Source organism: Leptonychotes weddellii, chromosome 5, assembly GCF_054177405.1.
Source record: "Leptonychotes weddellii isolate Sample4059 chromosome 5, ASM5417740v2, whole genome shotgun sequence".
Classification (NCBI taxonomy): Eukaryota; Metazoa; Chordata; class Mammalia; order Carnivora; family Phocidae; genus Leptonychotes; species Leptonychotes weddellii.
In genome coordinates, this window is record NC_138373.1 from 74,460,733 (window position 1) to 74,532,821 (window position 72,089).

The following is a 72,089-nucleotide window of genomic DNA, read 5'->3' on the forward strand; positions in this document are numbered from 1 at the left end:
TCTTTATATATTTTTTTCAGTTTAGAGACATTATTATAGCATTCATAATAGTCAACATCATTTTCCTTTGGTCTTTCTCTTTTACACATCCACTAGCCCTCATTATATATTGAACAGTCTTATCCACAATGTTATGAATTCCACTGATTTCTTATTGAATCTATATCTTGTTGTGAGTCTAGTGTCTTTTACTCATTCTCCAGCTATAAACATAGATAATGGAGTCTGGACAATCCTAAAATTTGAAAGACTTTATAATGTAGTGGAAAGAACTTGGAAAATAGGTAGATGGTACTGCTTTCTACAAGCAGTATGATCATAGAAACGTCTCCACATTCTTTAACCTTCCCTTTCTACATATGCAATATAAGGATGAGACTGCCCTTTGTATATATATGCATTCATTCACCAAATATCTACTGGATGGTAACTGTATGTCGGTCACTATCTTAGACCATGCTTTAAAATTAAAGAGATAGCTTATGTAAAAGTGCCTCTTAATCTCTAAAATATTAAACAAAGATTTTTATTCCAAATTCAAACTCATCAGAGTATTTGCAGTAAAGGACTTTTTCTGTTATACTTTACTAAGCCAAGAAAAGAGGGGCAATAAAATATACAAACATATCAATGACAGACCTTGTAGAGTGATTAAGAGAAATCTAACAAAGGGGTACCTGGCTGGCTCAGTTGGTAGAACATGTAACTCTTGATCTTGGGGTTGTGAGTTTGAGCCCCACATTGGGGGTAGAGCTTTCTTTAAAAAAAAAAAAAAAGCAGTATCTAGCAAAGCCTTTGGATTTTGGAAAAGAAAAGAGAAAAGTTTTTAATCTCTATCTCTTTTTCCTGCTGTTCTCTGCTTAGTTTTTGCTGAGTAACTCAGCTTGTATTTATAGCATATATAGAGGAAGAAAACAGAATGAAGACTAATGTTATCAGGGGCTCCTTTGACCCTGAGAGACTGTACTCAGCCAGCATATTTCCTAACAAGCCATGTTGGGGGGTTACAAATAAAGGCAAATATATTTTTATGGACCATAGATCTGGACATAAGACCCTCAGCCTGCGGCTAGTGTTATCAAAGATCCAAAAACCATGCATTGCTGAAATAATACAGTTAGTGATTACTGTCTTTCAGTAACGATTTCACTTTAAAGTGAACTTCCAGGAAGGGAAAAATCTTAATTAAGTGAAATTGTGTAATTTCAAGTATGGTGGTGCTTCAATGAAGAGCTATTTGTGGAAGGGACAGAAGATACCTTCTGTTATTCTCTTATCTAGAAGATAACAGAAAGGAAGGACAAATGATGCATTGCAATCATTAAAAGGGAAAAAAAACCAAAAGAAAGTCCACAGGCTGAGCTATAGGTAGGAATGGAATATCATCTGAGGCTTAGGTTTCAGCTTTACCTACATCTGGTGTTAAACATACAGTTTTAAACATTAATGAATCAAGTAAGCCCAGCATATTCCTGGCGATTTGCAAGAAGAATAAATGGGATATTTTTATAACCCAACCAATTGCCCAAGACCTAGAGAATGTGGAAACCACAACAAAGCAAGCTAACTGATATGTTTCATACCTCCTGAAAGTTTCTGCTAATTGAACATGAAAATGTTTATAATAATTATGAAGGCTTCCAAATGTCCGTGGATCTTGCATTTACATATTTGATTTAATTTAACCATAAATTGTCAGAAGTTACATATTTGGTTACTAAGAGAACAGAGTAAAGGTTTATTGAAAAAGTGTCATTTAAATTGACCTTCCATCCTTGTTTTGTTTATTCTCTACCTCACTTTTAAAATTATATGAAGAGTGTAGGGCAAGAAATTTTAAGAGGGAAGATTATTTTAAGCAAACTGACAAAGAATTCAGAGTGAAGAAGATAACAGAAAGGAAGGACAAATATACACAAGATGTACCAAAGGGAACATCAGTAAACAAAATACCTACCATGAGATCTTATATAATTACTATGCTGAAAAGTAATGTCTAACACACTACTAACTAAAGAAAAAATAAAATAAGATTATTTATAAGATAAATGCCTAGAATTTACCTAGAAGAAGGGAAGCTTTTCTGGCTGTAAAGGTTTAAAAAAAAATAAAAAATATATATCTGGGGGCGCCTGGGTGGCTCAGTCATTAAGCGTCTGCCTTCAGCTCAGGTCATCATCCCAGGGTTCTGGGATCAAGCCCCGCGTCGGGCTCTCTGCTCGGCGGGAAGCCTGCTTCTCCCTCTCCCACTCCCACCCTTGTGTTCCCTCTCTCGCTGTCTCTCTCTGTCAAATAAATAAAACCCTTAATATATATATATCTGCTATAAAACTATATAAAAGCTACCCTAATGACAAAATATACAGCACCCTCACTAATATCCTTACATTAGTACATCAGCTAGCCTTCTCTAGCTACTCTAACTCCTTTCAATGTGAGCTACAGTAACAATCTGAAAACCCATTTTATAGTTAAATGTGTGGAATACATATTACTCTCTGATGTGAAGGGCACTAGGAACCTGTCCTTTCCACAAATAGCTCTTCACTGAAGCACCACCATACTTGAAATTACACAATTTCACTTTATTAAGATTTTTCCCTTCCTGGAAGTTCACTTTAAAGTGAAAACGTTACTGAAAGACAATAATCACTAACTCTGTATTATTTCACTTTATATGATTGTTTTTTCTTTAATGCCTAAACCTAAGCAATATGAAGCTTGCCCCCTGTGGAGTCCTAGAATTTTTGAAAAATGTGATTTGTGAATGATGCAAGAATTTGGATGGATTCTAGGTCATAATTAGGAATGGCGCCTTCTGACACAAGACCCTGAAACATCTACTCTAGCTCCTATTAGATCGAATTATATTAGATTTGCTCCTCACAATGGAATAGACTATGTAACTACTCTTGTTTTATCCACGAATCTTCATCAGAGAGCAGTTCATTTAAACGATACGATTTAGACTCCACTAAGGTTAAGATGAAGCATGAACTTTTGTTCTTTGAAAGGATATAATAAGGAGAAATTCCTTCATTCAGAGTTGAAGATAAGAAAACAGGAAACAAATGCAATATCTACTCCTTTACTGCAGGTTATTATTTTTATATTTTTATGTTCAAGGTCCATGTATATCTGATCAGCTATGAAAGGGCCTCCTGGAAGAAAAGAAATCCAAAACACAGAAACAAAACAAAACAAAAAACATGTGCCCCAACACATATGGCTCCACCTTACCAGAGAGGGGAGGGTCACAGACTGGCAGGCACTGAAATCTATGTGTGGACACAACATTTCTGCGAAGTCATTGAACCCTGAGCTCCCTTGCAGTCCGAGGGAAGCCATGCTGGACGAAGATGGATACATCACCTTAAATATTAAAAATCGAAAGCCAGCTCTCACCCCAGGTAAGAATACCCGGAGCCAGGGATTTGGAAGTTAATTATTGAAATAGGTCAACCCTACTTTCCTTTCTCTACTAGTGACAGCACATATAGTTTTATTTTATTTTCCTGATGATCTTCCTGCTCTATAGAATTCCAGTAATATCTACTTAGGCTCAGACAGACTTATTTAGAATATAAGCTACAAAAGATAAAAGCAGGAACATTATAATAAGGCTTATAATAAGGAAAAAATAATAATGCCGGACGGAATAGAAGCCAAGAGAATAAGAGGAAAGAATGTTTTACAACCTCATTTTCTAAGCTGTCAGCAAATGGGTATGATTCTTCAGTTGTTGCATATAAAAGCAATTATTTATGGGGGTGGGCACAAAACAAAACAAAGACACACAAAACCTTAACAGTTATATTTTGACTCAGAGAAAAGTCCGTTGGAAAAGGGTTGTACTTGCTATTGGGAATGGGAATGGGTTGTACTTGCTATTGATCACCAAAGGAACACCAGCAAGATCTGGCAATGAAGCTGTTTATAACACTCAGAAAGCCTTGAGAGGGCAGGGGACAGGGGTGATGCTGCCCCAAAGCTATGCCATACAGCCTGCCCCCTAACATCTGTATTCTATGTCTACAGTTGACCCTGCTTCCTCACCTGTGTGGCGTGTGATGGCTTTGATTCTGCTGACCTTGTGCATGGGGTTAGTTGTTGGGCTGGTGGCTCTGGGGATAATGTGTAAGTATTGATTCACTGCAAAAGATTTGTTCTGGGGAAAGCAATACCTAAGGGTCCTGGTGTATGCCACTAGGTTTGATTGTCACTATGTATCTTTGTTGCTACTTCAATCATTTTATACATGGCTGCCAATACATTCTCAATAAAGGAGAACTCTGACTTTTCTGTTCTGATTCAAATCGCTTTAATTAAAATTATTTTCAAGTTTTTAAACTGGTTTTTAAGATTGCCTAAGGTTTAGATCCACACTATCTTTTCATTTTTTTTCTCCCTATCCTGCATATCTTCAGTTCCAGCCAACATGGACTTTTCTCAGTTTCACAAATAAATCCTCTTTCCCTGACTGAAATTTCTGTCCATTGTATTCCCTCTTCCTAAAGTGCCCTCTTTCCCACTTTGTTTAATGAATGCATTTACTTTCACTCAGAAGCAATTCATATCCCACCTAATTTATATATTTTTTCTTTTTATAAATCTAAAAGCGCTCCAATGTCGCATTACCCCATGTAGCTGTTGCTTGTTTGTGTGCTTGTTTATTTGTTAGAATGTTTTGTTCACCATCTTTTATTCACCTGAATATCATATTTTGAACACAGCAAGAAATCAATATGTATTTTTTAAATAAATGGATATTTTGATATTACATGAAAAACAAAATAACAGAGGTCATTCACCTCTGAAATCTGCTTAGAAATCTGTATTCAAAGAAATATCAAAACAGGGGCGCCTGGGTGGCTCCGTCGTTAAGCGTCTGTCTTTGGCTCAGGTCATGATCCCGGGGTTCTGGGATCGAGCCCCGCATGGGGCTCCCTGCTCCGCGGGAAGCCTGCTTCTCCCTCTCCCTCTGCCCCTGCTTGTGTTCTCTCTCTTCCTGTGTCTCTCTGTCAAATAAATAAATAAAATCTTTAAAAAAAAAAAAAAGAAATATCAAAACATTCGTTTTGGGCACGCAATTTGATCATGGCATTTTCTTATTTGTGACTGTCTCCTTCATATAGTTCACTTCTTCTTTTGGATAACCATCAGGTGTCAGTTTTGCGTAGTTCTTAAATTGTTCTTTATACACCCCTTTACCCAGACCCCTTTGCAGTACTCATTTACTCACGTGCTAGTAAACACTTTACAGATTGACAATTCTACCAAAATTAAAGTTCATTGAAAGGTCTCTGCATCACCCTTATGATCCTGATTACAAATTATTATCTAATTTTTACATCTAGCCGTCACAGAGCAAAATTACCAACAAGTGGAGAATAATAATGTCTCAGGAACTCTGCACCAAGTAGCAAAGAAGTTCTGCCAATATTTAATAAAACAATTGGAACAAAAGAGCAGTGTCAGTAAGTATGGTTTTGTAACCTCTTCATCTCCGCACCCCCCCCCCCCCACCCGGAGTATTTCTGTGATGTTATCTGTAGGGAATCTGGAGATCTGCAGAAAACACTGAATATGGGGGAAAAGCAAAAGTAAAAAGTATGGATTCCTATTCTTGGTTTCACCTTAAGGCCATAAATGCAGCCCATGTGACAGAAACTGGAGATATTATGGAGATAGTTGCTATGGATTCTTCAGGCGCAACTTGACATGGGAAGAGAGTAAGCAGTTCTGTATTAACATGAACGCTACTTTGCTGAAGATCGCGAGCCAGAACGTTCTGGTAAGGAGAGTCCTATGTCAAATATTTTGGAGTCATAAGAAGAATCTTAAGTGAAACATTTGACGTTAAAATCTATATCTATATTTCTCATGTCTTCCAGTCTGTGCTAATCTGAGAACCTTATCAAGCCCAGTAGAAATGACCACATTCAAGAATTTCTTAGAAAGGGGTAAAATGAGTTAATGAGACTGAGAGTTCTGGCGTTACCTCTGTGACAAGTCATTTCACTTTTCTCAGCTTCCTTGGTTGCATTTACTAATCCATAAAAGAATCTGAAAGTATAAAGAAACTCAATATCATTGTAAAATATAAAAAGCAGTGCCACCCCAATATTACATGAATCCTCAGTTCCTGCTAAATTGTTGAATGATTGAACTCGAACAAACCATGATGCAGACTTTACCTTTTCATAGGCTCTTCCATAGTTTTGGGAACAATCTCATTTGTGAAACACACAGGATTTCAGTTGAAATTTTTCTACTAAACGTCTCCTCTTCCAGATTTTTCTCTTTGACAGCTTCTAACAAAGGCTTTATTTTGAAGCAAAATATGTTCACATCCACTCATGCGCTCTCCCTTTATTATTTAATGTAGCTTTTCTCTTTTTTTTTGTGAATCCTGGGAGCAAACCAGAAACCAAGCCTTGGAGTCTCCCTTCTGCCAAATGATAGATTTATTAAGACATTTTTTGAAAGGCAGAAATTCTCTATGGTGTTTAACCTACAATTTCCAATATGGTAATTATTCACATTCTGTATATTAAAAATGAAAGCAAGGGGCGCCTGGGTGGCTCAGTCACTAAGCATCTGCCTTTGGCTCAGGTCATGATCCCAGGGTCCTGGGATCGAGCCCCGCATCGGGCTCCCTGCTCCGCGGGAAGCCTGCTTCTCCCTCTCCCACTCCTCCTGCTTGTGTTCCCTCTCTTGCTGTGTCTCTCTTTGTCAAATAAATAAATAAAATCTTTAAAAAAAATTTAAAAAAAAAAGCAAACCGGAGATCTGGATTTGGGCTGTGTGCAGAGATTAAACCGAACTCAAATAGTCAAGCCAGTCATATTCTACAGAACTGCTATAACTGATCAGCAAAACTGACTTATATTTTCCTGAGCTGAAGTCCACAGTAATGGGCCAGACATGAGGAGATCATTCCAGTGACACTCAAGATCATTTGTTGCCTTGTTACTATCCTCTAACTCTCTTTGTGGACTCAAACTAATAGAGAAGATATTCAGGTAAGTAAATTATCTTTCTTTCCAATCAGGCAAAATAAGAGAGTGTCCTAAAATCTCAACTTCAATAACAAGAGATTAACTGGAGACATACAAACATGTCTTGAATCTTGCACTGATGCCAGGTTGGAGGTTTATAAATGAAAGAAATAATGTCATTTTTGAGAAACAAAGAATAGTTGAATTTCAGACAGAATATATTTCCTATAGTGAGGTATATAATATGGATGTATTTTAAAGAATAGAACAGGAGTTAACAGAAAGGTGAGGGGTAGCTCAAGCTTTAAAAAATAAGCAGTCAGGGTGCTTGGGTGGCTCAGTCAGTTAAGCATCTAACTCTTGGTTTCGGCTCAGGTTGTGATCTCAGGGTCTTGGGATTGAGCCCCATGTTGGGCTTCATGCTCAGAGGGGAGTCTTCTTCTTCTTCTTCTTTTTTTTTTTTTAAAGATTTTATTTATTTATTTGACAGGGAGAGACACAGTAAGAAAGGGAACACAAGCGGGGGTAGTGAGAGAAGGAGAAGCAGGCTTCCGGCAGAGCAGGGAGCCCGATGCGGGGCTCAATCCCAGGACCCTGGGATCATGACCTGAGCTGAAGGCAGACGCTTAATGACTGTGCCACCCAGATGCCCCTCAGAGGGGAGTCTTCTTGAGATTCTTTCCCTCTGCCCCGCACACCACCCCCGCACCGTGCACATGCTCTCTCTCTCAATCTAAAATAGATAAATCTTTAAAAATATCAGTAAGTGTCTGCTTTTAGCTCAGGTCATGACCCCAGTGTCCTGGCGTCAAGCTCCACGTCGGGATCCCTGCTCATGAGGAGTTGGCTTCTCCCTCTTCCTGTGTCCCTCCCCCCTGCTCATGCTCTGTCTCACTCGCTCTCTCTCTCTCTCATATAAATAAGTAAAATCTTTAAAAAATAATAATAAATAAATAAGCAGTCAAAAGTGACTTTCACACAGTATCTCTTATGGAATGCCATTCTGTGTCTCACTTCTGTTAAGAAGCTTGAGTCATTTCTTATTTGCTAAGAATGCATTCTCACCTACCTCTTTTCCTGGGAGGTATGAGAGTACATGAATATTTGACTCTTTTTAATTTTGTTACCCATGGATCGACTGATTGATTGATTGATTGACTGATTGACTTATCCATTAATTTGACAAATATGAACTGGAACTATTTCAGAATCTGAACCTATGAAGTTAATAAAACAGAAGTCTTTAACCTCAGGGAGCTTATGTTCTAGTTGGAGCAAGAGGCAATAAACAAAACAAATAAGTATAGTGTATCATACAGTAAATAGTGACAATTCCTAAGTAGAAAAAGGCAAATTAGAAAAAACAAATGCTGTTTGTAATCCCTTTGAGAAAGACATCATATAATTCCTTTTACTCAGTCAACTAAAACAAATTAATACTTCCAATGTAAACATTGCAGGCTACTACAAAACTAAGCTAAGCAATGAAACCAAAGCAAGTAGAAGTTAAATGTAGGGAATGAAAACGTTTCACCAACAATGTATTTCTTTTTTTTTTTTTTTTAATTTTCCTTCTCTAGTTGTTTACCATTATCTTATTTAAGAGCCATATTTGGTACTCTATTTGAAACTCTAGTCTTCAATCGATGGAAGATAAACGTGTAGAAAGGTTAGAATATCCGCCTTCTGTGAACATTTTTTTTTCCTGTATTCTACAAGCAATTTTTTTTATTCTAAAACAAGTGAACTTGGCGCAATTCTAAATATCAAATATGATTAGTTAACATTAACGTAGACATACAATCTAACTTGTTGTTGTTCAGGATCTTATCATGAAACTTTGTCTTTACATCATTACAAGAATTGTGGAAGCAGGTTGACTATTATATTTATCTGTGTTTGCAATAGGAATACATGAAGTCTAGGACTGGATTAATGCGTTGGGTTGGATTGTCCCGCAAGAACCCTAATGAAGTCTGGATGTGGGAAGATGGCTCTGTGCCCTCCAAAAATGTGTAAGTTAATGGACATTCAGAATACAAGGCACAGCTAGCAAATTTTATTCTTGAGATCCTCTACCCTCTTGAAGGCACACTACTTAAAAGTTGAGAGGTGGCTCGATGACCTACTGTGTGCTACAGAAACAGCAGCACACTCACTGACACCCTACTCCTAATGAGTGAACCCTGGTAATAAGACAATTCTACTTTACTTACTTTCCCATTCCTCTGCTCTTTATCTAAGTCACAATCCACCTCTATTCCCAATATTTTTCCCCATTCAGTTCTACCCTCAAATTTACCATTAGAACGTGTGTGTGTGTGTGCGCGTGTGTGCGTGTGTTGCTTGATCTGATTCTCTTCACATTTTTCTAGAACCAAATGATCATTCTTGTTATTTTATGGTTGAACGTGATTGCTTTGAGGATTCTTTTGGCTTTTCAGTATCATTTTACCTACTCTTCCTCCCTAGGGGTCTCCAAGAATCAGGCACACCATCATTCACAAGGTGTTTCTAATGTTCGTATCATAAGGCTCCATCCTTGTACAGACAATCCAGGCAAAGGAGGCATTTTTTTAATGTGGCTTTCCAATCTCCAATCTAAAGACCTTTGCCCATCTTGTATATCAAAACTGAAGGTCTCTCCAGTCAAAATTAAAACTGATAACCACAACCTGTACAACCTGATCATTACTTAAAATTTCAATTCATTTATTCAACAGATACTAAGTATTTACTATGGGTAAATACTATGCGCAAAGGATACTGCAAGTACAAGCAGACTTCTTCATAGATCTTGAGCTTTATCTCCTATCATTTCCTGCCTCATTCACAATATTGCAGGCCAACTGGTGAACCCTCTGTGCTTTCAACAAATTAAACTTGTTTTGTTGTCTTAGGGCTTTTGTACTTCACTGTTTTCTTCTAGACTGTTCCACTTCCAGAACTCCATGATGGGCTCCCCCTTGTGACTCATGTGTCTTTTAAACATCCCTTCCTCAATGAGGTTGACTTTAATTACCCAAACTAAATTAGCTTCCTTCCACACACCCCCACTCGAGTCCATTATCACGCCATTTCTTTTCTTCGTAACTCTTACCACTCTCTGAAATTTTCTACTTGTTGGCTTCTTACCAATATCCTCTTACTATAATGTAAGTTCCCCAGTAGAAGAGACCGTGTCCCTGTTTACTCTATCAATATCAGCACACAAAACAACTTTGGCACATAGTAGGTATCCCATGGATATTTGGCGAATAAATTAGATCTATACATTTTTGTTCTCTTGTCATAAGCAATGCAGCGGGGAATATAGACAAGTTAACAGGCAATTACAATAGAGTGTGCTGCCTTATTTCTGCTACCCTACAACATAAATCCTCATTTCAAAAATATTTAATCAACTTTCTTTTCCTTGAGCTCCTTCCCACTCTGTACAGCTACTTGCCCTACAGGGCTCTCCCATCTCCTCTCTGTTTATCTAAATCCTACCCTTCTTTCAAGACAGAACTAAAGTGTGATCTTCTATGAAAAGATGAAAAGATAAAGCCTTTCCCATCATTTTCAAGATCCCATCCATCTCTTTCTCTGGGCTCCTATTGTGCTCCTGCTCACTTGTTCCTTAATCAATGCTGTACTAAATTGCTATTGAGTTACTCAGCTGTACATACTTAATACTCCCAAGCAGATGGAAAATTTCTCAATGATCTGAATGTTGTTTTTTACTTTTATCCCCATACTTTTTGTTTCCATTTTGTGAGACAAAATACTTTCATGCAGAGTTTGTTGACTGCTTATATAGCTTTTGAAGGAACTCATTCTACCTTTTCCATTCACAGGTTTCAGGTTTCTGGAAATGAAAGAGAAAATATGAACTGTGCTTATTTTTATGATGGGAAAATTTACCCGACCTTCTGTAAGAACAAACATCATTTGACGTGTGAGAGGAAGGCAGGCATGGTGAATGTGGACACACTACTTTAATGCAAAGAGATGAGCAGGATGTCATAGACAAGTGCTTGATTATACAATGAAAGATCTGGATGAAGTACTCACTAGCCATAAAATTGCTTATTATTCCCTTTATTCCCCTTGGAGTCATCTTTACCTCATCTTTTCTACCAATATCACCTCATCCTTTCTTTGTATATCCCTTTATACTAAGGGATGACTTCACCCCTTCTTTATACATCCAGAATCCTGTCTGTGAGTTGATCATTTGTTCTCAATTGTTCCATTTCCATGGATTTTCTTTCTTCTTGTCTTCATTCCTAATTATCTCAGCATGGTATGATTCACCACATCTTCGGACATAAACATATACACTTTAAATTGAAATAAGAAAGGTTAGGAGTTAATTGACTCAAGTTGTGCAAAATATCTAAGTCTGAAAGACAGCATAAGGTAGTGGAAAGAATACTAAACCTGGAATCAGTAGAACAATCTAGATGGTGTGATTCCTTAATTAACGTACAACCGTGGACCAACTAGTCACGTAACCTCTTTACCATTCATTTTCTCATATTTCAAATAGAATAACACCCATTACTTCACAGCTGTACAACCTAACAAAACATGGGAGTAGTAGCTATGTCAGAAATTCCATAAAGGCCAACGTCATGGCTTTCCCATTTGCTGTTGTATGCCTGGCACCAAGCATGGTTCCTGGCTCACTGGAAACAGAAAAAAATAGTTGCTTTTCATTATGTGAGAAACACCACAATCTGTAAAACACTACACAATTATAATTTGGATTCCAGGTCCACCTTTGGTCAGATTCTACAGCAAGGGAATTAAAGTTTCCTTCTGGGGAAGGAAAATGAAATTTCTGTGCAAGGAACTTGATAGTGTTTGAAAATAAGAAAATACTTCTTAAGAAGGCCTATAGGCAAGTAGACAAAACAGCAAGTACAAATGTTTTATCTTTTCCTGACAGTTCTATGTTTGGTTTTTGCTGAGCAACTCATGAAGTATTTATGGATATGTGGTGAGGCAGCCTTTCACAGGATAACAGGCAAAAATTGCACTTCTTTCCCACAGCTTCCCTGAAGCTGCTTTTTCTTCTTACATTGGTAGTAACAAAATTTATGAATATGATTCTCAAACATCTCAACTGAGATGTTTGTTAAAACATGCAGATACTCAAGCACAAATACTCAAGGTTCTCAGTTGGAAGGCTGAGGAGACACTGAGACCTGGGCTTTTAATAAGCTCCCCTACCTGATTCTGATCAAGTACTTTTTAATACATTTTGAGAAAAGTTACATTGAAACTTACTCCCTATGTGGCTTTTGCTAAGTTACTCTGTTTCCTCATTTATGAAGTGGGCTTAATATTATTATTTTACTCATAGGTAATAGCGAGGATCATTTAATATAATATATAAAGCATTGACCAGAGCATCAAGCATGTAATAAATAATAAATATGTATTATTTTATACCTTTGAGCACTAATACTCAAAGACACTTGAATCATTGTCTTGTTTTAGACTATCAGTAAGCAAGCAGATTTGGGGGGACTGAGGAAAAATAACATAGATACCTCAAATTCTGCTTCTACTTCAAATGTCTTGAGATCTTGGCTTTTGGGAGATAGTACATTACTGTTTTTTTTACTTGTTGATTTAGAGAAATGGAATAGGAAATAGTAATTCAGAAAATCATCCAAAAAACAACCAACCATGTCTCTGGACTTCAGTGTTTTATTACCCACAAATGGAAAAACATTTATTTATATATTACTATATGGCACAAGTAAATTTCAAAGAATAATATCTTAGTTTGTGACAAAAATGCAATTAAAAAATGTAAACCAACCAACTGTGCCTACAAAGATTCTTTTTTCTGGTACTCATATCAAAATCATCTTACACATGACATCAGAATAGCACAAATTTTAGTAGCACACGCTCCATGATCAGACCACCTAGTTTCAAATACTAACTCTTCCACTTACTACGCAAGTGAACTTCGGTAAATAATTTGTCTTCTCTGTGCTTCAATGTACAATTAAGTTACAATGTACTCATAACAGTGCTTATTTCACAGAGCTGTTTTGAGAATCAAAGTAATTAATGTAAAAACCCTTTGAAACAGTACTTGGAATGTAATGAATAATAAGTAACATGTAGTATGATATAAAACATCAAAAGCAAAGCAAGTAACAATAGTCCCTTATTGGAAGAGCCCAATGTTTCCCCCAAAGAAATTTATCAGAGAATACATGGTATTAGAGAAAACTGGATCTTTCTGAGCTTGATATTTAGCACTGATAAAATTTGAGAGCACCTAGAAATTGATGACAACTCATTAAATTTCTGTTCCTCTGCTCCCAACATTAGTCTTAATGCCTATTTGGTATGCTTATGGTTTCTTCCTCTTTTTCTCCTCAAGGTAGAAATCATTACATAATGAAAGCTGCAGAGAGTTAAGTCACTTTATTTTTCAGGTCAGAATCTCAGGTCACATGAAAATCATTTGAAATATTTGGAGAATTTGCTGGATATTCTCCGTTTACCTCTTGAGATCCTCTTAACCCCACCCTGTGCCTTGTGAGGCAGAACTCAAGTGAACAGCACTGTTTGGGGCAACTTTCCTCTGGCTTCCAGTTAATTTAGCTATTGAGAAGTACTTGCAGTAATCAAAGGGTCAAAGGGTGAAAGGAGAGATTGGTCAGGGTACTCCTCATTCCCTTGGCTCTCTCCCTACCATGCCATGTTTGGCAAAGGCTGCATGTTCCCTACCTTAGGCCATGGCCCCTATCAGATACCCTCCCCTTAACTCCTCAGGCGGAGGGGTGATGACATCGTGACAGCGCATAATTCACCACCTCTTTTTGTTCCAATTAATCTTTCCCCAAACTTTATAAACAGTGTCTTTTTTCAATGCCCTGAGATTACTCCTTGAGTATGTCATTTGTTTTTCTTTGCTATAGAGATCAATGATTGATTCAGGGAGATACTGAAACAAAAGAGAACATTGCAATTTTGCAGATTGTTGAGATTTGCAAACTATAAATTACCAAGACACGACCTTTGGCCATAAGGACAAATGGCCAATATGTGAATGATGATTAAAATATCAAGTTTCTTAATGCGATAGTCACAGGATGTGGCAGAAATGGCCGTCTATCCACTAAATAATTTATGCTTCTCATTTAGAGTAAAGTTGTCATCAAAAGTTTGCTAACCAGGCAAAAATTACATTTATCAGGCCCAGCCTCTTAGATCCAAACAAGGGCATTACATTAATGGATGTGGACGTGACACATGTTACTTCTAGTTTATGGCTTTCAAGAGGCCGATGTGGATTTGCCATCTTCTCTTTTCCTTTCTAAGGGACTCCAATGTCTCACAAGATAGAAGGAGCTTGGGTCCCATTTGGAGGAAATCTCTCCACTAACCAGGATTACTGGAGCTAAATTGTTATGTGAGCAAGAAATAATCTTTATTGTGTTAAACAACTGATTTTTTTTGAGACTTACTTGTCACAGAAACTACATTACCTTAACTAATATAGTGGGAAAATTTATTTTAGGGATGAAATCCCTTCTTAGAAGCTTTTTTGTTTAAGGATACACAGTGATCTACAGCTCCTTCACCGTGGCTTGTCCGATGTGAGCTAACCTCAGATCTTTGCTGTCTAAGTCGTCCACATGCTTCATGCCCTGTACCAAAATATAAGTGCATTGTTTGCATTGTTTGTCTATTCTTTTTATCTTGATAATAACCCAGTGCTATCACCTTCAACATCTGCTGGACTTCAGAACCCAGAGCAATAACCTATTTTACTTTAGGCCATTTCAAGTTCAGTTTCTTTTCTCGTTTCCTTCTTTAACAAGTTGTACACTGGCTTAAACTTCATAAACTTCTACTTTCTAGATGAAGATGCATCTATTGTATCCCTTAAACCCAAACGTAGTTTCCCACTGGTGTGAGAAGTAGCCAATTTCAGTTCTTTCACGAACCTGCTCCTACCACAAGAAGAGGTATCTGTCTTAGCTTCTCATGTGGACTGCCTTAGCTATCACAGCATCTCAGACATGCAGGAGGAAGAAACATACACCTCTCTTCAGTGGGATGATCCAACACCAAGCCCTTACCAGAAACATCTGTCTTCCACCAAATATTCAGGTAACCAGTTCTGATTATTTAGTCCAAGACTTTGAAGTTTATGCTTTGTTTCTTATTCCATGATGAGCCCAAGGTGACTTTTCTAATGATATAACCCACATATGGGTCTGATAATGTGCATTATATAATAACATTAAAAAAATAAGTGATGTGTAAGAGTAAGTAAAGGTGTAAAAGGAAAAAAGCAATGGATTTGACAAATATATAGTACCTTTTTTCCCTCTCTCTTGCTGGAAAGACAAAGAATTCTGGGATTTGGAAGATAAATGAAAGAAATCATAGATTTTTTTTATTATTTTAGTTCCTGCATAAAACGCCCTAAAAATTACCTGACAAACACTAGGAAATAAAGAGAAAACATAGGTTGAAAAACGGACAAAACTTGCCAGCCTGGAGCTGTGTGCTGTGGTGATCAGTTCTGGTGTTCTTATTTAACATGTGTATTAGCTTCTTATTATTTTAATAATAAATTACCACAGACCAGGGGGGTTAATACAACACAAATTTATTATCTTACAGTTCTAAAGATCAGAAGTCCAAAATAGGTTTCACTGGGCAAGCTGTTGTCAGGGCTACATTCCTTTAAGAGGCTCTAGCTAGGGGAGAATCCATTTGTTTGTGTTTTCCAGTTTCTAGGGCTGCATTTCTTGCTTCACTTGGGCTCATGGCCCCTTCTTCCATCTTCAAAGCCAGCAGTGCTATGCCTTCAAATTTCTTCTTGCTTCCATCATCATATAGCACCCTGACCACTGACCTCTCACTTATAAAGGCCCAGATAAAACAGGATAATGTCCCCATCCCAAAATCCTTAACTTAATTACAGTTTAAAGTCTTTTTTGTCACATAAGGTAATATTTACAAGTTCCAGGGAGTAGGACATGGGCGCTTGGGACAGGGGCATTATTAAGCCTACCACATAATCTGAAGATAACTTTTATTTTTTCTCTGATTAGTGTTAAGAATATAACAAATCACAAATTCTTCATTTTTCTTTCCTGAATAGATGCAAAGTTACCTGGAAAAAAAGTGTTCCTCATTCAAAATTGTATGTTTAAAAGAAATATCTCTGAACCAATCATGTTCAAGTGGTGCTGAAAAGAGATGAGAGATGCACCACAGTGTTTCTCTTTTGAAAAATAAAACCTTGCTACCTGTTTTGCTATAGTCTCTAAAAGATTGTTGAAAAAGAATACATGTAACTAGTTAGTAAGCTTGCGATATTATATAAGGATAAGAGGAGTATGTTACTTAACCTATTGGATTTGACATCTTTCAAAATCCAGGGTGTTCTGGGGTACCTGGGGGTCTCAGTTGGTTAAGCATCTGCCTTCACCTCAGGTCATGATCCCAGGGTCCTGGGATCGAGTCCTGTGTTGGGCTCCCTGCTCAGCAGGGAGTTGGCTTCTCCCTCTGCACCTCTCCCTCCCCCTGCTTGTGTGCTTGCGTGCTCTCTCTCCCTCTCAAATAAATAAATAAAATCTTTAAAAAAAAAAAAAAAAGGTGTTCCAAGTTATAACTTGCATTTCAAAAAGTTGGAATTCTTTTTTCCTGTTACCACAGTTCCCATGGCCTCAAGGATTCTCTAGTAAGAATGCTCATTCTTTCTTTCACTCAGTCTAGTTTCATTCTGGCCCATCTCTTTCACTTACTTTCTCTAACTCAGTGTCATTGCCCCTATGCCTTGTTCAGGAGCATGGTGTCTGGTGATGGTGATTTCATGTATTCTCTGCGTGGGCTCAGTAACAACCTCTGTTTTCTTGGGGATCAAGTGTAAGTACAAAAGGATATCTTCAAAATAATCTATATACATATATTTCATATACTTTATACATTACAAACATACATATACACTGCATGTAGCTTTATATACAATTCTGTATATGTGTATCATTATAAATAAAATGTCATAATTTATAAATAGAAAAATCAATTAGAAACATGTAAATGCATATAACTGATGTAAAATAATGGCTTCCTATTTTTTTTTTATTTTTTGAGAGAGAGAGAGAGACAGTGCATGAGTAGGGGGAGAGACAGAGGGAGAGGGAGAGAGAGAAGCAGACTCTCTGCTGAGCAGGGAACCCCACTCAGGGCTTGATCCCAAGACCCTAAGATCATGACCTGAGCCTAAGTCAGATGCTTAACCAACTGAGCCACCCAGGTGCCCCTTGGATGCCACTTTTAATAACTTTTAAGGTTCATTTGCAGTTTGTTTAACCTAACTCTAATGCCATAGAGTCTCTTTGGGGAAAATAATGCAAATAATTACTTATATGATTCAATTTGTGAGTCATATTAGCATGCTAAAGGATGCAACTAACAAGATTTCAGTATAATGCTCTTTCTTTTCTAAATATGTATGTATTCTAAACTTATGCAGAATATTTTAGTAAGTTTTTCACTTTATATTAGGCAAAGTAGAATTTAATAAGTTTAATGCAAATCTGAGCACTTCATATAGGCCATATTTAATCACATTTTTTTTTAAGATTTTATTTATTTACTTGTCAGAAAGAGAGAGATACAGAGCACAAGCAGGGGGAGCGGCAGGCAGAGGGAGAAACAGGCTCCCCACTGAGCTGTGAGCCCCATGCGGGACTCCATCCCAGGACCCTGAGATCATGACCTGAGTCCAGGCAGACACTTAAGTGACTGAGCCACCCAGGTGTCCCTTTAATCACATTTCTTTATTTCCTTTAGTCTAAATTTAAGATGTGTTTTCATATCTGGCAAGTGAAATTTTTATAAAATATAATTACTGGGCTACGATTCCAAAAAACAAACAAAAAACTAACAACCTGCATTATCACTCATGCTAATACTAAGAAATATGCTTAGAAAGACAGAGATAAAGGTTATTGTCCAGATAATTCTTCCCTTTCGTATGCCCTAGCAAATCATTTCTTTATGTTGGAGACTTTAGCTGGTGAGGGAGAATTATGAGTTCTACAATGAGGAAGAGATCAGATTTGCTTCCACAAAGTACAAGAAACTTAGTCTTGTTCATGTTAGCTATGAGCTTATTTTCCTGATTGTTCTTAGAAAATTGTTTTAAGCGGCGGGTGAGTGGCTCAGTCAGTTAAGCGTCTGCTTTTGGCTCAGGTCATGACCCCAGGGTCCTGGGATACGTCCTGAGTCGGGCTCCCAGCTCGGTGGGGAGTCTGCTTCTCCCTCTCTTCCCTCCTCGTGCTCTCTCTCACTATCCCTGTCTCTCTCTTTCTCAAATAAATAAATAAAATCTTTTAAAAAAAAGTGTTTAAGGGGTGCCTGGGTGGCTCAGTCATTAAGCGTCTGCCTTTGGCTCAGGTCATGATCCCAGAGTCCTGGGATCAAACCTCGCATCGGGCTCCCTGCTCAGGGGGAAGCCTGCTTCTCCCTCTCCCACTCCCCCTGCTTGTGTTCCCTCTCTCACTGTGTCTCTCTCTGTCAAATAAATAAATAAAATCTTTTAAAAAAAAAAAGTGTTAAAAAAAAGAAAATTGTTCTAAGAATTACTAGAAGGTCAATAAATAATTTTTACCTTGTCTATCATCTGAAAAGAAATTTCACTGCTCACAGCAAATGTTAGCACTTCCAGAAAGCTTTCCTTATCTCACCCTATACTCCCTCTGTGCTTCATATAAAAATGCGTTATTTAAACCAAATGCAAGTCCATTTTTTTAAGAAACTCACATTTAAATATCTATTTATCAAATGGACAAACTGGAAATCGATTGCGTAGTTGAAAGAGAACTAACAGATAAGTCAATTAACAACTAATAATTCAGTTTCTTCTCTAAAACCTGGGCACTTTGAACGGAATATTGCTGGGCTCCATTCTAATGACAGTACAAGAATTCATATTTAACTGGCATTGCAAATATCAAAAGATACGGTTTAAATATCACACCTATATGATAAATTTCAATGCTGCTTTATAAATATGAACTACCTGGGGTAAGAAGATAAAACAAATGAAGCATAAAGAACACTTTCAATTAAAAACAAGATTAACTGAAGATGTAATATGTAAAGCAATATCATTAAGTGATTGGGATATAGAATTTGTCTATATATAAAAATGAACCTGTAGTCTCCAATCACCAATTATTGCATAGCCAAAAAGCACATAGTACATACTAAGGATGTTCATAAAAGCATACTCTACATTTTTTCCATGTCCTCAAAAAAGTTGCTGTCCAATATATATTTACTTTTGTCTTTCTCTCTCTGCAGTTCATGAAATCTGTTTAGATGAATTATCATGTTCCTAACAAACTCTAGGTCATTTTAAATTGTACTAATTAATTTTGACCCACAAATCCCACTTTTGAAAACTTTTTCTATAGATGAACTTGCATGTAGAGCAATGGGGTAAAAAAAAAAAAAAAGATTGGAAAAACTCAAATGTCTTTCATTAAGGGACCATTTAAATTAACAATAGTACATCCACATCATGGAATACCATGAAACAAGGAAGAGAAAGAGAAGGAGAAACAGAAGGAGGAAAAGAAAAAGGAGAAGGAAGGGCAGGAGGAAGAAGTAGAGAAGAAGGAAGAGGAGGGTGAGGGGAAGGAGGAGGGGAAGAGGAGAGGGAGGGAAAGAACGGGTAAGGAAAGGGGGAGGGGGAGAAGCAACAGCAGTAAGAGCAGCTGCTCTCTATGGACTGATATGTAAATGTCTTCATGATACATCCTCAAGTGAAAAAGCAACTTTTAATGTATACACTACCCCACAATTTGATTGAGAACGGATATTTTCTTCATATGCCCAGTGACACTGGAAGGATATATAAGAAGTAACTAAAAATGGGGTCAGGAGAGGGGGATAGGTGGTGACAATGTCAGTGTTTATTTATTTTTTTAATGTTGTAATTCTGTGGATGTAGTATGTATTAAACAATTTTTTTTTAACTCCCAAAACAAAAATTGGGGAAGAAAATATTCTGATGAGAATAAAAGAAAGCCAGCCAGAAAATAAAGCATTTAAAACTTCCAGCAATTTCTGGAAAATGCTTACAAATAAAAGTTTTGGTTTTCTTTTGTTTTGTGTTAATAGTTATAAATACTTTAAAAACTTTTAAATATTACTACACAAATGTAAAATATTTTTACCATTTGGCTTTTGTTCAAGTATAGTGACTTTCATTTTTTTGCTACCAATCCTGTCATTTGCCAAGGTCATCTTATACATTCTCAAAACATTCTTAGGGCTTTTATTAAGTAAAGCCCGTTACAGAAACAAAAGAGTTGTGTTAAACAAGAAGCAGTTTGTTCACTTCAAATTTCCTAACTAACTGCTTGTCTTTGCTAGTTATAGATTATGTTATAGCCAGTAGATTTTGAGTTATAAAAATCTTATTTAATTTTTAATTTTTAATAATTATTGCATCTTAATCATCATTCCATTTCAACAAAAAACATTAAATGTTTTCTCCATGAAAATTTTCAATGTAAGAGAAAGGTCAATACTAATATTTAAATTACATATATAACCACATATGATGTATATAATTTAATATACATAGTAAAAACACAGACATGTTTCTGACAAAGAGTAATGAATGAAATCTATATCTTGTTTAAAATATGATATCAAAGTAATGAATGGGTTAATTACAAATTAATCTTATATACCATCAAAAGTAAATCCATAGATATCTGACAATAAATAACTGATAAAAATTAATCAGGCTACATTGATATAAAAGAACGCACTGCAGTAATTTAAAGAAGTCTTCTAGAACTATTGTTACTAACACGGAGATATGGTTACGCGATATTTTCCCATGAAATAAGCAGATTGAAAAGTCAGTTATGGAAAAATATAGTTTTATAAAAATTATATGTAAATAGATGTATTTTTTACATACAAATATGGAAAAAGGTTTCAATAGATATAAACTAAATGTTAACAACTGTTATTTGAATGGTAGTTTAAATGTAAGAAGTAATTTCTTGCTTTCTTCCAACTGTTTTGTATTTTCTGTTTTTTCCTACCAGATGACTTATGCTAATTACTTTCTATTTAAAAAATTCTATAGTGCAAAATATTTTCTAAAAAATCAGATTTTTCCATTTGTTTTTACTAGTCCTTTTCATTTTTTTTTTTTTAAGATTTTATTTATTTGACAGAGAGAGACACAGCGAGAGAGGGAACACAAGCAGGGGGAGTGGGAGAGGGAGAAGCAGGCTTCCCACTGAGCAGGGAGCCTGATGAGGGGCTCGATCCCAGGACTCTGGGATCATGACCTGAGCTGAAGGCAGATGCTTAATGACTGAGTCACCCAGGCACCCCTTCTTTTTCATTTTCTTAATTCATCAATTAGATATATCATATAATATCATATAATAAACACTTTTATTTTGGGGGCTTTAAAAACATTTGTCTTACATTCCCCTAAGTAAATATATTGTTTAATCTATATTCTTCACTTGTTGCAAATTGATTACAAGCCCAACACCAGTAAAGGTACAGTACATTGCTCCCATATAAGGAGAAACTAAAGAGAAGTCTCATTTCCCTTTCTACAGTTTTATTACAGTTTTATGTAGTACAACCTTTTCAGATCATAATAAACAAAATAGCAATAACCTCAAGAATATAGTTAACCTAGAAAAAGTTCATCAAAATTCAAAATTTTGGAAAAGGAAATCTCCAAACATGCCAGATTATAAATAGAATAAAATAAATAACATCACCGTCTTACTCCCACCCTGGTTACATCCAACCTTTTGCTAAGAAGAAGGAACATAATCCAAGCCACTAGCAGCCGGGATTACTTGAGCCACCCCAGTTGGGTAAGGCATAACCATCCATTGTCCATAGCTCTTGAGCAAAATATAGAAGAGAGGGTGAGAGTCATAGAGCATATTGAAAAAGATTAGTATATTTGTAATAGTAGACCCAAAAGTAGAAGACAGAGAGAGTTAGACAAAAGTAATATTACTTTAAGACTTACTGGATAAATATTTTCCAAAATGGGTTAAAAACATTAAGCCATAGGTTCAAGGAATTCTATAAAAAAACAATCAGCATAAAGAAAATCAATATCCTTAAGAAAAATATTTAATAAAATAGGAATAGATACTTTACAGAATGATTTTTAAAAAGAACTGACTTGGGGCACCTGGGTGGCTCAGTCGGTTAAGCACCTGCTTTCCACTCAGGTCATGATCCTGAGGTCCTGGGATGGAGCCCTGCATCGGGCTCCCTGCTCAATGGGGAGCCTGCTTCTCCCTCTCCCTCTGCTTGTCAAAAAAATTAAGTTTTAAAAAAAATCTTAAAAAAAAGACCTGACTTAAAAAGCTAGTCAGACTTATAAGGAAAGAACTACAAAAAAATATAAAAATAATATGAAAATGGGAGGACTGGCCCTGCCGAATATTGAAATAAATTATAAATCTAAAATAATGAAGGCAGTGTGGTACTGACCTAGGAATAGATAAGCAGGTGGATTGAATATCATTAAAACAATAGAAATACATCAAAGTAGTTTATTGGAAATTACAGTAAGCTAAAGATGGCAATTAAAAGAGGATGAGGAGGGGGTTATTCAGTAAATGATATGAGACCACAATGTCGCCATCTAGGGGAAAAATTTGGAAGTCATACCGCATAAGTTCCAACAAAATAAATTCCAGCTTAACAAACTGATGGGTATTAAAGAGGGCACGTTCTGCATGGAGCACTGGGTGTTATATGCAAACAATGAATCATGGAACACTACATCAAAAACTAATGCTGTAATGTATGGTGATTAACATAACATAATTAAAAAAATAAAAAATAAATAAATTCCAGCTACATCAAAATATGAAAGTGAAATATGCTTGTAAAAAGTATGATCTCAGGTGTAAGATTTTTGCCCAAAATGACTCAAAAAGCATCTGATGTATGGGGGGTGAACTAGCACAAGCAAAGTCAAAAGACACATTGGGAAACTTGTGGCTCATATCACACACAAGCTAAGTTTACCCAAATGCAAGTGCACTAACATGATCAGTTAAGCAGGATTGGTTGCTAAAGCAGATTCACAGGACCTGAAATGACAATGCTTACAACTCCATAGTTTATTACAAGAAAAGGATGCAGTTTAAGAGCTGCATTAAAGTCAGGATATGGTCTGGAGAGGCCAGGTATAGACAAGTACTTTGTCCTTTCTCTGTAACTATCTCCTCAGGACAAAATTTCGCTTTTGAGTCAGGAACCACTGATGTGTATGTCCACAAAACACTTCGGTAGCAGGGAGCCCCAAATGGAGTCTTGCTTGGTAATTTTTATATTATGCTGACCACATAGGATATTTCTTTCTTTCTTTCTTTGTTTCTTTCTTTCTTTCTTTTTCTTTTTTTTTTTTAAGATTTTATTTATTTATTTGTCAGAGAGAGAAAGAGAGAGAGAGAGCACAAGCAGGGGGGAATGACAGGCAGGCAGAGGGAGAGGCAGGCTCTCCACTGAGCAAGGAGCCCAATGTGGGACTTGATTCCAGGACCCCGGGATCATGACCTGAGCCGAAGGCAGACACTTAACCCACTGAGCCACCCAGGTGGACACCCAGGTGTCCCCACATAGGCATATTTCTTCCAGGTAACCAGCTTCAACAGCAGAGCCTGCTCAGGATCTCATTGTAACCAGGGGCAAATCATCAGTCACATGGCATCAGTAAACAATGCTGACAAGCTAGTATCATCTGACCAAAAAATCCTCAGACTGATGATTACAAAGCTACACTATTAGTCAATATGTCTCATCCTTTGTCCAGAGGTCAGTGCCAGGCAGGAACTTTAGAAATACTGTTCAGGCTGAGCCCAGGCCTGTTTGAATGCATTCCCACAGCACAATAAGGACCTCATATAAAACAATAACGAAAAGACCAGAAACCCAATGAAAAAAATTATAATATATAATTATATCTTATATATAATTATACACTTCATAGAAAAGGAAATGCAACAGACATCTATATATATGAGAAAAAGTTTCAACACCAAGCATAAAAAGGGAAATGCAAATTCAAATGATATTGAAATGCCGTTTGCAACAGCTTACATGGAGGGTAATTTGGAAATATCTAATACAATTTAAATGCACATAAACTTTGACCTAGCAACTTTTCTTAAAAATATACTTGCATATGTGTGAAATTACGTCTGACTAAGGTTCTTTATTACAGTATTTATTTATGGAATACCAAAAGATTACAAATAGTCTGAAAGTCAGTAGGGAATGACTAACATAAATCAAGATATATGCATACAATGGAATCTGATACAGTTATAATGAAAGAACGAGAAAGTTCTTTATACACTGACATGGAATTTTGTCCAAAATATATTTTAAGTGGTAAAATATGAAATATTAAAATATCAAAAACCATATAAATAGATTGTTACTGTTTGTATAAAGAGGGGGCATTTTATATTCATTTACTTGTAAAATTCAAAATATATGTGGAAGAATAAAAAAGAAATTCGTAAACTGACGCTCTAGGGGAGTGAAGTTGGGTGCATCCAGGTGGCAAAGGGGTTTTTGCTCTGTATCCTTTGAAGTTTTTGATTTTTTTAATTAAAAAAAATTTTTTTAAGATTTTATTTATTTATTTGAGAGAGAGAGAGAGAGAGAGCACAAGCAGGGAGGAGGGGCAGAGGGAGAAGGAGCAGCAGGCTCCCTGCAGGGAGCCAGCCACAGGGCTGGATCCCAAGTCCCTATGATCACAACCTGAGCCCAAGGCAGATGCTTAACCGACTGAGCCACCCAGGTGCCCCAAAGTTTTTGATTCTTGAACAGTGTAAATTTTAAACAAAACTTTGATGTAAATTAAAGTCATAAAAATAACCAGTAATTTGTAGTTGTCCTTAGTCTGTATGGAAGAATTACTTTGTTCTAATTTGTCAGTATTTTTAGTTAAGAATGATTGTTATTTATTGTTTGAAGTGTTCCAGGTATCCACTATTGCAATGAAGCAGCAAGAAAAACTCATCCATCAGGACAGAGCACTGTTGAATTTCACACAATGGAAGAGAAACCATAACCTTCAGATGAAATATTGCCAAACCTTGATGCAAAACTCTTTCAGTTCAGGTAATTGATATAAAATCAGCTTCCACTGTACAGATACAAATGCAGGAAACAGTAGCACTCATTTTACTGTCTGCAAAATTGCAGACAGAATTTTAAAATTGGGAGGGACATAATTTTGATCCACACTCCAGTTCAATGTTTTTTATATATTTATATATTTCAGTATATATAATGCAGATTTAAAAAACACACACTCAAATTTCAAAGGGAAATGTGTAGGAGTAGCAGATCCGATTTTTTTTTAAAGCAGCATTTTATGTTTTAGCCAATCACTCAAATTTATAAGTGTATCTTTAATTATAGTCCTAAATTCTTCAATATGCTTAGTTTAAACACTGCTTTAGATTCAAATTTAAATATCTCTTTGAGCAGAAAAATCATTTTTAAAAAATCAGAGTATTTACCATAAAATTATAACAATGTAGGGTTCAACTCTTTTTAAAAATTCTATGCCTTTACTTCAGTTTTGTCTTTTACATCTCTCACTAGAATCTTAAACCTAAAACAGCCTTATTTCTACGTGCAGTATAGTTTGCCAAGTATTCTATGTTTACTTAATTCACATTAATTGTCCCTGTAGTGGATATCATTTAAATAATCACCAATGAGAGACATCAAAAACCTACCTTCTGGTTGAAATTTAGTCAAATAAATGTTTACAGAATCCCTGGGTGCCCAACAGTGTTTTTAAATATTACAGGCTTTTGCAAGCATGAATTAGCCCCACCTCTGAGCCATTAACCTTGAGACGATGGCAATATCCATTTTGGAGACCTACAAATTTAATATGTCCTCCAAAATTTCAGCTGCCTAGTCTTGCCATAACAATAGTCAAGACACAGATTAGCATAGATTCCAAACAAAAGATATTGAAAAGCTTCAAATAACTCAACATCCAGGCCCTGGACACTGATAATGAACTATTTGTGACCCTAAATAGAAGGCCTCTCTCTAGAAAGTAGAGTTCTGGAAATTTCAGTCTTTCCCTCTGTGCAAGAAACACTTGGTCAAGTTCTTGCGTTTTGGTCCCCTCTTATAGTCTTGAGCACAATTCTTTTGTGAATACATTTTTTCTTAAGACAGGTTTCATAAAACTGATCAAACAATATGGCTTCCTTCTAAGTTATATCCAAGTCCTGAAATAAGCCTATTGGTCATTTATGTTTTTCTCCAATTTTCCTCACCCACATATTTTCAAATCAGCCGTCAAAGTGCACTGTTTGTTCTGTCCATTCTATAGGAAACATTTTCATGTTTAACTCTCAGAATTTACACATCAACTTGAAACTTATTATCAGCTTGCCTAATGGTCCAGCATATATTCCAACTAAATTGGGCGATTAAGATTAACAGACACAAAACAATAAGTAAACAATGAAGACTATACATGATGTAAGCTTAAAGAGAGGAAAGATTTATAAAAATAGAATCACCAACTCAGTTGTTATAGAAGAGGAACAATTTGGGAAAAAATACTCTGAAATTAATTTTATCTTAAATTCTTACAGACCTATTGCAGTTGGAAATGTAGAAATCTTTCTGTGGTAAGGACCAATGCATCTGAACCATTTGGTTACAATGGTTTTAACTTCACTGGGGACAGGACAAAGGTTTCTTTTGAGGAGATGGGCTACTAATGTTTTTATAATAATTTTAACAAAGTGAAATGTTTCTATTCAAAGCCCATAACTGCAACCCTTGTCCAGACAACTGGATTCAGAATGGAGGAAGTTGTTACCATGTCTTTGAAAACTGGAAACCTTGGCACACCAGTAAAGAGGACTGTTTGAAGGAGGGTTCTAATCTTCTACAAATAGACAGCAAAGAAGAAATGGTAAACAGCCTCTCATGGTTTCATATCATTCTGAAAATACCTTGATACACATTAAAACCAAGGACTGATTCTAATTCGACAGAATTTCTTAATATTCTATAACAAAAATATATTTATTGTATATAATAAGGGTTTAAAAGAGACAATGTAGGAATTACCAAGGTTTGTTTTCCTTTTGATTGGACAAAAACAAACAAACAGGAAGCTATCCAGAAATCAAGGGGAATATGTTAGTTGTATGTCCTTTGTTAATCAAAAAGGAGAGGGAATAAGGGAAATACCATTTTGTCACTTGTTAATTCACTCCAAGATATACATATATCATAATTTTGTATATGCTTCAAATTTGTTATTTTCAATGCTGTTGGGAAGTGTAACAACCAATAAAAATTTTGTAATTAAAAGGAAAAGCAGAAGTATAAAAAGGGAAGTGATGTCATGAAATGGCAAGGTCTATAAAAATAAGCCTTTGCTAAATGAAATGTTTAATTGACATTAAGTCTGCTTTACTAACATCTTAACAAACATCTTAAACAGTGTTTCCCTGAAATCTTTTACCCATAAATATGTGTGAGGTAGAATACACAGTTACACATTTATGACCTTATTAAAAATGTATGCTTGTTATACTCAATAATTAGTTAAAGTTAATTTTTCCAAAAATAATGAGAGAACAATTTAAGGATATGTTAAGGATATGCAGTAAACCCAGGCAACTTGGACTTACAACGATTATAGGTTTACACTATTTTTTCTGTGCAAATTTGGTGACAAAATCAATAATGTTTTTTCTAACAAAATATGCCTACAGTTAACTTGCCTCTGGAAACTCCTAAACTATTGAAGTATGCTGGGAAAGAATGATCTGTGTGGTCTATGATGTCAAGGATGTTTTTACTTTTCCTAATAATGAAGGTTCAGTATAACACCTTGTTTTGACATATATTCTCTGTCAAATTCTGAGTCTGTTAAGATTATTTTAATACCAGATGCCTATTTTCCCCATAGTCCTCAACACCCCATCTATCATATAGCAATAAAAAAATCTATAAAATGTATCACTTCTTTTAAAAACCCTCTGTCTTGTTCTCTAGCTCTCAAGTTCCCATTAATGTCTGTCTAGGCAAAATGCTACACTTTATATTTCATGACAGTTTGTTGTTTTCCCCTCAGTTCACTGTTCAGGTCTTGTTTCTTCTAGGACTTTATCACTGACAGCCTGAGGACGGTCAAAAGAGGCTATGATTACTGGGTGGGGCTGTCTCAGGATGGACTCAGCAGAGCTTGGCTTTGGGAGGATGGCTCCTCTCCTTCCCCTGACCTGTAAGTGTCTGAGAGAAATGTTACAAGAAAAAGTAGAAACATGAGGGAATTCCAAAGTTTATTTTATTTTATACCTCAGATTTTCTCCAGAAGACATAGCCAGCATGATAATTTCACAGGTTTTTGACTGGAATCAAAGCTGAGGTAATTTCAGAGTAGCTTCATGGCTTCCAAGTCTTCCTACTTCTCGGCCCCCTGCCATTACATTCTAACACAATTCACATCAAAATTTGAGAATCTGAATGAACAATATAATTATCACAGATGTTTCCTGTGTATTATTTAATGGCTAGCGAGTGCTAAGGGAAAGAAATTATAGTAACTATTAAGAGATTTCCCTATTAAGCTTTTTACTTTTATTTATTTATTTTTCCCTATTAAGCTTTTTAGATAGAGCTAGGGAGATTGGTGAACAGGATTAGGTGTTTTAGTATTTTGAAAATTAAGAGTCAGGAAAGAGATCCTAAGTTAGAGCCTATTTTTGTGTATGTATTTCCCTTAATATGAGGTTTTTGATATTATGTTAACATATTTTTATTGAGAGAAAACACCGCTATTACTGAAGGGGGGGGGATGCCACAGGAGGGTACGATATTAAAACAAAACAAAACAAAAAGCTACCTACCTCTCATCAGTTACCCACAAGAACATCACTGTAAGCCCCATACCTAATGTCAGATTCACTGATTTGCTTCTTCAGATCACCAATACAGACACTCCAATCAACTGACCAGCTCTGTGGATATTTCAAGGTCAAGTTCCTTTCTTCTGCTAACTGCAGCATTTGGAAATATTTTATCTGTGAGAAGTATGCATTAAGATCCTCTATCTGAAAGAAATTGTACCAGAAGAGATCTATTACGGTAGTATGTTGAACAGGACATTGGAAAACCTGCCACAAAATTCCAAAGAGCAAGTGCAGAAGTAAACCCAAGTGTGGGCTATGAAACTACCTACCCGGACTCAAAACCTATCTCTACATTTACACTGGGCAATTTTCTTCAATACTTTCCAGACCTTCACTTGACATTGTTTAAACTGCCAAGAATAAAACTGGTTTATAGCTACAGAGGACAAAATCCTGAAAGGTTGAGAACAAACTGAAGAAAATTTATTTCTTTGTGTTTTTTTTTTTTTCCTCTAATCTAGAGTGACTATACACTCCACACAAAAATCTATAAGCCACTGGGGGGAGATGATGCATTTCTAACTGACTGATTTTTAAAAAATTAATAAATAAATGTGGCCTTTTAAAGTCTCTACCTGCCAGATTTTTCTATGCATTTTCTGCTATCGAACCAGTAGGATGGTCGGACAGAGATGTGGATTTTCAAATTAGAAGGAAGACAGGAGCTATCTGCTGTGGGTAGGACAATACCCTTTTAGGACTGCAGAATTCTACTGGACACGTGAACTACCAGCACTTCATATAAGCAGAAGTAATAGTCAGGCTGCGAATACCAATGAATGTCCAGTAAAGGACAGCTGTGAACTTCCTTCCTTTTTCTCACTGACTGTCCCCACCACTCACAAATCAAAGGGCTCAGGTTGGGACTCTCAAGGTTAACACTCCAGCACTTTTTTTTTCTATTTTTTTAAATTTTAATTCCAGCATAATTACCATACAGCATCATATTAGTTTCAGGTGTACAATATAGTGATTCAACACTTCCATACATCATCCAGTGCTCATCACGACAAGTGTATTCCTTAATCCCCATCACCTATTTCACCCATCCCCCCACCCACCTCCCTTCTGGTAACCATCAGTTTGTTCTCTAGAGTTAAGTCTGTTTCTTGGCTTGTCTCTCTTTTTGTTTTTTTCCTTTGCTCATTTGTTTTGTTCCTGAAATTCCACATACGAATGAGATCATATGGTATTTTTCTTTCTCTGACTTATTTCACTTACCATTACACTCTTTAGCTCCATCCATGTCATTGCAAATGGCAAGATTTCATTCTCTTTTATGGCTGAATAATATTTCATTGTGTGCGTGTGTGTGTGTGTGTCTATCACCTCTTCATCCATTCATCATTGATGGGACACTTGGGCTGCTTCAGTATCTTGGCTATAGTAAATAATGCTGCAGTAAATAAGGGTGCATGTATCCCTTTGAATTAGTGTTTTTAGTATTTGGGGGGTAAATACCCAGTAGTGTGATTACTGGATCTTAGGGTAATTCCATTTTTAACTTTCTGAGGAAACTACATCCTGTTCACAGAGGCTGAGCCAGTGTGCATTCCCACCAACAGCACACAAGGGTTCCTTTTTCTCCACATCCTCACAATGCTTGTTGTTTCTTGAGTTTTTGATTTTAGCCATTCTGACAGGTGTGAAGTGATATCTCATTGGGGTTTGGTTTGTTCCCTGATGATGAGTGATGTTGAATATCTTTTTTTTTTTTTAAAGATTTTATTTATTTATTTGACAGAGAGAGAGCATAAGTAGGCAGAGTGGCAGGCAGAGGGAGATGGAGAAGCAGGCTCTCCACTGAACAGGGAGCTGGACGTGGGGCTTGATCCCAGGACCCCAGGATCATGACCTGAGCAGAAGGCAGCCGCTTAACCAACTGAGATACCCAGGCGCCCCTGATGTTGAATATCTTTTCATGTGTCTGTTGCCATCTGGATGTCTTTTTTAGAGAAGTAACACTCCAGCACTTTCAACTGCATCTCTCTGTGCCTCAATTTCTTCATTGTAAAATAATAATAGAATTTATTTCAAAATAATATTTGAAGATTGAAGTATGTATATGTTAATTGCTAAGAATAGTGCCTTTCTTAGAGTTTGACACTGTGTCAGTGCTCACTACTGTTACCTGGAGTAAATCACCAGTCAGCTCTAGGCATCTAGAGATGTAGACCAGATAAAAATGACCTTTTTTCCTGCTCATGTTACAGGAATATTGAGAAGATGAAGTTTATATGTAAAATGTCAACAACTGTCTAGACAGAATATCTGTTTTAAAGTTAATGAATATCCTCAAATAAATCTATAGACAATCTGTATCTTAGGTCTGGAGGCTCCTTGGACATAGATTAGCTTGTTCCCAAAAGACAGGAGATATGAAAGTATCTTATGATCTATAGGAAGGAAAAATTCACTAATTATTATTATATTACTTTTTTACCACTTACCATCCTTAGAATACCTTACTACACAGTAAATTTTCATCAAATACCTGCTAAATTCAATATAATTTTATTTAATCTTTCATTTTTCACAAGGAGTATTTGAGCTACATTGGAGTCTCATCTTTCTTTATAATAAAGACACCACTTACTTTTTTTTTAAGATTTTATTTATTTATTTGACAGAGAGAGAGACAGCAAGAGAGGGAACACAAGCAGGGGGAGTGGGAGAGGGAGAAGCAGGCTTCCCGCTGAGCAGGGAGCCCGATGCGGGGCTCGATCCCAAGACCCTAGGATCATGACCTGAGCCAAAGGCAGATGCTCAATGACTAAGCCATCCTGGCGGCCCATCCACTTACTTTATTTCAAAAGTAAAATAAAACCCAATTCACCGAGGCAGTGGAAATTATTTAAATGAACCTAGAAGTCTATTATAAAAGGTGACCTCTGAAGGAGTAGGTCCTTTAAGGATGGGAAGGACATGTTTTCATGTTTTTGTTTTTGTTTTTTTTAATTTACCCTTGACCTGGAGTTTAAATGGTGGGCCTTTCAGTAAAAGGGATTTTTCTAATTTTCTGCTGAATCTAGAGAAAGAAAATAGCATGGAAAACAGAGTATAAGTTGAATCCTGTGTTTGGTTTTCACAGCTGACAGCTGGAAGCTGAATAGAATAATTTGGAATGGAGGAGAAACAATAACAATTTTTAGTAGTAAAGACGTTTGTCTTCAAGATTCTTCAGAGCATTGTCATGGGACTATGTTTAGAGAAAGGATAGGAAGCACTTAATAACTCTTTTAATAAAAAGTACAATGAAGCCAAAGGCAAACATCCTTCGGCTGATGTCATCCCATCAATATGTGATACAGTCTTTGCAAGTCAGAATCTTATCGACAGCCCAGCTGGCAAATTTCTTCAGTGGCAATACTGCTTTTCACATAGATATTATGGGTGGAAGATTTTTTCCTACAGGTTGCTTTTGGTCCAAAATATCAAGATCTTTTTCCAGGCACTGGTGAGAGATTGGGCCTTGGCACTGGGTTAACAAGTTTTAGATCTCGGTCTCACCAATAATAAATGGTATATCTTTGATCCATTTCATTGAAATCCAAGTTAGATTTAAAAAGGGGGGAGGGGGAAAGGAAACAGAAAACTCTGTCCTACAAATGTAAAGAAGCTTTGTTATACGCCATGGGTAAAGTGTATTAAGTGTGTAAAAAAGAAAAACAGAATAGTAATATTGATAGAATAATATTATTAGATCCTAAAAATCTGTTAATCCAATTAACCTTGTAAAAAAAGTTATGTACACTTTAAATCAGATTATGATGGGGTTTTTTTGTACTCTTCATAAATGACAAGAATCCCTTTACAAAGTATTTGACCTCCCAAATATTAACGCTGAAACTGAGGCAATCTACTAGACTCTTCTACTTATTTCATAATTGCTTCTGTCCCCAAAGTAAAAGCTTCCCTTATACTTCTCACTCTTCCTGCTATTGCAGGACTCATGACCTGTTTCCTGTTGATAACTTTTAAGAGCTGGTTCAATATCCTCAGGAAAAGAAATAGTTCATTGTGTACCCTAGGGAACTCAGATCTACCAGGAAAGACTATGTTCCTCATTTGACTTTTCCTGAAATTTCTTTGGAATGACCTAAACACACAAGAGCCTGAAAGAAAAAAGTTCTCAAGCCAAAAAAATTCACGGGGCAATACTCTCTCTGATTCTCCATGGAAAAATGTTCTCAGCAAATTATGTCATGATTATTTCCTATTCTTAAATTTTAAAAAAGTTTGTGGAGAAAATGTTATACCATACTACTCTTCTTTGAAATATTTGCTCATATTGGGATTAGTGTTGTGAGTTTTGTTATACAGGTGATGGGATTGAGGGCAGAGATGGAGAGAAATAAGGTCGAGAATAGCAAAAATGTCAAAGAAATGTTATTTTTTTCCCTCCTCACTATCTAAAGTGACACTTTCCTCAGGTTGCAGATTTGAAGGGAACACTTCAAATACTATTCAACACCCACTGCCCAGGCAGCTAGACTCTTTAAAGCAATGGCATTTAAAGAGACACTTGTCATTCAACCCTGCACTAGACTGCAGTTATGTAGGATTCCAGGGGTCAACACAATGTGTGTCATGTCCCTATTTACAACTTAGTCCACAAAGTCATTTGACTTTCCTTAGGTTAACCACATTTTCTTCCTGTAGTAACAAGACTTAAATTGCACTTAACTGCTTAGCTGAAGTCCTCATCCACATTTCTTGTTACATGCTTATTATATTAACTTGCATCCATTAAATATCTGCACTGATCATAGAAAATATTTGGTAATATCCACAGCTTTACAAAGTGCCTCTCTACAATTTACTAAAGAATACAGGTCTCCAAAAAGGGTTGTTTATGCTTGTGTGTGCTCCCTTATTTAAAAAAAAAAAAAATTACTAATTCCTTTTTTTTACATATTTTTAATATCTTTTACATTTTATATTACAATTTGGATTATAAAACTAATTTCACATTTACTTCATTTCAGCTAACAGCACCATGAGAAAATTATAAACATTGGCACTTTATACTTAATGAAATAAGCTTAGTGAAGTGAAGTGATTCACCCAATAATAGATCAGAATACAAGGTCTAAAACTCTAATTTTCTGACCACAAATACAGTCTTTTTGCATGACACACTAAATGGAACACAAAATTTGTTCAACACTGAAGAAATTTCATAATCAACAGAAAATTGAAAGGAAAATTCGTAAGGAAGAAATCCACAAGCAATGATTGCTAAGTAACACAGTCTTATGAAAATGAATACAGAAATGTTCTCTTTATCATATGTTTGCTAATTTAATGTCATTTCACCACACAATAGATGTTTACTGAAAATAAAACTGAAGCAGCCTAGTTTTCGCTGCTGAAAAATAAAGCTAATAGATTATCCTCACGAGCATTAAACCCCTAAAACTGATTTCTCTACAAATCAACAAAGTCACTGGTTGTGACGGTGTTACTTGCAGTAACCCATTACTTTTGTGCATCTTGGCATCCTGAGAAAGGGGGCACTTACACAAGAAGTCAGTGATGTGTGCAGATGTTCACAGTTTCTCTTCCACTTTCCATGACCTTATTGGATAACTCACCCTATTAAGATTGTATTTACTCATCTTTAGCTATGTGTTAATGACAAACTTGCCTCAAAGGATTTCATCTCAGGAGAGTATTAAAATCATCTTCTTGAAGACAGCATGTTTCTCAAAGACTTATCCCTCAAATAATCAAATAATCAGTACTCTTGTAGAGTCCCTACAAACTCTCTGTAAGGCACAAACAACCAGAACACAGATTGCTATCACTTTTGAAGAGCATCTCCACACTGAAATTGTCCCCAAATCACAAATCTATTCTCCGTCACACACATTTCACATTATTTACATTTATTATTATTAAATCTTCAGTACCTGAAAGGTATAAACATGGATCAAATGGAAGAAAATAGGAGCTGAAACCAAACTATTATAGACCCACATAAAGAGACTGACTTTTGCTCTGGTCTTCAGTATTGCTGAAGGGAGCATCAGGGACAGTAATTTGGATATGGAACTGAGCTGAGAATATTTCTTTCCTGGAAGAAATTCCTAGGGAAAGGACACAATCATTGGAGTTGTTTGTTTGTTTGTTTGTTTTAGAGAGAGAGATCATGAGTGGGGAGGGGCAAAGGGAGAGGGAGACAAAAAATTTTAAGCAGGTTCCACTCAGCACAGAGCCCGAAGCAAGGCTCGATTCCAGGACCCTCAGATCACGACCTGAGCTGAAATCAAGAACTGACTGAGCCACCCAGGTGTCCCAATTGTTGGAGTTCTCAATGGATATGGGGAGGTACGTTCGTAAGAAGTTAAGATTCTAACTAAGAGAATTATCCCAGTGGAAAGCAGCCCATTGACATGGCAGATAGGGGCTTTATTGAAAGACTAGGAAGGGAAAAATATGGAGTGAAGCAAACAGAAAGAATTAATTATGTATTTAGGAGCACAGTATAGGAAATGATTGCTAATTTCTCACAGACTACTTGACCTTTGGGGCAAAGAATGTTACGTACATTTATTTCCTCTACTTCAGTAAGTTTCTCACTTCTCCAAATATGAAGAAAGACGTGGAAACAGGGGGATGATACTAGATGCTGAGAAGGAAGAACACTAGATGTGATCTCTAAGTCAAGAAGGTGGATTACAACTTTATGAGATTCTGAGACTGGTTGTTGGCACATCGGATTTCTTTGTGACTGGTAAATATATGCATGAACCCAAGCTCAGGAGTGCTGGGGATCCTGAACAGGAAGCATGAAAATCCTTCTTGCACCAGTCAGAAAAATTGCTTTTCCTAACTTTTTTTTCCATGTTCCAATGTCTCAAATATCCTTTGCATTGATTTTGCTTGGCTCAATCTTTATGCTGAATTGTTGTATAAATATGGATCACATGGGGAAAAATAGGAACTGAAACCAAACTCTTACAGCTGCACATAAAGAGATTGACTTCTGTTCTGATCTTCAGTCTCCCTGAGGGGAGCTTGACATTGCAGTTATGGTGGGAGAGTCCATCACCTCCATATAATGGCTCAGGGAAGCTAATAGAGGCTCTCGGGCTTCACCATGGCCGCCTTTCTTTCGCATGCACACCGCCTCAACTCTTTGCAGTCCTTCGAGAAAGCCTTTCCATTGAGGATGGTCACACAGTCCCTGCTTCTTAGGCTAGTAAAATCTATTATAATCTCAAACCTTAAAGAAAAAAAAAAAAAGGGTTCATTGAATCATAGTTTGCTTCTAAAATGAAATGTTAAATACCCAGAAAGTACATAGGGAGTACTCCTAACTCGATAAAATTATAGAATAGATACGCAGAAGGAATTTACTGGAGAGATGGGGTCACCAAGCTCTTTCCTTTCAGCCCCTCAATTTCCATACTTGTTCTTAGAAGCATCAGTTCATCTAAAACAACAAAAACTGTTTGTAAGTAAAACTAAGAGGTATGCTATAATCCAAATTTATCATATTTTACCATCATCTGAAAAATCATCTACTTTCTCTGTGACTCAGTTTAATTTACTATAAAATAAAAATGATTACATTAAGTATGTCTTATCTCCTGGGAGAATAAATCCCATATGATCTATAGAGAAGAAAGGTGTCTGTCCAAACATGGCTTCAAATTGTAATTATATTTTAGAATAGATATTACATTTACCTATTTCAAAAGATATCATGCACAATCTTATCTAAATACTCACATAAGTAAAACCAATTTTTGATAATATTGCTCCTTATAACCTCAGTAAATCTATTCTCAGAGACTGTATTTTTAAAAATTTTATTTCTTCATTTATTTGAGAGAGAGAGAGAGGGAGCCTAAGTGGGGGGAGGAGTAGAGGGAGAGGGACAAGGAGACTCTGCACTGAGTGCAGGACCCTGAGATCATAACCTGAGCCCAAACCAAGAGTCAGATGCTTAACCAGCTGGGCCACCCAGGTGCCCCTCCAAAACTGTACTTCTAAAGATGTGCTCCCTATTACACTGCACAGGAAGCCAAGAAATCTGAGGTCTTGCATTATCTCTGGGTATTGGTAAAGTTGTGAAGTTGTGTGGTCTTAGGCAAGTTACCATCACGACCTGGGTTTCAGTTTATTCATCCATAAAAGATCTCTTCGCCTCCTCCTCCTCTTCCTCCTCTTCCTTCTTTTCTCTCTCTCTCTCTCGGTCTCTGTCTTCCCCCTTCCCCCGTCAGCGAATCCCAAATACTTAATAATGCTCCAAGGGACATCAGTCCTGAAATAAAAACCCTGAAAGCTTCCAGACAGAGAACTGTCCCTACTATTTTACTACCATTTTGTATGTCTCCTTCACTGGTTTATAAGCCATTCAAAAGCAAGCACTATGCTTTCTTTTTATACATCTGTGTACATCCTCCTACAAACACAGTATCCAATACAAAGTGGAGGTTTGATTAATGCTTATTGAATCAAGTTGTTGAACTCAGTTACTCAAGCGCAAGCTCTCTGCTAAATGCCTTTCCCACAAAATGTTCTGAAGGCTTACAGTTCAGGGGAGTACGGGGCTCCGTCAGTCCACAGCCAGGCTTTGCCACTGCCGTTGCGAGAGAGCCCTGTCCAATAAGAGTAGAAAAACTCAGAGTAGCTCTGAGGCATGGCAAACTCCTGTGAAAGGCACACAAGAAGACCTTTAGCTTTAGACATGTTATACTATGTATACACAGAGATGCGTAGGACCAGCCAGCACTTTTAATATGAGAACAGCACTCGAGTCCTGCCCCACATAGGTGATGGTACACTTGAGGGAAAAAGTGTCCGTGCTGAAGTCAGTCCAAGCTAAAGAATTTATCTTGTCTTAATAAGTTTGAATATATGCGGATATTCTAAAACCAACAATCACATCAAGCAAGATTTATAAATGACCCATTATTTTCAAGTCACAGAATAAACACTAAGATTTAGATAAAAAAATATGGGGGGCGGATTTACAAAGAGAGGTGGGGTGATTGCAAAATGGAAGAATACGGGAAGAAAAGTGTAAAAACGGGGACGTAATCTTTATAAATACATGCAAAGGGACTGACAGGAAGGAGAAGAGAATAATGAATATACTTTTTTTTTAAGATTTTATTTATTTATTTGAGAGAGAGAGAAACAGCATGAGAGGGGAGAGGGCCAGAGGGAGAAGCAGGCTCACCGCTGAGCCAGGAGCCTGATGTGGGACTCGATCCCAGGACTCCAGGATCATGACCTGAGCCGCAGGCAGTCGCTTAACCAACTGAGCCACCCAGGCGCCCCAAGAATGATGAATATACTTTAATGCAAAAAGAGGTAAGAGAAAATTTGGAAGGATGATTTATGTCTCAGACAAGGAAGGGGAGAAAGAGAAATTTTTCATATATGTGTGTGTGTATGTGTACTTATATTTTTGTATAGTATTTATATATACACACATATATCATTCCTTCTCTAATATCTATATTGATTTTTTTAAGATTTTATTTATTTATTTATTTATTTATTTGTTTGTTTGTTTGAGGTGGGGGGAGGAGCAGAGGGAGAGGGACAAGCAGACTCCATTCTGGGCGTGGAGCCCAACTTGGGGCTTGATCTCACGACCCTGATATGACCTGAGCTGAAATCAAGAGTGAGACACTTAACTGACTGAGGGACCCAGGCACCCCTCTATATTAAATTTTTTTAGTTACCTACTTCCTTCTATCCAGTCTTACTCTTTAACATAAATTATTTAAATTTATTATAATTATCAATTTTTATGTCCTTCCTTTCCACTATACTATGAGTTCCTTAAGGATACATACTTTGTTTTATGTCCTCAACCCTTCAGATAATTAATGCCATATGTTGATTCAATAAAAGATTATTGGAAATAGATATGAAACTATCACTAAGCAATAGTCATCTAGTAGGCATATCAAAGGAAGTGTAGTTGAAAATACTTCCAATTTATGGTAAACACCTCAAATTAAAAGTTCTAAAAATAAGTCATATGAAAATGACTTAAATATGTACAATTCTTTGAAGTGCATGAGACAAAATCACTATATAACTTACAACTTATATATAACTTATATCACTATATAATCACAATATTTCCTACTCCTATATATAATACAATTCAATTATAATATACCTGAATCCTCAGTATGTGCTAAAGGTGGAGGAAACAAAGAGTACAAGAAAAATCAGGTGGGCATAATTATGGTAGGACACATTGTCTCAGTCAAATTACTTCCCTTTCTGCTTAAATTGAGCCATTGAGAAAGGATAAAAAATATTATTTTAGTAGACGAGAGACACTTCAGAGTTGCATTCATCACAGATTTCAGAAAAGTGGGTAGGAATTAAAATGTAACGAGAAGGATGTTAAGAGTTTGCATAGTGAGCTGGGCATTTATTTCAGTTAAATAATCCTTTGTTGATAAACTACTCTGGGCCAAGACTTCTGCTAAAACAATGAAAAATAAATAATGGTCACACTGCTTAAGGGATTAAATCCAAAGGCAATAATAAATATTTTTAAAAAGGGTGGGAACAATTACACGATTTTAATAGTTTATCTTAACTGCATATACTTAATACATGTCAATTTATAATTTTACTTTCATATTTGCCTCGACTAATCTATGTTAGGTTATAAACTTCTGGAGGACAAGATATTTATCTGCAGGTTATAGTAATGAATTAATTAAATATTTTTCAATTAAAAGCTTTGTCCTTTTATAACGGAAGAACAGGAAATGCTATTTTCATCTTTCTAACCTTGCCTCAATACTGTGCCCTTCCTGCCCAAACCAAAAGCGGTAAGAAATTAAGGGATTTTTTATTTGATTCCTGACTGGTGGGGATTTTGAAGAGCTTCCTCTAGTGGTTTTTTGTTTGTTTGTTTGTTTGTTTGTTTGGAGAGCAGAACAGCTTTTACATACTCAGGGAATCACTAAAAACAATAGGAGTAAGACCTTGATTGCAGTAAGTGCAAAAGTCTGGGCACATTGACTCCTTAGACTCTTCTTGTATAGCTCTTTTAAGGAGCTCTTTTTCGAGAATAATTCAAACAGGAATCTTACCAGCACTTCTTGTGTGTTTATCTTCAGCATGGTCGCGTTCTCAGCGATGCAGAAATAGTCACAGCCCTGCCAATTCTTGCTCTCTCTACAGAATCGGTAGCATTTGTCCCCATGCCACTTCCATTCTTCTGGACAAGGGCTGCATCTGTGTTCTTGGAAAGAAGCCAATTTTAATGCTATTTTCTATCCAGGTCTGCCATCTTTCTGCCCCTGAAATTACATAGTACTTGATGATTCAAGTACTCTTATTATTTACTTTCTTTTAGATATTTAATTGCCCAGAAATGATAACTACAAATGTTTACCAAATACTCACTATATGCCAGAAATTGTAATTGGTACTGAGTATACAGTAAAAATTAAAACAGACACTACCTGCTTTCATGGACTTTGGAATCTAACAATACATGATTAGAACTTCCGTGCTTCTTGCCCTATATAATTCAGCACACAGAGGATGTTCAATTTCATAAAGAACTTTTCACATGTTCAAAAACCCATTGTGCCTTGTATTTAAGAAAGAACTGAAGCTTCCACAATTTTTTCCTCAAAATCCCCTTATATAATTATAAAAGGATTTTTTTAATGCGATATATACCAATAAGATATGGACTCTTCTCTTATTCTAGACACAAGTAAATAAAATTTTAGAAAAAAAAGACAAATATACTAAGCAAGGTATGATTTAGAATGGTAAATCTCCATGTGTCAGATTTTTTTTTTTTATTATTTATTTTGACAGAGAGAGATACAGCAAGAGAGGGAACACAAGCGGGGGAGTGGGAGAGGGAGAAGCAGGCTTCCCGCGGAGCAGGGACCCCGATGCGGGGCTCGATCCCAGGACCCTGGGATCATGACCTGAGCTGAAGGCAGACGCTTAACGACTGAGCCACCCAGGCGCCCCTGACAGCCATGCTTTTAACACCGATGAGGATACATGGCCTTGGGCCTTTGAGAGTTCTGACTTGTAATCAACTCCCTGATGGTGGGATGAGAACTCAATCATTCCATAAAAATGTCTTTATTTTAAGAACAATCCAGTGTCAAAATGTTAACATGTTAAAATTTGAATGGTCAATATGCACTTGAATATTATGTTATTGTTTGCATTTTTGTATATTTGAAAACTTCCTTAAGGTAAAATAGTTTTAAATAAATAAATAATTGAGAGATTCCTTTGTGAGTCAGTTCATATTTCCGGCCCAGACCTTATACCAAACTACTTACTCAGATCTCCACTTCAACATGCCCAAAACAGCATCCCTAACCTTCCCCACTCGTAACCACAGAATTCTTCCCGTTTCACTTGATCACATCTCTTGTAATTGCTTTGCCCCCAAACTCTGGAAGTATCCTTGACTCCTTTATTTCTCTCATGTCACCTTTTATTCCATCATGCATTCATCTCCTCTAATAATATCCTAGTTTGAGGCAACATCATCTCTCTCCTGGATTACTGCAAAAGCCATCTCTTAGGTGATTTCTCTTTTTATTTTTCCTTCTTCCAGTGTATTTTCAACATATTTGCAGAGTGAGCCTTTAAATGCTCGTGTCAGATCTATATTTCCTCTGCTCAAGATCCTGTAATGAATCCTTATTTTGCTCAAAATAGAAGCCAAATCCCTAATAACATCACCTAACGCCCTATATAATCACTACCACATCTCCTATCAGTCCTCTCCTCCTTCACTCTGCTCCAGACACACAGACTCCTAATTGTTCCCTGAACATGCAGCTCCATTCATTTCAGGGCTCCTGCACTTCCTGTTTTCTCTACCTGGCTTCTGCTTTTTTCATGTATCTACATGGCTAATTCCCCTAAGTCTTCAAATCTTTGCTCCTATACCCTCATCTTAATTAGGAATTAAGTATTAATTAATTAATTGTATCCCTACATAAATTAGCAACCCACCATCCCTGAATCCCTGATGCCTCATACCATATCTACTTTATTTTCCATAGGATTGATTACCTTCTTACATACTATGTTTAGTTTGACCAACCCTTCTTGCATGTCTGAAACCTAGGCTTTCCCAAAATGTAGGAGTTTTAATACTAAAACTGGAAGAGTTTTGAGCAAACTGGGACAAGTTGATCATCTTATTTTACCTTTTTAAATTGATTTATTACCACCACCCCAATTGAGTAAGAGGTCTATGAGGGGAGAAATCTGTGTATGCTTTGCATGGCATGCATCAGTAAATCTTACCTTGTGTGGAAGAGTAGATGGATGGATAATGGGAAAGAAATGGAGAGCAGCAGGATAACACTGAGAACTAACATCAAACCAAAGGTATATGAACATTTTCATGGGAATAGGGATATCATTAATACATTTGCATGTTAGATTTTATATTTAAACAAAATATAGTTTATTTGTATATACAGCTTTCTTTTTGTCTTTATACAACTAGATGTAAATTCCAGAGACCACTGGTTTCAGAGAAACCTGGATTATCTTTTGATGACATGGCACCCAACAAAGAAAACAATATACAGTGGGTTGTCGGAAACACAAGAAGAAAAACAAAACTATATGAAGTGGTAGATGTATTAATTATCTTGGCCTTGATAATCATTGTATAATGTATAGGTATATCAAATAATCACATTGTACACTTTAAATATACACAACTCCATGTGTCCATTATTCCTCACTAAAGTTAAAAAAGAAAAGAAAGAAAACTGTGACCAGTGAGATCATTAATCATGTGGGGAAGAATCACTTAGAGAAGTGGAAATGTGCCTGTGGGTGTTATTTTACTGGGTAATCACGCAATCTGGCCTTCTGGTTAGTGTGGGAAAGGAAGATTCATCCTAATTTCAAGTCCCTGAAAGACAAAGAAAAAGTGACAACTTCGAATGTATGTTGCTTCCTATGCGTGCAAGATAAGCAGAACAGAAGAGAAGGCTAACATGAATAGAGTTAGACACTATGAAACCCCCAAAAAAAGACAGGAGGAAAAGGCACAGGAATGAGGTAATGCGTCTAGTCTTGTCCAGAGGTGGTTATCAAAGCATGGTTCATCTTCCAATGGCATTGTCATCATTATTGAAATGCCAATTTATGGTACCCAGACAAGGCACAGTGGATTTAAATACCTGTAATTTGATTCCGTTCATCAGTATTTTTAACCTGATCCCATATAACTCTTAAAATGTGAGAGCTTTCATGGCTCATTAACTTCTTAAGGGGAAAAAAAATTATGAACGCATTATGAAATGTATACTACTGTTAGGTCTTTGTGTACCTAGGTAAATTGAGAAATAACCCTGTGTTTTATTTATTTGCAGTGTTATTTTGGTTATTTGAAGTTAATTGGGTTTTTTTTGTTTAAAATGTCTGAATTTGAAGAATCCGTTTATGTATTACAACACAGACCTATCTGAACTAAATGATCCCAATAACTGGGGATTGACCTGGGTGCCCAAATTCTTCATGAAGTTTGCCTGACAACTAACTAAATAACTTGTGACTCCCAGGCATACGGATGGGAAAGTCAGTTCTATAATAACAGCTAGCCTGAGCGCAGAGGCAGCTTAGTGATCGGGACTCACCTCCACTTTTGTTATAGAGCTCTCGACACAGTTTTTCAGCCACGCGCTGTAGGATTTCTGCAAGCTTCCTGTTCTTGGTTTGGAGAGACTGCAGCTGTCGGGAGAGATTCCCCAGTCTTTCTTCCTTGTGAGAAATGCTGTCTTGCTGAGTATTGGAAAGCTGATAGAACTGAAAAACTAACCCAAGTTACCAAGTCAGACTGGACAGCTGATTTCTTCATTTCTATTTCTACTTTTTACATATGGGGGAAGACAAAACATCGTATTGTTTAAGATCTCATGCTCTGAGATTTCATTTTGCCTGTGTTCAAATTTGAACTGAAGCACATAATAAATTGCACTGTCTTGGGCAAATTAATGTCTCTAAGTCTGTTTTTTTAATCTGAAAATGTAGAATCTTAGTAACAGTTTCTAACTTCAGGACTAAATTCCTTAACCATATTTACTGCTCAATAAATATGTTGTGTCTACTCTTAAACCACTGCTTAATAAAACCACAAATCCATTTATCTATTGATTATTATACTGAGCATTGACAGTGTACCATATATTGTTATCTAATTCATTCATTAAAAGAGTCATATTATCATTTCCATAGTTTTATAGCTTCCAAATTGGGCTCAGTGAGAACAACTGGGCTCAGTGAGAACAAGCAATTTCCATAGTATCCCTTGGCTAGAAAATTTCAACACTTAGGTTTAAGCTCCAGATTTCTAAATCTAAGTAGAGAAATCCTTCATGAATCATGAAAGTTGATTTATATCCCTAAAAGGAATGGTGGTTGTGAAACAAATTATATCAAAATGAAGTAAAAATTGGGGGCCATGGTAGAAACACTAAGAAACATTTTTTTTTTAATTTTAAAAAGTTACAATAACAAAGGACAGTTCTAACATTTCTTAGAAAAACCAAATGTTTGACCTGCTCTTCAGGGTAACCTCTTCACCTTGAGCCACCTTCTTCAACTGCTCAGGAAACATTACTGTAGGGTCTCAATCTCATGAAGCAAATTCACCCACTTCCTTTTTTTTTTTACTTTTTGAACTTGTCTTTACTTGTTTGAAATTTAAAGACTTTTTCACATGCATGCATTTTTCCTTGTTTGGCTTTCACAAGATTTTACGAAATGATTCTGTAATTTCCTGGACTTTTTTGAAAAATACTGTAGAAATTAAGGACCTATTCTGCTCTCCTTATATTGAGGGAGTAGATATAAATGAAATCTCTTCTCTCTGTATTAGCTGCTGAGCTATGCGTACTAAGAGCAAAAACCACAGCCTGTACTCTTGTAGAATTTGAAAGAGAGATAAATCATGCATTCATTAAAAACTGCTGATTTTAGGGGCTCAGTCAACCGACTCTTGATTTTGGCTCAGGTCATGATCCTAGGGTCTTCAGGTGAAGACCCTAGTGCAGCTCTGTGCTCCGTGTGGAGTCTGCTTAAGATTCTCTCTCCCCGACTCTCTCTGCCCCTCCCCCTCCACAGAGCCTTTCCCCTGCCCCACTCCCCCAAAAAACTGCTGATTTTAAATATTGACATGTAAACAAACAGATAAAACCTGCTTATCTCAAACAGAATGTAAAAGTCTAGCTGGCAAGTGATTGCTGTATTTTAATGCTTCTTTCACTGCTCGTCATTTCAATGAGTGCTTTAGAATAAGGTATATTGAATTATCCATGGGCTCCAGAATTAAAGTAAAAAAAACAAAAAAACAAAAAAACAAAAACATAACAAGTATTTCTCATCCTAGACAAACCTTAGAACCAGGATCCTCCCCCAAGTCAGGGCGCAGACTTACACACAAGCCCCAGGGCTAACAGGCCAATCAGCAGCACCAAACACAAAGTCAGCAGGGTCAGGGCCACTGGACGCCAAACTGAAGAGGGAGGCCGGCGCTCTGCAGGGAACAAAGAGGAAAAGGCAGGATTTCGCTTTTTCTTTCTCTTGGATCCATTCCACCAGCAAGTCAGAAGAGCTGGTTCTGGGAAAGAACAACAGTAAGCAGGGGCTAGATAACACTCCCTCTGTCCTCAGAACACTGTCAAAAGGCTCAGTGCCAAGCCTCCCTTCCACAGCGGGATTCCCTCACACGCCCCGCCCATTTCCATAGCCCCAACGCCACCAGCAGTTCCACTACGGAATCAAGTTACGCCTTGCCCTTATCTTTAAAAGGTTGTTTGCATAACCTTCTTTGCGTGAAAATTCGAGTTATGAAAGACATAGAAATGCCTGAACGGGGAACCGTTTTTCGTATCATCAGAGAAGAGATGAAATTAATTTGTTGTTACTTTCGCAAAACGCCTTCCCACCGAGTTCCATATGTGCTTCTTCTTTTTTTTTTTTTTTTTAAAGATTTTATTTATTTATTTGTCAGAGAGAGACAGCGAGAGAGGGAACACAAGCAGGGGGAGTGGAGAGAGAGAAGCAGGCTTCCAGCAGAGCAGGGAGCCTGATGCGGGGCTCGATCCAACGACGCTGGGATCATGACCTGAGCCGAAGGCAGACGTTTAACGACTGAGCCACCCAGGCGCCCCCCCGTATGTGCTTCTTCTGAAAAGAAAATTGCATATCAGTAATGAGAAATGATCATTTGACTGTTTCCTTTTTGGGATTGCTTTGTTGAAAGTCCCTCTTCTATAAGGATTTTGTTCATTCATTTGATTTCTATCTCTGCAAAAATGGATTATAAAGAGACATGGTCATCAGTTTCTTGAGGATGGATCTAAGCTATCTCAATTTTGAACAGTTAAATAATAAGTGCCACGCCCCCACGAGTTTGCCTTCTGCTAATTGAAGAGGCTACCGAGTCAACAGTGAACCCATCATCGCCTAGTGAGACTGTTAATCTAAATGACCTGTGATATCAGACAAGGAAGACCCTCCCACTCCCATCCCCTCAGGTACACATAGCATCTAGCATTGTGATTAAAATGAAACAAAGGGAGAGCAACACCCTCAAAGAAACTGGTGTCTCCAAGACCTGTGTTTCATTTCATTGGGAAATGAAGTCATGTTCTTTTTAAAAATTTTTTTTTCTAAATTTTATTTATTTATTTGACAGAGCACACAAGCAGGGGGAGGGGCAGAGGGAGAGGGAGAATCAGACTCCCCGCTGAGCAGGGAGCCTGATATGGGAGTTGATCCCAGGACCTGGAGATCATGACCTGACCCAAAGGCCAACGCTTAACGGACTGAGCCATCCAGGCATCCCTTGAAGTCATGTTCTAATACAAAAAGATTAAAGACATATAAATTCTTTTCCTCTTTAGCACAGTCCTTTATGTAATGCAGTCTAGGTATAGAAGTTTCTGTTACACATTATTTCCAAATGGGGAATGGTAAGTGGGAAAGATAAAAATGGAAAATGTGATTACTATCCTTTGGAATTTACAGTCTAGTAGGAAAAATCATGGAGCAGACATTGAGATTGATATATAAAAGTGAATCTTATTTTCTCTTAATAATTATCTCCGTTAAAAACTTTCAGTGGATTGCATTACAGTTGGAATAAAATCCAAATCATTCTTCGTGAAGATTCAGATTTCTCTTTTTAACACAATTTGAAATTTGAAGTTACGTTATTTCCCAACTTAAAAACTTCCAATAACTTTTTTGCACTTAAAATTACAAGTCTTTTTCTTCTGGACCCAACCTACTTCTTTCATCCTTTTCCGAACTACCCTCCCCTCACTCAAGTGTTCTACTCACTGGCCTCTGTTTATCCTTGAAACAAAGAAACTTATCCCAGTCCTCGTACCTTTGAGTGAGCTCTCCTCTGCCCTGCATTAATTAATACTCAGAGCACGTGTTGGTAGGCTACTCCCTGCTACTCAGCTTTCCACTTAAAGGTGCATCCTTGGAAGAGCTCCATGAGTTCATTTCTAATACATAACCCCTTTACATATATTTTTTAAAAATAAGATTATTAATATTTTCATGGCTTTCATGTGTTTGTTTTCGTTTATATCCTCCCTCCCATTGAAGGTACATTCCATGAAAACAGTGATATTGTCTGTCTTGCTTACCAGTATATTTCCAGGACTGAAAGTAGTTCCTTGCACATAAGGGCTGAATACATATTTGAATGAGTAAATGAATGAAGAATGAAATTGTGAAAACTTAATATGACTTAAACTATGTAATTTTTACAGCAGCACAGAGGATTATCTAAAGTTAAACTTCGTTGATTTTTTTTTAAATCTATTGACCTTTCAGCAGTATTTCTGACAGCAGAAGGTGGACTCAGCTAAATTTATCTTCTAGCCATACTAGTCTCTATTCACTGACTTGTGTGAGATTCTGAATCATGAACAGATATTAGAGATATTTGCTTTCTCCCCTATTTTCTTCAATTAGCTTACCTATGTAGTTTGGTCTAAATTTTCCTGGAAATTGTTGATTTCTCAAGGCATTGACCTAAAGAGTATCTCAAATCAGCAGAACATAAAAGAACAAGATCAGAGGGCAGAATACAGCTTAAGCTAAACATTCTCTCCAAACCCTAAGTCTCTTGAAAGTTCTGTGCAACCCAAGAAACTTGAGTAGGTGGATGGTTCTAGATTTCAGAACTACAAGTGCATATGTGGACCCACCACCATGATGGCTTTATTTTTCTCCATAAATCTTATTACTATCAAATATATTATATATCTTACCCATTTCTTCTGGTTTATAGCTGTAGAAAGTAAGCTCCTTTTGAAGAAGGTTATTATAGTCTATTTAGTCACTAGAAGAACATCGATTCTAGCACCTAGAACATCAGATGGAAGAAGCTCAATTAACGTTGAATGAATGTGTCAACTATATATAAATATCTGTTACATGCCTATCTACCCCTGCTCAAACCTATTTATATTAGTACACATCTGAAAGCATAAACTATTTTTTAAGTATTTTATTTATTTATTTGAGAGAAAGAGACAGAGCAAGCAAGAGCAGGTGGGGCAGAGGGAGAAGGAGAGAAAGAATCTCGAGCTGACTCTGTGCTGAGCACAGCTGGATGTGGGGCTGGATCTCAAGACCCTGAGATCATGACCTGAGCTGACACCAAGAATCAGTCACTTAACCAACTGAGCCACCCCAACACCCCAGACATAAACTTTTTTTTAAATGTTGTTCCTTCTTGTAATTGATATTTCCCTGGCCAAATATTATAAATAATAAGAGGGTAAAAGAACAACCATGGAAATCAACCAAATTATCCCTTAAGAAACCTGCTTTTCCTTGTATAATACAGGGGCAAGAGAAATGCTGATCTTCTGCTCAAAGGATCAAAAAGAATAATCTTAAATCCTTACTGTGGAATGAGGGCATGGACTTAAGGAATTAGAATATTATTTAATAATAATTATATCCATGTAAACAGATCATCCTTCCTAAGGTTGTCTCTAGGACAGAAGATGTAAGTAGTATATGATATCTTCTGCTAAGGAACAAAGTTTTAAAAATTCCCTTCCAATGAATCATCTTTCCCTGGTCATTTGGAAATTTTTCTACTCTGACTCTCTTCTCTCTCTCTCCTTCTCTCCCTTCTTCCTCCTTCCCTTTCTACCTCCCTGCCTCCCTTTCTCAATATTCACAATCTCTTTGTTTTATCTCAGGACCCAGAAAAACACAACCCTAGGGAGTTTCTACAGCAGATATGGCAATTTCCTAGGAACCTTGGCTTCCATGATGGAAAGACCATAGAGTTGAAAGTTTCATTTTTTTTTTTTTTTAAACTGTAGAGAACAAACTGAGGGTTGTTAGAGGAGAGGAGAATGGGGGGATGGTCTAAGTAGGTGATGGGGATTAAGGAGGGCACTTGTGATGAGCACTGGTTGGTGTATGAAAGTGATGAATCACTAAATTCTATACCTGAAACAAAAAGAAAAAAAGAAAAGTGATGCTTTTTGATGCTGTTTTTCCCTCTATTTTCCTAACTATAGGTTCAATATCCCTAAATTTTATTCCAAGTGCCTTGATCATAATGAGGTCTCTCTCTAGGGACCACCCACACCCTAAAGTAAGAAAAATAAGCTGCCTGGGAGGTGCTTCAGTTTGGCTTGGCTTTACTGTAGTTTTATTTTTTGGAAGAGAACCTCTATTCTGTCTCCTGAGGCATGTTTAGAAAAAGGTGTGGACAGGGCAAGGAATGATATAAACATCCTTAGGAATAATAAGATATATATAGAAAAAAAAAAACACTGCTTTCCTGTATCCTTTTACTGTAACTATACTATAAAAGGCTACAGTGCTAAGGCCAAGTTTTGAACACAAATTCCTTTGTAGATATAAGAAACTTTGTAGATGAAGAGTTGTCATACTTGACCAGTTACTCTTCATCAGGCATCAGAGAGGGGAAATTTTATACACTTCCATTCCCAGAGCCAAGGAGAAATGAAACATATATTACCAGATATAGTCTATTACTATGACTCTGAAATAGCATAATAAAAGCTGGAAAAGACACAAAGACTTTATTTTTTTTAAGATTTTTTTTTTTTATTTGAGGGAGATCTAGAGAGAGGGAGAGAGAGAGAGAGAGAGCTCAAGAGCCCAAGCAGGGGGGAAGAGCAGAGGGAGAGAGAGAAGCAGACTCCCCGCTTAGCAGGGAACCCACTGCAGGACTCCATCCCAGGATCTAAGGATCATGACCTGAGCCACCCAGGAGCCCTGGAACAGACAAAGAAACTTGAGATAATTTGTACAAAGCCACATTGCAAAATAAGGGCAGAACCAGGATTAAATTGTCGTGCTTAACACCACACTTTGTATACTTCTTCTTGACCAGGACTCAGACAATTGGGGACTAAACTGGTGACAAAGTGCATAATATTTCAGAAATTACTTTTAATATTTTTAATCATGAGACATTGCTGATTGGATATCTGACTTTTGGATATATTTTTAAATTTTAAATGTTGTCTTTTCAGCAACTTCCTGTTGTTTCCTTAATCCTCACATATGGCACATAATAAATCTCCTCATGGGAGAATATTCAACGTTCTATGAGTTGAGAGCATTTTTCAGTGTTTGTGAAACTGCAGGTTTTCTTTATCTTATGAGTCTATTTCAAATATGTGATCTTTTCATTCTCTCTAAAAGTAAATGGGTGTTATTCTTCCTATAATTTCAAAGGAATATACATCCAAAATGTATAAGCTATTTCCAGAATATCAAGTTTTCAATTCATGGCAATTAGAAAGTCAAATATATATATATATATATATTTATTAGAAAGTCAAATATAGTGTCTCTCTCTGTCAAATAAATAAATATAATCTTAAAAAAAAAGAAAGTCAAATATATATATATATTGGTATATATAGTAAAATTTAGCTGAGTCAATTTTTATATCCCAATTAGGGAGTTTCATTTATGAAATATAATTTAAAAATAGCATCACTATTAATAACGATTGCTAACACTCCTTGAGTTACTAAAATAAATGCCTTATATGCATTATCTCATATCATGGAACACCCTATGAATAGATATTATTATGGTCCCTACTTTACAGGTAGGTAACCGAGTCCTACGGGGGTGAGCTACCCTACCCAAGGACACACAGCTTCTGATAATAACAACTCCTGAGTGTATTATGTATGCTGTAGTGTTTCATTTGACTCATCCAAAAATTATTTAAGTTGGCACTATTTTTAACCTTTGTTTGGATTTTTAAAAACTGCAGTACCTAAGAGTTGCTTAATCTGCTTTGGTTTGCATAGTCAGTAAGTGATGGAGCCAGAAGTACTAATACTCTCCTTCCAGATCCGAATATTTTAAATCATTTTCCTATCCTCCCAACAAATCCCACATTAATATTTGCCCTTTATGGCAGTTCCTTATGAAATTGTAGAAAGGCTTTAGTGTTTTACTTCTTACTACTTTCCACTTCTTTATTATGAAATATCTCAGGAATAGCCACCTTAAATTATACATTCTCCACTCTACCCCCAAGGTGAACTTTCTCAAGTATAAATTTAATCTCTTCCTTAAGGAAAAAAAAAAAAGTTTCTTAGCATGCTACATAAGACCCTGCATAGTAGGATCCCGTCCTATTTTTCATTTATTTTATTTTATTTCATATTTTTTAAAGATTTTATTTATTTATTTGACAGAGAGAGAGAGAGAAGCAGACTCCCTGCGGAGCAGGGAGCCTGATGTGGGACTCGATCCCAGGACTCCAGGATCATGACCTGAGCTGAAGGCAGACGCTTAACCAACTGAACCACCCAGGCACCCTTCTGTCCTACTTTTTAGCCTCATCTGCCCACATGCCCCCTCATATACCCCTCCCTTTGAGGACTAACCATTCCTCAACCCAATAATCTACCCTGCCATTGTGTATGAATCATCTGCTGATGATTCCCCAAATGATCTTATCCTGTTCTAAATTCCAATCCAAAAATCACACTTCCTCTTTTCCCTCTGAATTCTTGTCTTTCTTAATTTTACCCATTAATACACTGCACAATGCTAGCTCTTATCTATCTGCTTTTATCTTTGCACATCTAGTCCTCACAACTAGTTTCCATCTTGCTCTGCCTGGAAAACTTGGACTCAGTCTCACAGACAAGAGCAAATGTCATCTCATTAAAAAATACCCACATGAGTAAACGGAGTCCGTAACTTATTCATCCCTATTTGCTTCTGTGGTCTCCTACATATATTCAATAGCACTACATAACATTTACTTATAATTGATTCAAATTCTTCCTTCCACTTCTCAAAGCACCTAAAAATAGGGTCTCCCCATAAATACAGAAAACAAATGGATGGTTGCAGGAGAGGAGGCAGGTGGGAGGATGGACAAAGTGAATGAAGGGGAGTGGGAGGTACAGGCTTCCAGCTATGGAATGACTAAGTCAAGGGATAGAAGGAACAGCATAGGAAATAAAATGGATGGTATTGTAATAGTGCTGTATGGTGATAGATGGTAGCTACACTTGTGGTGAGCACTGCATAATGTATAGACTTGTCAAATCATGTTGCACACCTGAAACTAAGGTAACGTTTTGTGTCAACTATACTTCAATAAAAAAAGTGTCTCCCATGCCTATCATACCACTTGATATTAAGTAAGTATGCACTAGGGCGCCTGGGTGGCTCAGTGGTTAAGCATCTGCCTTCAGCTCAGGTCGTGGTCCCAGGGTCCTGGGATCGAGAAGCAGGAAGCCTGCTTCTCCCTCTCCCACTCCCCCCTGCTTGTGTTCCCTCTCTCGCTTTGTCTCTCTCTGTCAAATAAATAAATAAAATCTTTAAAAAAAAAAAAGAAAAAAGTAAGTATGCACTAAAGATTTGTTGAATCAATTAGATGTGATGTGAATCAATTTATGCTATGACACTTCAATGAAGGGTTTATGCTTTAGCTGAGGAAGTGAGGCTAAAAAGCTAGAGAAATTTGAGAATACTGTAATTAATGTAAGTAGGGGGAAAGTAGAACTTGAATTTACTATTAAAGGGTTTTTATTTTTTTCTTAAACCCAAATAGGTTTTCATATTCTTTTGATAGGTTTATATTTAGTCTTCAGTAGGAATTTTAGCCTATCAGTGATTTTATTCTTTCTCTCCCTGATATATTATTACCGTGATGCACTTTTGCTGTACTTCTTTTCAAGCTGCAATTGAGTTAGAATCTCACTTTTTTTTTTTTTAAAGATTTTATTTATTTATTTGACAGAGAGAGACACAGCGAGAGAGGGAACACAAGCAGGGGGAGTGGGAGAGGGAGAAGCAGGCTCCCCGCTGAGCAGGGAGCCCGATGTAGGGCTCGATCCCAGGACCCTGGGACCATGACCTGAGCCTAAGGCAGATGCTTAACGACTGAGCCACCCAGGCGCCCCTAGAATCTCACATCTTAAAAAATAATTTTAAAATACATTCACACAAACTCATAATACATCAGGTCTAACACTTTATCTTTTCTCTTTATAGCTGGTTTCTCAAAAAGAAAGAAATTAAAAAAAAAGAAAATGACAAATTATTTATTTTCCTATTTAACTATGGTCCTTTCAAACACCTGCTATTAAAAATCACCAATAATCTATTTTTCTCCTTATTGCTAAAACAATATATTGTTTTTAACCATCCTTTTACTTGAAATTTCTGCAGTATTTATTGCTTATTATTTTTAAAATTCACTGTTTGTTACCATTGACTTTTCCATCTCACATGAAGTTATTGTTTCTTGGCTTCCTTAATGTCTCTCTCTCCTGGTCCACTTCTACCACTGTCTGCCATTCATTCTTAGTAGCTTTTATTGAAATCTCTCAGTATCCCTCCCCTCAGTTGGTATATTGCCTAAGATTCTCTCCTTGATACTCTATTCCTTTGGGCTTTTTGGCTTTTCATTTTACGCTCTCATCCTCAGTGATCTTGCTCATTCTCAGAAAGTTTAATTCTTACCAAAATGTCAACAATTCTCACATACAAACGTAGCTCAGAATCCTTACCTGCACCCCACATGCAGCATATGCAAGTGTCTTCGGGCAAATACAACTGCACATTCCTTCTCTTCCAGGCATCTCAAACTCAAATTGGATTCATCATCATTCTTAATTCCTCCTGTAGCTTCTATCTCAGTTATCAGCAGCGCTATCTACATAACATCCTATGGGACCTAGTCAACCTATGTTTTTCTTTCCTTGTCTTCCCACTTCTAACCAGTCGCCAATTTTTTAAACTCTACCTCCTCAGCATCTGATTCCTCCTCCTCATTCCCATACTACTTCAGTTCAGATTCCTCTAATCTCATGTTTAGACTAGTGCGAAATACCTAGCTATTAGTTCATCCAATTTCCTACTCCTTCAATTCATCCTCCTCATTGCAGCCTAGATGGTCTTCTAAAAACACAAAATTCATTATGTCACTTCCTGTTTAAATCCTTCCATGAGCTCAATTTATGGACTTAGAATCAAAATACCTGAGTGTAATATAATAGGCCCTTTATAATTTTCTATACTTACTTCTTGTCAGCGTCTTCCTTCTCCAACTCTACACATCAGCCAGAACACATTGCTTATTGTTCTCCCAAAACACAAAGTTACTTAAGAATTCCATGGCTTTTCTCTCATGTATCTGTCTGACTATGTCAGCCCAACCCCTTAAACCCTCCCATTTTTGCTTTCATATAATGTGGAACATATTAAAGTCAATTCAACTCAATGGCCATTTCCTCCCTCAAACCTTTCCTGATCTCCTTTACCCCTACCAGATAGAAGTGACCAAGCTCTCCATTGTATCATGTATATACTTCTATCGTGGCACCTTATCATACTTATTTCATAGCTAAGAGTTGTATTAGACTTTTAAGTTTCCTTATAAACAGGGATCATATCATATTTGGCATTATACCCTTAGTACTTTGCAATAAACCTGGCATAGTATGAACCTGAGCATAACATGAACATGAAACTTTCTTTGGAAAGGAGGTATGAGGATGTTGTCTTTCACTTTTCCTTTTTATCTTCTTAATTGTTCAGCATTTTTAAAGATGAACATAACTTTTATATTGAAAAATGAAAATCTGGAAAATAAATGAGTATACATAATTTATTTTTATTAATTCTAAAGAAAAAATTTAACTTTCCAGTCATAATGGTATCACAACATTATGTTGAATTTAAATTTTCTTCATTGCCAAAATATTCTTGGAATGATTTTTGCTTTGTTATTTTTAATAGCAAAATTGTATCAAATCATTTTTCTAAGAAATAACTAAACTTCTGTAGTGACATTCCTCTACATATTTGCATTATCACAAGATGAAAACAAGGTATCATACGTGTAGGGTAAGATTACTATTTCCAGAGGTTTGCCTTCAAGACACTTCTTTGTAACCTCTACTCCTACTGTTTCAGTTTCCACTTCTTACGGAAAGATTGCCAGATGTTTCGGTAAGTGTTTTATCCTGCCCCACCTACCTCACCACCCTTGAGCTCAGCAGAACTTATTTGTACACTCTGTTCCTGATTATGCTGATCACCAATCCTTGTGAGAATTCCGGGCTCTCGTCAAAAGTGAAAAATGAAGTTATACACAAGCCACTTAAAACCACAACCCGGAGACCGGATTCTTCACAGGATTTGTTGGAGGAAAACATAACGTATCTTATTACACGTATCCTGTAACTGACAGACTGCTACAGAAACTGACATCCCAAAGTTGTCATTTGCTTCACATCAAGGAGGCTGGAAGTCCCCAGTATCTTCTTATAGCTTAGTAGATAGTTTACTAAAAAGAGAAAAATAAAATAAAGTCACACCAGTGAGTCTCAGGTGGTGATCAGTCAGTGAATAGAAAGGGAATGAAAAAGTTTAACAGGGGAAAAGGAAGAACACCTAAAAGCTATGTGATAAAGGAGAAGTGGGAGAGAACAGTGAAAAGGTATGTGCCCAGATTTCTAGAGGTGAAGAAAACCTGAGTGTGGTCAAAAGAGAAAGGACATACTAAGATACAGTCACTGAATGAGAATCTCTCTGATGCCGACTGACACAAAAATGTTAAACAGAGCACTTAGGAATTCTCGAGGAATGGAATACTGAAAGAAAATGCACATTTCTGGTGTGTCTGCAATATGCCAAGGACTTTACATAACCTAGCAACCTTATACTCCAACCACCTTATAAAAGAGCTGTTTGAATTGAATTATAAAATATTTAATTTGGGGGCACCTGGGTGGCTCAGTCGTTAAGCGTCTGCCTTCGGCTCAGGTTATGATCCCAGGCTCCTGGGATCAAGCCCCACATCGGGCTCTCCGCTCGGGGGGAAGCCTGCTTCTCCCTCTCCCACTCCCCTTGTTTGTGTTCCCTCTTTTGCTGTGTCTCTCTCTGTCAAATAAATAAATAAAATCTTTAAAAAATATATTTAATTTGTTACATTTAGCTTCCAACTTATACTTTCATTTCCAATAATTCGCCTTCTGACATGGTAATAAAAATATTTTTTTTCACTCCCTACAAGAGAGAATTCACATACATAGAGAAGGATCTTATTTCCTGGGCAACTCAGCCAAGGTAAGGCAGAAATGTGACTTGAGTTCTAGTGAGTGGAGAGATCGCACAGTAGAACACAAACAGGATGATGTTCTCATACCAGGTGTGCCGCTTACAAACTGTGATACTGGGGACACCTGAGTGGCTCAATCGGTTAAGCATCTACCTTCGGCTCAGGTCATGATCCCAGGGTTCTGGGATCGAGCCCCGCATCGGGCTTCCTGCTCAGTGGGGAGCCTGCTTCTCCCTCTCCCACTCCCCCTGCTTGTGCTCTCTCTCTCTGGCAAATAAATAAATAAAATCTTAAAAAAAAAAAACAAGCCTGTGATATTGGACAAGGTACTTAAGTATTCTGGGGCCTCAGTTTCTTCATTTACAAAATGTTACTGATAGTAAACATGTATATAGTGAGCATTATGTGCCTGGAATTATTTTAAGCACTTGTATACATAAAGTGCCTCTCTTACAAGATGGTTGGAGTATAAGGTTAATAAGTTATGATATATATACATATGCTGAGTTGTCCAGGAAATAAGATCCTTCTTTATGTATGTGAATTCTCTCTTCTATGGACTGGAAAATAATAAAAGGGAATGGGATGGGATATAATTGCATCTGAGGCCACTATTTAGATCATCAAATCACAGAATTTTAGAGCTAAAAGACAACTTCAAGATGCAGAATTATGACAACAATATACCAGGGTTGGTGTGTCTGCTTGGAAACCTCCCCCTAAAGCATGAGTTCAAAACTAGCAAAAAGATAGCCTTTATAAATTCAAGTTTCCAGATCAAATCACAGACGGTAAATAAAACAGCATTGGATCAGGCCTTCACAGGAAGCCAGGAAGAAGAAGGAACACTGCTTTAATTCTACATACAACCTCACTTTTGTATACTATACCGACTTGGTAAAAACAACACACTCTCAACTACAAACCACTGTGCCAACAACAAAATCTTAGGAAAACAAACATCTGTGTATACACTGAGTTTAATTTTTCAGATGTTCATATACGTGGCACACGAGTTGTGGAAAATGCACAGTTACACATAAGTGTGAGTCATGAAAACACTCTCTCTTTCCCTCACTTTGCACATTCCTCGGATAGTTCATCTCATGTATTGCTCAAGAGTCTGACCAATTTGGACTGCCGGAGATAGAATACCTGTGTGCCCAGCCTCTGGCCGCTGGGTTGTAGAAGAGCTTCGAGATTGTACACTCCTGATGGTATCCCCATCAAAGTCCAGCATGTCCCTTGTGCTGCTGTACTTGGCCTGCATCTGGACTCCTGCAGGGGTGAGGTTGAGCTGCAGTTTGATGGTCCCCAAGCTGTGTAGCTACTGTGAGACAGTGTAGGAAGTACGGCGCTGAAAGTCATTCCTAATGTTCTTCTGTCCTGGCGAGAAGCAGGGGAAGCCTCTGACTCCAGTTCCTGCTTAGAGAGGCCCAGCCCCTCTCCTGGGAACTTCTACTCTGAAGGTCAACTTCGTCAGGCAGGGGGGAAATAGCATGTGTTTTCTATGTGGGCGGTCTCTTTCTGAACAATTATTGAAGGGTTGCCCTTCTCGGATCTCTTTTGTTCATTTATTTGTAATTCCTGTGTAAGTACAGTATAAAAAAGGCAAGACCCTATAATCACACAGAGATTCCTTCAGGCTCTGTGGAGCAATAATCAGGCAGAGGAATACATATCACCTAGTCTCTTCTATACCAGGCACTCACTGAGTCGCTTAGATGAGGTTTAACTTCTGAAAAGAGATCATAGGACCAGCCTCTTCTTTTCTCCAAGGGCATAGTATAAAGCATCATATACATGGAATGTCAGCACAGAGTCTTTTTGAGAATATCTATTGATTCTACTTTTGCATTTTACAAAAAAGAAGATCGAAGCCCAGTTAGATGAAGTGGTTGTTTTAAAGTCACATAGCTGCTTAGTGACAGTATTAGCTTCAAAAGTGTTCTCCTGTTGGATTTCTCCAGGAACAAAGGAGCTGTCAGGTGCCATTTCCCTCCCCTGCCCTTCAGCATAAACAACAACCGCCTGCAGAAACCAGTGTGGTGCCTAATTTGCTAACACACACCCCCCTAACCCCTAACATCCCGCCCCACCCACACTGCTTCAGAAGATCCGCCCTTTCTAGTTATGTTCACCTCAGTCTCGGCACTGTAGGTGCCCTCCCCTAGAAGACCAGCACAAGCTTGGCCAACACCCAGTCTCCTGCCCCCACACACCTCGCAGGACCTTGGGCCAGCTTTGGTAGTGACAGTGGTAGGACTGAGTACCACAGGAGACCAACTGTTAACACTGTGTGCCCTGCCCATGCATTCTTTACAGATCTGCCCTAGTCAAGGCAGTGGTGGTGGCCGGTCTCACTTTGCAAGCAGACCAGTATGCACCCTGTTAAAACTGTGGACCATGCTCTGGCCAGTGCGAGAGGCAGTGGCATGTCTGCTCCAATACACTCTTGGGCAGAACAATTCAAACTGGAGCCACAAGGCTGGCAGTGTGCAAGCAGCCCCAACAGGGGCCAGCATCACTCCAAAGTGACACCTGCCCTGGAGTAAGAGGAGATAAGCACATACACTAATCAGAGCGCTGCCCCAGCCGTGGGCTGGGGGCAGACGGTGGGTTTGATTGTAGGCCCCGCTGACCAATGAAAACTACTCAAGGAAAGTGCCTCCCAGTTTGCTGCTACTGCATCTCTAACAAATGTTTGGTCTGACTCAACTCAAGCCCAGGGTGGTCCCAGACGGTCCACTAACACCACAGGGACCAAACACTGCCCACAACAGGGAAAGAGAGCTAGATGACTGGACTGAAGGAAAAGCAGTCAAGACTCAAAAGCAAGGCCCACACAACACACATAGGAGACACCTCTGAAGCACCAGGCCATACTTTCAAGAGCAGGAGATGTAGCTGACTTCCCTAACACACTGAAACAGACACAGAGAGTTAGACAAAAGGAGAAGACAGAGGACTATGTTCCAAATGAAAGAATAAGACAAAACCACAACAAGAAACCTAAGCAAAATAGATATAAGTAATATGCCTTAGAGAATTTAAAGTAATGATCATAACTTTACTCATAGGACTTGAGAAAAGAGTGGAGGACATCAGTGAGACCCTTAACAAAGAGTTAAAAAAGAAATAATCAGAGATGAAGAACATAATAAATGAAATTAAAAGTACACTAGATGGAATAAATAGCAGGCTAGAGGAGCAGAAAAACAAATTAGCAACCTGGAGGACTGAATAATGGAAAGTAATCGAGCTGAGCAGATGAGAGAGAAAAAAAATATGCAAAATGAGAATAGACTTAAGGAACTCAGCAACTCCACCAAGTATAATAACATTCACATTATAGGGAGCCCAGAAGAAGAAGAAGAGAGAAAAGGGGACAGAAAATTTATTGAAGACATAATAGCTGAAAACTTCCTAAACCTGTGGAAGGAAACAGATATCCAGATCCAGGAGACAAAGAGAACCTCCAACAAAATCAACCCGAGGTGGTCCAAGATACATAGTAATTAAAATGGTAAAAAGTAGTGGAAAAGAGAGACTTTTAAGAGCAGAAAGAGAAAAGAAGACACTTACCTAAAAGGGAAACCCCATGAGACTATCAGTGGAATTTGCATCAAAAACTTTGCAGGCCAGAAGAGAGTGACATGATACATTCAAAGTGCTGAAAGGGAAAAAAAAAATTCTGCAGCCAATAATCTTCTATCCAACAAGGCTATTTATTCAGAATAGAAGGAGAGGGATATCTGGATGGCTCAGTTGGTTAAGTGTCTGCCTTCGGTTCAGGTCATGATCCCAGGGCTCTGGGATCAAGTCCTGCATAGAGCTCCTTGCTCAGCAGGAAGCCTGCTTCTCCTCTGCCTGCCACCCCCCTGCTTGTGATCGCTCTCTCTCTCTGACAAATAAATAAATAAAATCCTTACAGAAAAAAAAAGGAATAGAAGGAGAGATAGAGTTTCCCAGACAAGCAAAAGCTAAAGGAGTTCATGACTACTAAACCAGCCCTACAGGAAATGTTGACATGGACTCTTTGAGTGGAAAGGAAAGACCGTAAGTAAGAGCAAGAAAAGTAGGAAGCACAGAGGCAGTAAAAATAAGTATGTCTGTAAAATGCAGTCAAGGACTCACGAAATAAAAAGACATAAGGTATGATATTATATACCTAAAATATGAAAAGGAGATGAGTAAAGAATGGGTTCAAACTTAAATGACCATCAACTTAATATAGACTGCTCTATACAGAAGATGTTATATACAAACCTAATGGTAACCACAAATCAAAAACCCGTAACAGATAAGCAAAAATAAAGAGAAAGGAATCTGAGTATATCACTAAAGAAAATGAGCAAACTGTGTGAGAAGAGAGCAAGAGAATTAAAAATTAGAGAAGAACTACAAAACAACCACAAAACAAGTAACAAAATGGCAATAAATACATATTTATCAATAATTACTTTGAATGTAAATGGACTAAATGCCCCAATCAAGAGACATAAGGTGATGGAATGAATAAAAAACAAGACCTATCTATATGTTGCCTATAAGAGATTCATTTCAGATGTAAAGACAGCATGTAGATTAAAAGTGCAGGGATGGAGAAACATTGATCATGGAAATGGATGTCTAAAGAAAGCTAGCAATACTTATATCAGACAAAATGCTTTAAAACAGAGACTGTAACAAGAGACAAAGAAGGACATTATATAATCATTAAAGGGACAATCCAACAAGAAGATAAAACAATTGTGAATATTTATACATCCAACATGGGAGCACCTAAATACATAAAACAGTTAATAAGAAACATAAAGGAACTAGTTGATAGAAATACAATAATAGTAGGGGACTTTAAGACCCCACTTACATCAATGGACAGATGATCTAAACAGAAAATCAACAAGAAAACATTGGCTTTGAATGACACTCTGGACCAGATGGATTTAACATACATGTTCAAAATATTTCATCTTAAAACAGCAGAATACACATTCTTTACAAGTGCATATAGAACATTCTCCAGAATAGATCACATATTAGACCACAAAACAGTCTCAGGAAATTCAAAGAGATCAAAGTCATACCGTGCATCTTTTCTGATCAAAATGCAATGAAGCTAGAAATCAACCACAAGAAAAAAAAATACGCAAAGTCCACAAATACATGGAGATTAAATAACATGCTACTAAATAATGAATGGGTCAACCTAGCAAAAAGAAATAAAAAATTACATGGAGAGAAACAAAATGAAAACACAGCAGTCCAAAATCTTTGGGATGCAGCAAAAGTGGTTTGAAGAGGGAAGTTTATAGCAATGCAGGCCTACCACAAGAAACAAGAATAACCTCAAATAAACAACCTAACATAAACTTATACCTAAAGGAGCTAGAGAAAGAAGAACAAACAAAACCCCAAACCAGTAGAAAGAAGGAAATAGTAAATATTAGAGCAGAAATAAATGATATAGAAATTAAACAAAACAAAAAATACAAAAAACCCAATAGAATGGATCAAATGAAACCAGGAGCTCGTTCTTTGAAAAATCAACAAAATTGATAAACCTCTAGCCAGACTCACAAAAAAAAAAAAAAAAAAAGGAAAGAGAGGTCTAAAATAAACAAAATCAGAAATGAAAGAGGAGAAATAACCAACACCACAGAAATACAAAGGATTATAAGAGAACATTATGATAAATTATATGCCAACAAATTTGACAACTTAGAAGAAATGGATAAATTCCTAGAAACATACAACCTTCCAAAAATGAAACAGTAAGAAATAGAAAATTTGAACTGACCAATTACTAGCAATAAAATTAAATCAGTAATTAAAAAAAAAACACCCAACAAACAAAAGTTCAGGACCACATGGCTTCACAGGTGAATTTTACTGAACATTTAAAGAATAGCTAATACCTATTCTTCTCAAACTTTTCCTAAAAATAGAAGAGGAAGGAAAACTCCCAAATTCATTCTATGAGCCCAACATTACCCTGATACCAAAACCAGATAAAGACACCACTAAAAAAGAGAACTACAGGTCAGTATCTCTGATGAACATAGATACAAAAATCCACAACAAAATATTAGCAAACCAAATCCAGCAATACATTAGAAAAAAAAAAAAAAGTCATTCACCATGGGGGCGACTGGGTGGCTCAGTCGTTAAGCATCTGCCTTCGGCTCAGGTTATGATCCCAGGGTCCTGGGATCGAGCCCCATATCGGGCTCCCTGCTCCGCGGGAAACCTGCTTCTCCTTCTTCCACTCCCCCTGCTTGTGTTCCCTCTCTCACTGTGTCTCTCTCTGTCAAATAAATAAATAAATAAAATCTTTAAAAAAAAAAAAGTCATTCACCATGATAAAATGGGATTTATTCCTGGGATGCAAGGGTGGTTCAATATTTGCAAATTAATCAGCATGATACATCACATTAATAAGAGAAAGAATAAAAAGCATATGATTATTTTGATAGATGTATAAAAAACACTTGTCAAAGTACAGCATCCATTCATGATAAAAACCCTCAACAAGGGCACCTGGGTGTCTCAGTCAGTTAAGCTTAGTTTTCAGCTCAGGTCATGATCTCATGGGTCATGGGATTGAGCCCTGCATCCGGCTCCATGCTTAGTGGGGAGTCTGCTTGAAAGATTCCCTCTCTCCACTCTCTATCTCTCTCCCTCTCTCTCTCTCAAAATGAATAAATAAATCTTAAAAAAAAAAAAAAAAACCCTCAACAAAATGGGTTTAGAGGAAACATACCTCAACATAAAAAAGGCCTTATATGAAAAACCCATAGCGAACATCGTACTCAATGGTGAAACACAGAACTTTTCTCCTAAGGTCAGAAACAAGACAAGGATGTTCACTTTTATTACTTTTATTCAACATAGTACTGGAAGTTCTAGCCACAGCAATCAAACATAAAAAAATAAAAGGCATCCAAATTGGTGAGGAAGAAGTAAAACTCACTATTTAGAGATGACATGATATTTTATATAGAAAACCCTAAAGACTCCACCAACAAACTACTAGAACTGAAAAATGAATTCAATAGTTGCAGGATACAAAATCAACATACAGAGATCTGTTGCATTTCTATACATTAAATGAAGTAGCAGAAAGATAAATTTAAAAAAAACACTCCCATTTACAATTGCACCAAAATAATAAAACACCTAGGAATAAACTTAACCAAAGGGGTGAAAGACCTGTGCTCTGAAAACTATAAAACACTGATGAAAACAATTGAAGACAACAAAAATAAATGGAAAAACATTCCATGCTCATGCATTGGAAGAATAAATATTGTTAAAATGTCTACTGCCCAAAGCAACCTACAGATTTAATACAGTCCCTATCAAAATGCCAACAGCATTTTTCACAGAACTAGAACAAACAATCCTAAAATTTGTATGGAACTACAAAAGACACCAAATAGCCAATGCAATCTTGAAAAAGAACAACAAAACTGAGGTATCAAAATCCCAGACTTCAAGTTATACTATAAAACTGTGATCAAAACAGTATGGTACTGACACAAAAATAGACACATGGATCAATAGATTAGCATAGAAAGTCCAGAAATAAACCGATAATTCTATGGTCAATTAATCTTTGACAAACGAGACAAGAATACACAATGGGAAAAAGTCTCTTCAACAAACAGTGTTGGGAAAACTGGACAGCAACAAGCAAAAGAATGAAACTAGACCACTTTCTTATACCATACGCAAAAATAAACTAAAAATGGACTAAGGACCTAAATGTGAAACCTGAAACTATAAAAATCCTAGAAGAGATCATAGGCAGTAATTTCTCTGACATTGGCCATAACAACGTCTTTCTAAATATGTCTCTTGAGAAAGGGGAAACAAAAACAAAAATAAACTACTGGGACTATATCAAAATAACAGGCTTCTGCACTGAAAAGGAAACAACAAATAAAACTAGAAGATAACCTACTGAATGGGAGAAGATATTTGCAAATGACATATCTAACAAAAGGTTAGTATCCAAAATATAGAAAGAAATTATACAACTCAACAACAAAAAACCAAAAATTCCAATTAAAAATTGGGCAGAAGACATGAACAGACATTTCTCCAAAGAAGACATTCAGATGGCCAACAGACACATTAAAAGATGCTCAGTAACACTCATCATCAGGGAAATGGAAATCAAAAACACAGTGAGATAACACCTCACACCTGTCAGAATGGCTAAAATCAAAAACTCAAGAAACAACAAGTTTTGGCAAGGATGTGGAGAAAAAGGAAACTTCTTACACTGTTGGTGGGAATGCAATCAGTGCAGCCACTCTGGAAGACGGTATGGAGGTTCCTCAAAAAATTAAAAAGTAGAACTACCATATGATCCAGTAATTGCACTACTAGGTATTTACCTAAAGAATACAAAACACTAATTCAAAGGGTTACATGCACCCCTATGTTTATTGCAGCTTTATTTATAATAGCCAAACTATGGAAGCAGCCCAAGTGCCCACTGATAGATGAATGGATAAAGAAGAGGTGGTGTGTGTATATATATATATACACACACATATATATATTCCTATATATATATAGGAATATTATTCAGCCATTAAAAAAGAATGAAATCTTACTAGTTGCAATGACATGGATAGAGCTAGACAATGTAATGCTAAGTGAAATAAACCAGAGAAAGACAAATACCATATGATTTTGTTCATATGTGGAATTTAAGGGAAAAAATAATGAACAAAGGAAAAAAGAGACAAACCAGAAACAGACTCTTTTTTTTTTTTTTTTATTTGATAGAGAAATAGCGAGAGCAGGAACACAAGCAGGGGGAATGGGAGAGGGAGAAGCAGGCTTCCCGCGGAGCAGAGAACCCGATGTGGGGCTCGATCCCAGGACTCTGGGATCATGACCTGAGCTGAAGGCAGACGCTTAATGACTGAGCCACCCAGGTGCCCACCAGAAACAGACTCTTAACTACAGAGAACAAACAGTTACCAGAGGGAAGGTGTGTAGGGGGATGGGTGATAGGTGAAGGGGATTAAGAGTACACTTATCTGATGAGCACTGAGTAATATATGGACATGTACCTGAAACTAATGTAACAGTGTATGTTAACTACACTGAATTTCTTTAAAACGTAGTCTTCCTGTTGTCAATTCAATGATCTTTCTTCTTACGTTATATGAACTCAATTTAACATTTTTCTAACACTTTCGGTAGACCATGATCATGAACAATTACACAATTAATTGTAAGTCAAGACTTTTAGAATTATTGCTAACTACATGTAACTTTATATGTGACTCCAGGAAACCAGGTAATAATTTTTACCTAAATTTCCTAAGCTCAGAAGGAAATGAAAAAACTGTTTTAGATAATGTCCAAAAATCTTTCTTGAATTAATAAAATACAACTGTATTATTTTACCAATACCTTTCTATGTTTTGGTTATTAGCTTAGCTAAATCAAGCATACAAAATATAAAGAAATGGAGAAGATGCTTGGGTGGGGACAGGCAGGCCCTATGAGGGGTGGATTAGGAAACATATACTGTAGATTTATTATGTCTCAAACTATGTATTGTTCATCAGGTTATTCTAAATAAAACAAACCTAAAGGGACCTTTCTCTTGCAGCATGCCTTGTAAAAAGCAGTAAATAAAAAATTATTTGGTTATTTGCATTGCATTGATGTATTAGAAAATGTTACAGGAGATAAGGCAGTAAAAAAACTTGAAGGAAGAGGTAAGTGAAACACATAGAAGAAAGGAGCAGGAAGATCAATAGAAACTGCAAGAGCTGGGGCCTGAAAGAATACATTTAGAAGGTGCTAATGATTATGATTCACATGAAAAGCAGTTAAAACTATTCTCCAAACTTCATTGATTCAAGTAGATCCTAGATACTTTTCACCAAACAACCTGTACTAACATTTTTCCTACTTGTCCTTAAATACTTATTTTTTCAACAACGACAAAAATATTTTTTGAACATCTGCTTTGTTTCAGGTGCTATTCTCAGATTCTAGGATGCATTCAGTGTAAAACAAAACTTTCTGTCCTTTAGAGCCTATATTTTATGGAGGAAGGCAGGTAACATAAAAGAAAGTAAGTAAATAATAGAGTATATTAGACTATAATAAGACTTATGAAAATATATGGAAGGTAAGGGAGATTAAGAATATACAAAAAGGAGGGGCACCTGGGTGGCTCAGTCAGCTGGGTGACTGACTCTTGATTTAGGCTCGGGTCATGATCTCAGGGTTGTAAGACTGAGCCCTGTGTTGGGCTCCACACTGTGGCAAGTCTGCTTGAGATTTTTTCTCCCTCTGCCCCCACCCTCTCTCTCTCTAAAATAAATAAATAAATAAATCTTAAAAATAAAAAAAAAGAATATACAAAAAGGAGGGTTGGTAATTTTAAATACGGCAGTCGGAGTCAGCCTCCTTAAGAAAATGATGTATGTGCAGAGATTTTATAAGAAGTGCAAGAGTAGGTCCTGAAATATCTAGGGTAAGAATCATTCAGGTAAAGAGAACAGAAAGCTCAAATGCCCTGAGGTGGAAGCATGCCAGTTATTACGAAACAAGAGAGAAACCAGTGTCCTAAATGGAATGAGTGAAGAGGAGAAAAGTAGATTAGGTCAAAGGAGTAAAGTGGCCCACTGACAATTGAAAAGGTCTTTTCTTTTTCATTTTTATTTATTTATATTTAGTTTTACTCTGAGGTACATGGGAAGTCTAGGAGATTTTGAGTAGAGGGCTGACATGATTTGTTTTAAATTTAAAAGAATCACTCTGCTATGTTTGAAAAAGTAGCTTAGAAGGACAAAGGCGGACACTGGGAGATTACTTTGAAAATTACCACAATAACTCAGGCCAGAGAAGTTGGTGGCCCTCGAGTAGGTAAGTGTTTCCTCTAGCATGATCATTACTCATCTTGAATTTACCCTTTAGATAGAAGTTCAGGGGCGCCTGGGTAGCTCAGTTGGTTGAGCGGCTGCCTTCGGCTCAGGTCATTGTCCCAGGGTTCTGGGATCGAGCCCCCTGTTGGGCTCCCTGCTTGGCTGGAAGCCTGCTTCTCCCTCTCCCACTCCCCCTGCTTGTGTTCCCTCTCTCGCTCTCTCTCTCTCTCTGTCAATCAAATAAATAAATAAAATCTTAAAAAAAAAAAAAGTTCAGCTAGTAGCTATTTTCCCTTTTCTGTCTCTTGGAAAAATGGATGTTTCCTGTTCATTCCCACGTACATGCCCATGTAAACTGTGGTATAAACATGTATTAACCAGTCAGGTATAGTATGCTTGGACAACCTAGAGTATCTTACTTTGTACCATGATTTTGTTATAGTCACACTTTTATCTTTAAATCATAAATATTTAAACAATAAATATTGTCTGCTCTAAGTACATTCTGCATCCAGAATTATTTTTTTATTATTATGACTTCTCAAATCATCCACTCCATTCTCAGGACCCAGGAGGAATTGATCAAACCAAAAACAAAATTAAAAGACATGGTACTCTTCAAAATCTCACCTTGTGCCTTAATTTAAGTCTCAAATTATCTTTGCCCTTTCCACATGTCTTTTCATATAGTGACAATTCAAGTTTGTATATTAAAAGCCATTAAGAGACTTCACCAAAAATTTCTATATCTTCTTCTTTTCAATCTTTAAATACTTAAGATCCCAAATTTATTGTTCAACATAAAACTACTACTATACTACCTCTTCCTAAGAGCCAAGTTCACCATCATTTTCTTATGGGGAGAGGGCATATTGTGATAATATTTACTACACACAGGATTTGGAGGCCAAAGGTTCTTTGATTATCATTTTTTTTTATTACAGTGAAATTCACATAACATAAAATTAATCATTTTAAAGTGAAAAATCCAGTGAACTTGATGCAGTTTTCTGTTCACATGGTAATAACAATGGAAATAAAAACACCACCAAGGGGAAAATTTAAGAGAAAATAAGAAAGAGACAGATCATCATATAAGGAAACATGTTCCAATAATACCTTTTAATTATAATTATTGAAAAATTGCTAAAAACTGCAAAAAGGTAATCATAAAAAATAGTAAGACATGTTTTGCCTTTCAGAATGTTAATACCTCAGTGATAAGATTTTTTTTTTTCAGATTTTATTTATTTAGAGAGAGAGAGCATACACAAGCAGGGGGAGGGGCAGAGGGAGAAGGAGAGAGAGAATCCCAAGCAGACTCCACGCTCAGCGTGGAGCCTGACACGGGGCTCAATCTCAGGATCCTGAGATCACCACCCCAGCTGAAATCAAGAGTTGGATGTTCAACCAACTGAGCCACCCAGGCCCCTGGATTGTTGTTTTGGTTTTTTTTTTTTCTTTTTCTACATTCATTACCAGATCTTTTTTGATTGATAATATTTACAATGGAGAACACTTTCTTATAAGAGCAGTTACCATACTATTTCACATTATACAAGATCCTATTAGTCAGAGATGTGGCAGACATATTCTCTGGGCTATTTAACTGAGGGAAAAAAAAGAGATGGAGTTGCTGCTTTTTCATGATGTTTTTTGATCATAACCATATTGATGAACAAAATAATAAAATAGCTCTGATTGTAGTGAAGATTTTTTTTTCCTCATTTTGCTATTCAGAAATACATTTTGCCTTCCACCTGTGTCTGATACACTATTAGACATGGAGGAACATATCATGGAAACACATCATGTGTACTCCAGGGGCATTTTTTAAGGACAAAAAGCAACTTTAATAGACCCAGAAATAAAGATCTTCTTGAAACACCAAAGATTTATGGCTAATTCCATGTTAATATTAGGTCAGTCAGTGGTAGAATGAAAATTTAAGTTTAGCTGACTTGATTCCATTTCTAGGGCTCTATTAACTAGAACCTAATACTGGCCTGTCATTTCAGTTGGTAAGTTCAGAATCATAGCTTCTCCATTCTCATCTAAGATTAAAGTTGGCTGAGCTCTCTTGATCTTTTCAGCAGTTATTTTGACCTCAAATATCTCTCTTTTCTGTTTTGTTTTCTGCCCTTCTTAATATTTTACATACTTCTGTCTGCTCTTCCACCCTGACACCCCCATCATTTTATTGACAACTTCTTCTCACAAATACTGTATGAAGGCACACTACAAAGTTGGTCATAAATTATTGACAGGTGAATCCACACACAACTCTGAGATGAGTTTTCTTGGGTTTCTGTGCTTCTGATTTGAAACCTGTTAAAATATAATGAGGCAATTAAAACAAATGTAAGAAATACTGTCTACTATCTACACAATGCTGAAATAAATTAGCAAGGATATGGGTAAGGATATTGGTGAAAAGAGTTCCTAAATGGTTACGTTATTGGGAAAGGAAACTTGAATTTAGATTGCATTAGTTCTCAAATGGTAACGGAAGAGTGTTCATTATTAAGGCATAAAAACGACTCAAAAATTTTTTAAGAAAAATATTATTAGTCACATAAAACTAAATAAAGCTCCTGACAGATAAGAAAAATCATATAGTATTCTATAGACAGTTCTTTATTTATCTTTCAACCTCTTACCTAGAAGTATATTTATCAAATAAAGCAACAGACTAGTGAAACCAAGCAGAAGAGTTATTGAGAAGTATCTAGAACTAAGTGAAGAATCATAGGTGCACCTGGGTGGCTCAGTCAGTTAAGCATCTGCCTTTATCAGAGGTCATGATCCCAGGGTCCTGGGATTGAGTCCCACATCAGGCTCCCTGTTCAGTGGGGAGTCTGCTTCTCCCTCTACCCCTCCCCCCTGCTTGTGATCGCTCTCTCTCATGCACTCTCTCTCTCTCAAATAATAAATAAAATCTTAAAAAAATAAATGAAGAATCATAGATATCAAGGCCATTTAAAGGCAGGGAAAACAGCATTATATATTTTAATGCATTCTGAAGACAAAATTATATTACAATACAGTGATAGACAATTATGATAATTATCATGGGTAAGTGGGAGTACAGCTCTGTTCTATTTGCTCTTCAGTCTCCTGAAGGAGCAGTGTTAATTAGTCGAGCTTAAAAGGCAACACTGAGTTTCACTGTAAAGGCTGTGGACTGGTACTCTTCATCTTGTGTATCTAGCTCTTCTTGGACCTGGGGCTGGAGGATTGAGACAATTCTTTTGTAGAAATGACTAGGCTAAAAGCATGAAACAACTTTGATTCAGGCCTCAGGGAGAATTCTGACTGGTGTTCTCCAAAAGTTTTCCTTGACATCCAAGAGTTTTTTTTGGGCATGGACAGAGCTACATTAAGTTACTGCCACCCAGGAAACCAAGGCATAGTAACATATCAAAGTGATAATTTGGGCCCACTCTTGTGATTTTTAGAAAGAGTCCACTAGTCATATGTTTAAATAGCAAAAGAAAACTCAAGACAAACAAGTGCTATAAAAAAAGTAGGACATATATTTTGTCAAGATTGTTAACAAATTCACTGTGCTTAGGCTGGTGGAAGTGAAATAGTTAAGTGGTGTTAAAATCAAAATGTGATCATACTCAGCAGTTTGTATTATTTACACCCAAATAATGCCTACCAGAAGCAAATTAAAAGCCACTCTGTAAATTTCAAATTAATTATACAACATTTAAGATACAATGTTGAGCACACTATCAAAAATAATCAGGCATGGGGTGCCTGGGTGGTTCAGTAGTTAAGCGTCTGCCTTTGGCTCAGGTCATGATCCCAGGGTCCTGGGATCGAGCCCCACATTGGGCTCCTTGCTCAGCGGGGAGTCTGCTTCTCCCTCTCCCATTCCCCCTGCTTATGTTCCTTCTCTTGCTGTGTCTCTCTGTCAAATAAATAAATAAAATCTTAAAAAAAATCAGGCATAAAAATCAAATAATCCAATTAAAAAATGGGAAGAAGACATGAACAGATATTTCTCCAAAGAAGACATTCAGATGGCCAACAGACACATGAAAAGATGCTCAATAACACTCATCATCAGGGAAATGCAAATCAAAGCCACAGTGAGATATCACCTCACACCTGTCAGAATGGCCAAAATCAAAAACTCAGGAAACAAGTGTTGAAGATGTGGAGAAAAAGGAACCTTCTTACACTGTTGGTAGGAATGCAACTGGTGCAGCCACTGTGGAAAATGGTATGGAGTTCCTCAAAAAATTAAAACTAGAATTACCCTAGGATCCAGGAATCACACTACTGGGTACTTACCTAAAGAATATGAAAGCACTAATTCAAAGGGATACATGCACCTCTATGTTTATAGCAGTTTTACTTACAGTAGCCAAATTATGGAAGCAGCCTAAGTGGCCAAGGATAGATGAATGGATAAAGAAGAGGGGCTACACACACACACACACACACACACACACACACACTGGAATATTATTCAGCCATAAAAAAGAAT

General features: G+C 36.9%; 4 protein-coding genes across 15 annotated transcripts in view; 2 read left to right on the forward strand and 2 right to left on the reverse strand.

Moving 5' to 3' along the window:
• The first annotated feature begins 3,228 nt into the window (after positions 1–3,228).
• On the forward strand, positions 3,229–12,818 carry CLEC1B (C-type lectin domain family 1 member B). Of its 2 annotated transcripts, XM_006732115.3 has the most exons (6): positions 3,230–3,410; positions 4,039–4,137; positions 5,358–5,477; positions 5,643–5,794; positions 8,910–9,016; positions 10,841–12,818. In XM_006732115.3, the coding sequence occupies exons 1-6, from the start codon at positions 3,281–3,283 to the stop codon at positions 10,983–10,985; spliced, it is 753 nt and encodes a 250-aa protein (XP_006732178.2). In that variant the 5' UTR covers positions 3,230–3,280; the 3' UTR covers positions 10,986–12,818. The 2 variants fall into 2 exon arrangements, with proteins under 2 accessions (XP_081677320.1, XP_006732178.2); XM_081821194.1 differs by lacking the exon at positions 4,039–4,137 and having other exon boundaries at positions 3,229–3,410.
• A 1,256-nt stretch (positions 12,819–14,074) lies between these two features.
• On the forward strand, positions 14,075–29,611 carry CLEC9A (C-type lectin domain containing 9A). 2 transcript variants are annotated; one of them, XM_006732116.3, is made up of 6 exons: positions 14,079–15,134; positions 16,824–16,904; positions 25,050–25,196; positions 26,879–27,030; positions 28,232–28,353; positions 29,054–29,611. In XM_006732116.3, exons 1-6 carry the CDS (start codon positions 15,044–15,046, stop codon positions 29,184–29,186), a joined length of 726 nt encoding a protein of 241 aa, XP_006732179.1. In that variant the 5' UTR covers positions 14,079–15,043; the 3' UTR covers positions 29,187–29,611. The 2 variants fall into 2 exon arrangements, with proteins under 2 accessions (XP_081677324.1, XP_006732179.1); XM_081821198.1 differs by lacking the exon at positions 16,824–16,904 and having other exon boundaries at positions 14,075–15,134.
• Positions 29,612–33,995: 4,384 nt separating this feature from the next.
• CLEC1A (C-type lectin domain family 1 member A) lies at positions 33,996–58,139 on the reverse strand. Of its 6 annotated transcripts, none has more exons than XM_081821190.1 (7): positions 57,834–58,139; positions 45,486–45,668; positions 43,687–43,863; positions 40,129–40,280; positions 37,587–37,653; positions 36,407–36,482; positions 33,996–36,272 (listed from the first exon to the last, which is right to left on the reverse strand). In XM_081821190.1, exons 1-7 carry the CDS (start codon positions 57,946–57,948, stop codon positions 36,122–36,124), a joined length of 921 nt encoding a protein of 306 aa, XP_081677316.1. In that variant the 5' UTR covers positions 57,949–58,139; the 3' UTR covers positions 33,996–36,121. The 6 variants fall into 6 exon arrangements, 5 of the variants coding, with proteins under 5 accessions (XP_081677316.1, XP_030882658.1, XP_081677319.1 ...); XM_031026798.2 differs by having other exon boundaries at positions 45,486–45,584; positions 57,834–58,138; XM_081821193.1 differs by lacking the exon at positions 57,834–58,139 and adding an exon at positions 48,343–50,911 and having other exon boundaries at positions 45,486–45,584.
• A 10,363-nt stretch (positions 58,140–68,502) lies between these two features.
• Positions 68,503–72,089, reverse strand: part of CLEC7A (C-type lectin domain containing 7A) — a 14,417-nt gene continuing 10,830 nt past the window's right edge. For 4 of the 5 annotated variants that reach the window (XM_031026778.2, XM_081821196.1, XM_006732118.3 and 1 more), the window contains one exon: positions 68,846–69,916. In XM_031026778.2, coding sequence (XP_030882638.1) covers positions 69,781–69,916 — 136 coding nt within the window. In that variant the 3' untranslated portion in view covers positions 68,846–69,780. Of the gene's footprint in view, positions 69,917–72,089 lie in introns of all 5 variants that reach the window. The other variant, XM_081821197.1, reaches the window with a different exon arrangement.

Coding starts and splice junctions, on each gene's coding strand:
- CLEC1B (XM_006732115.3), top strand. CDS start 3,281: ATGTGTGGACACAACATTTCTGCGAAGTCATTGAACCCTGAGCTCCCT. Junction 4,138..5,357: donor GGTGGCTCTGGGGATAATGT/GTAAGTATTGAT, acceptor TTTTACATCTAG/CCGTCACAGAGCAAAATTAC. Junction 5,478..5,642: donor GGAACAAAAGAGCAGTGTCA/GTAAGTATGGTT, acceptor TTTCACCTTAAG/GCCATAAATGCAGCCCATGT.
- CLEC9A (XM_006732116.3), top strand. CDS start 15,044: ATGCAGGAGGAAGAAACATACACCTCTCTTCAGTGGGATGATCCAACA. Junction 16,905..25,049: donor TGTTTTCTTGGGGATCAAGT/GTAAGTACAAAA, acceptor TATTGTTTGAAG/TGTTCCAGGTATCCACTATT. Junction 25,197..26,878: donor GCAAAACTCTTTCAGTTCAG/GTAATTGATATA, acceptor TTCTATTCAAAG/CCCATAACTGCAACCCTTGT.
- CLEC1A (XM_081821190.1), bottom strand. CDS start 57,948: ATGCAGGCCAAGTACAGCAGCACAAGGGACATGCTGGACTTTGATGGG. Junction 40,281..43,686: donor GCTCTATAACAAAAGTGGAG/GTGAGTCCCGAT, acceptor CTTCTTTCCAAG/AACACAGATGCAGCCCTTGT. Junction 37,654..40,128: donor TAAACACACAAGAAGTGCTG/GTAAGATTCCTG, acceptor CTTATTGGACAG/GGCTCTCTCGCAACGGCAGT.